The 72089-nt window shown below is 41.5% G+C and overlaps 1 protein-coding gene across 3 annotated transcripts; it reads right to left on the reverse strand.

Annotated features, from left to right (window-relative positions):
• Window positions 1-20150: 20150 nt before the first annotated feature.
• Window positions 20151-59444, reverse strand: LOC145788264 (myosin light chain kinase, smooth muscle-like). 3 transcript variants are annotated; one of them, XM_082600045.1, is made up of 46 exons: window positions 59346-59444; window positions 55275-55440; window positions 54986-55128; window positions 52252-52417; window positions 51795-52071; window positions 50938-51170; window positions 50439-50846; window positions 50022-50255; window positions 49023-49203; window positions 48750-48853; window positions 45926-46062; window positions 45619-45775; window positions 45335-45525; window positions 45002-45119; window positions 44650-44823; window positions 43823-44024; window positions 43537-43751; window positions 43105-43250; window positions 42819-42993; window positions 42568-42633; window positions 42322-42432; window positions 40496-40687; window positions 40251-40377; window positions 39904-40032; window positions 39631-39769; window positions 39441-39523; window positions 38808-38932; window positions 37254-37459; window positions 36579-36812; window positions 35903-36026; window positions 35410-35532; window positions 29683-29870; window positions 29198-29351; window positions 28936-29060; window positions 28615-28724; window positions 26594-26700; window positions 25214-25301; window positions 24675-24878; window positions 24193-24313; window positions 23568-23684; window positions 22514-22617; window positions 22214-22366; window positions 22017-22140; window positions 21682-21831; window positions 21152-21312; window positions 20151-20879 (listed from the first exon to the last, which is right to left on the reverse strand). In XM_082600045.1, exons 3-46 carry the CDS (start codon window positions 55109-55111, stop codon window positions 20732-20734), a joined length of 6957 nt encoding a protein of 2318 aa, XP_082456171.1. In that variant the 5' UTR covers window positions 55112-55128; window positions 55275-55440; window positions 59346-59444; the 3' UTR covers window positions 20151-20731. The 3 variants fall into 3 exon arrangements, with proteins under 3 accessions (XP_082456171.1, XP_082456170.1, XP_082456172.1); XM_082600044.1 differs by having other exon boundaries at window positions 29683-29876; XM_082600046.1 differs by lacking the exons at window positions 54986-55128; window positions 55275-55440; window positions 59346-59444 and adding an exon at window positions 52793-52887 and having other exon boundaries at window positions 29683-29876.
• Between the last annotated feature and the right edge of the window lie 12645 nt (window positions 59445-72089).

Genomic DNA, 72089 nt, shown 5'->3' on the forward strand with positions numbered 1-72089 from the left:
AACAAACCTTGGTTCAAATCTCACTGCGTAATGGAACAAAGTATTTAAAAGGACAGGAAAATAATTCGAAGGAAGGCATAGTTACCCTGACAATAACGTTACTGTCGAAACAGAAACGTCTCTCTGTCAATCTCGGTGACCGATCCTGCGTCGATGATTCAACGTCTCTGCAAGGATGCGAAACTGCCACGATTTAGCTTCAGAGGAAACTTTATTGTTCCAATGGTACAGAGGTTTGATCATCGTCACAGAGCCACACGTATTAGTCATAAGTGGCGACCTGAACCGATCAATGAGAGTGCGATGTGAATGATGACGTGGTACCTGACAACGGGAGGTCTCCTCTAGGACGACATTGTTGATCTTCCAAGTTGGTGGATGGCTAGGCTTCCTTGATAGTTGAACTGAGAACGATGCCTCATCCTTCACAAAGACATCCAAGTCCATGAGGGAATTCACCACCTCTAACTTCAGGTCTATCGGATAAAATGTGTCGTCAAGTTAGTCACAAAACCCAAGCAGGGATCATCCGAGGATTCTGATGAGCATACTATGAAGAACACCAGAAAGCTCGGGGGTTTCCCTCACAAAAAAACGAAGCTCAACGTAATTGTTGTATTGGTTCTAAAATGCACGAAACGAAAAAAATTAAAATAAATTGCTTACCTGTGATCGTGACTGCGACAGAGCAAACGTCATGCTTGGTTGCACATGAGTAAACACCAGCGTCAGAAAACTTGACGTTTGTGACAATGAGATCTCTGACATCATCATTGCTTTCTAATATTGTCACTCTTTGTTCGGATGACATCAGGCTTACGTCATCTCTTGTCCAAGTGACGTGTGCGCGTTGAGGCGTGACGCGAGCTCTTAGTTTTAAATCTTCTCCTTCCTTAATATCGGAGTTCATGCACAGTAATGACGTCACACGATGTGGCGCTTCTAAAATAATGACGTAATACAATTATTATGACAATGTGATAGTGGAAGAAAACTTCGACAATCAGCGCTTACCTTCTACAGAAATTTTAAAACTCTTCATCTTTTCTGTGATGGAATTGACGATGACGCAATCGAAGCATCCGCCAACGTCACAAGTGACTTCAGGTATAATGATTCTTCTTGTGCAGCCATCCGCAGCGAGCTAGTAATATAAACAAATCTTCAAACCGAGTGAAAAATTATCAACTTGCTTCAGTTGTAGATGAACCACAATAGTTCATTGAATTGTAGATGAAAAGCACTTGAGTGGCCGATCTCACCACCAAATTATCGCCGCTTGGATCTACCCGCAGATCGTTCACCCTCCATTCTACCATCGCCGCGGGATGGGAGACAAGGCAAGACACCTCCACATTCTTACTTCCCTCCGTAAACACGTGATCATTTCTGTCCTCATCTTCAACAAAGTCATAATCTGCAACGTCATAATGAGACCTCAGATTGCGTTAAAAGTGCACGAATATTTTAATGTTTAATTATGCAACTAATTAATTGGCCGGAAAAGTTTTCTTGCTTTTGCGACCTCATTAGAGGGCCTTACAAGTCGAACAATCGCGAACCCTGGTTCCTGACGAAACATTTCAATCTAGTTTGTTGATGTCATGTTGGCCATCCCCACCTCGTTTGTTAACTTGGAGTTGCCATCTCCTCTTCTTCACCATACATCCTCGTTTGATGACGCACTCGTACAGACCACTTACGTCACAGGTGACATCACAAATACGCAGGGTATGTTTGCAACCTAGATTGATAACCTAAAAAGTAACAGCAAACGATTTGTTACGTCATAAACCTTGCACGAGAGCATGCCGGTCACAATGATCTGATCATTAGATTGTTCAGGATTCGATTAGAACCTGTGTCAAGAGCCTCTACAAGTAGGCCAAACTGCCAGGAATGACCTACCAAGGCTTTGTCAGTCCGAGGATAAAGATTTTTCAAATCAAGCAAACATGAGCCAGTCTCCTTTTTTGTCGAACCTTTAATTTTCCTGGATCGATGGGAACGCCGTCCTTTCTCCACTCAACCATGACGTCACAGTTGGAGATGTAACACGTGATTTCAACGTCACGATCATCTTCAGTGCACGTCACGATGTCAGAGGTGTCATCTTTGTTGAAGTCGATAACTGAAGTTAAAAGAAAATATTTTCATCGACAATTATTATGATAACAAGTAACAATGATAATTCACTCGGATAGGCCAAAACTTTTGAAAGGAATACTCTTGTCACGTGAATGAGTCATCGAGTGGGCTTCCCCTCTGCACAGCCACCCAACATCATGGAAGTGGATTTTCTTTGATCTTCCTGAGGCATTGTGACGCAACCATGTCTATTGTGTGTGTGTCCAAGAATGAACGCAAAAAGGTTCAAACTTGCATACCTTCGACTTTTAAAAGAAACGCCTTTGTTCTTGTTGCTCGATTTCGGACGGCGACGCATTCATACCTTCCACCGACGTCACTGGTGACATCATTGATGACGAGGTTTATAAAAGATCCCTCGCGAAGAAACTACAAAAAAGAAATTACTATGAATGAATTTGAACAAACCACGATTGGCAAGTACTAACGTTTTCCATGTTTCACTTCACAAAGAAAACAAGATTAGAATCGCATCTGATGCATCTAATGAACATTCCAACTGTTGAGCAGATCAATGAAGATCCTCCAAGGAAACCGTTGGAGGAATCACAAATTAATTTTCCAAAATTTTCGTTATATAAATGTAACTGAGGCAATGTAAAAGCATTTCTATTGTGACGTAAAAGACCTTCATCTGGTTGCTGTTGTTTGCATCGATTGAACGTCCGCTCTTCCTCCATTCCGTAGTTACGTCATCATGGGATAACTCGCACGTCAGCCGCACGTTAGAGTCGCCTTCTTTCAATTCAAATATGACGTCATCACAGTTTGGAAGAAATGTGAGACCTTTGAATAGAATCGAAGTAACGTTTCATGGGATGATCTTCAGAGGTCGAACAAAGCCCGATGGATGACAAACCAAAAAGCGTTCACCTTTAACTAAAACGTCATATCTTCGCGTCTCTTCCAAATCATTCTTCATGATGACGCAATCGTAGAGCCCAGCGTGACTTGTCGTTACGTCACCGATAAGAAGCGTGCAAGTGGTATCATGAGTCATGGTCTGGAAAATGAACATTACAGCGCATTAACACGTCATCAATGAAGTATTATGCCTATCAAGTTACATTACCTTGATATTGTCGTCATCACAGCCAAGTAAAGTTCCATCTTTTCTCCATTCCACCATGACGTCAGGTCGGGACAGCACACACGTCAGTTTAGCGTCACAATCTCCTTCCGACAATTCAATCACTTTATCTTTCGGATCACAGGTGAAGTGAGGAAGATCCTCTAAAGCTCCGAAATCGTTCCTATCGGAGGACTCCTGCCGCAAGGAACCAGTCAATTACGCTTGGTCGCATCTTCAGGTAGAAAGTCTTGAAGCAATGATGACGTCACTTACAAAGATGACGTCACGTAATTTTATACCAAGATGATGTCACCAACCTTTGTTGCGTTCACTTGTAAAGTGGTTGACGACTTTTGCTTATCAATGACGCACTGAATAACTCCGACGTCATCAGCAGTAACGTTGTATATCGTCAAATGCACTTCATCCGATCGTTGCTGTAACTTGTACCTGGACATATACGATTCTTTCAAATATTTGCATCATCAAGTCAAACTTCAACAAATGACTTGAATTTCTTCTCACTTCTTGCTGTTTGAGTCAATAACTTTTCCATTGTGACTCCACAAAGGTTGGCAGGACTTTTCTGACGAAATTTTAATTTTCAACGTCACGTTATCTTCACTTTTCACTGACGTCACATCCGGCAGCAATTTGACGATTTTTTGAAAAGGTTCAATATCGAACCACTTGTCGACGATTAAACGAGCGGTGCAGGTCAACTGGGGCTCGCCTGAAACACTTCCATATTAGCATTAATAGCTTTCACACATCAACACATTTTTAGACAATAAAATCTCATTAAAACCAGGCAAGAAGACCAATAAGCAATCGGGCATAGTTTGTGGTATATGTGCAAAACAACGGTTATCATTGGTCTGAAACATCTTCTGAACCATATCCCTGATTGTGTCTTATACTTGCAGAGGATTCGAACCACCGTGCACTCCGGACGTTGGCGAGTGATACCACAGATACTTGTTGTGCAGGTGGGGCAAATTTTATATTTTTATTTGAAAAGATGCTTTTAAATTGTTCAGATTTTGTTTTAACGAAATAACCCACAATCCCAATATGACTGGCGAGGGGTTTAATCGGGTTTTTTCGAATTCAACTTTAGCCCTGATTTTAGGATACAACAGTATGTTTTAAGACCTTTGGTGGAAAAATATTGAAATGTCTGTCCAAATTGAAGACTTTTTGAGTCTTCAATTTGGTCTTTACAGAAATATTCACACACTTTAGTGCAGGAAAGAGCAACAAGCCAGTGAAAGTTTCAAAATAGATTTGAAGTGAATATGGTTATATTTACATGTATTTTAAGTTTTTTGTTAGTAACTAGGCCTATACATCTACAGTATCTTATCACTGACGAAGAATTAAGGTTCTACTTTTGTAAGAGTGACATGTACTGACGAAGTCATTGTTGTGTGGCAAAAGCTGTGCAATACCCTTGGATCAATTTAATCTGGTAACCTACTCTGTCTTTCTGCAATAGAGAATATCTGTATTTTCGGTACGTTTTTGCGCATGCGCGCAGTCATGCGCACAAATCGAAATGACCTCCTTTCTTGTGTTTTACCATGAAACCAAGACCAAACAAACTGTTTACGGCTGTCTTGCAACATTTTTAACCTGTGTTAGCACAGTAGCAAACAAAATTTGAAGTTGAGTTGCCACAAAAGTTAACGTCCTTGCAATACAAGGCAATTTTATGCGAAAAGTAATTTTCAGGGTAGGGAAGGTTTGGACGAGAGGTCTTAGAATATACTGTTGTACCCTAAAATCAAGGCTAAAGTTGAAATTAACGCCCCCCTCTCTTAATACGACTGACCTGAAATTTCAAATCGAATTTCTCCAGTACTTTTGACCTCTTTCATCAGTAAGGTCAGGTACTCTCCATGTGATGTCATTATGACGTTATCCGACTCGTGGAGCTGCACTCCCTAAGTAAATTCGTCATCACTGGGTTACAATTTCGGCGAGAAGCAAAGCTTTCGTCTTACAGTGTTGGCAGAATCCAGCAAAGTTTAAGCCAGAAATGTTAAATGTCAACGATGCAGATCGCGCTCTGTCAAGGACGACCGTTGGTGACGTCATGTTTACATCATGACATCACAAGAGTCTTTCGATCACCTGATCAGTTGGCACAGATTCGCCATCCCGAGTGACGACATTTCCGGAATACTAACTATACACAACTCGTGGAGCGCGAACATGACATTTCTTACCTTGTAATACCACAGCGCCGTCTTTTTGACAGTCCGCGACAACGCGATAGTAAATGTCGCCTCGCCGTTCTCCATCACTGTGACGTCACAAAGCTTCTTTACTACCGCAACTGACTTTCCTTCATAAATAAAGCAATCAGACATGATCAGAGGTGATTGACTGCACCACAGTTTTTAGTGGAATCAACTATTTTAGTTTTGCTAGTTATGTATGTTCGCAACACTTGGTCGCCTGGCCGAATGGTGAAATCGTCTGTGTGACGTTCGAAAGGCCGTGGGTTCGACACCGCTCTAGAGCACGCGGCTGTGTCTCGGCAAAAGATACTTAATGGCGTGCCAAAATAAGGGGAGCAGTTGACTCGAAGACCATATGTCACTTCGCTGCTTCCTATCGTCTGTTGCATTGCATCTGTGATATCAGTGTACTGTATGTTGTCGCAATGAGCTCAAATAAAACATGATTGTTATTAACAGTCAAATATAAAATTAAACCAGCATGGGCAAAGACAAGTATTGTTAACTGTAGTAATTTTGTTCACACGAATTCAAAAATATCAGCAACGGGAACTTAGTTGTTCCCACTCCCAGCATTGTGGGCGAGTGTCGACGGGATAGATTCAATCGCACTGTCTTTTTATTAGGCTCACTTATGACATAGACCAGCAGACATTCAACGTTAAGCCATGAAGCGTTTTTGGGTTGTTTACGCCTTTTATTGACAACAATGCGTCAATTGAAAGTTGCCACAAGGTTGTTCAATAAGTTGCTCAGATTTTTTCCGAATGAAGATTATAGCGTCTAGGAAAATTAAAATATTGAAACCTATTCGGCAGGAAAGGCATCACAGTTAATTCGCGTCTCAACGATTTTGGAGAATGCTCGATTGTTACAAACGACACTTTGCAAGAAGATCTTGAGAAGACAAAAACAGCACAAGTTTGTTTTGATTGCCCAAACCTTAAATATCTGTGAATTTAGCAGAGGAGCTTGTAACTAAGTGCCCCCTGTACCATGCACTGCCGCGACACACACACACACACACACACACACACACACACCCACCCATACACACACACACACACCCACATATTGTTACGTCACACATTGCTACGTCAACAAGTGTTTAACTTGATTTTATTATTGCATGGCTAAGAAAATAAACACGAAACAAGATTGAACTTAATCGTCAGTGCACATGACTTACCGGTGACCATCAGCTGACTGACTGACGATTGACTTCCACAACTGGTGATGAACATGACCGTCGCTCGTCCAGTTTCTGTGAGATTCCTAATCGTCAGCGAATGAACGTTCCCGGATGTCGCAACGTCACACATTTCACTGTGAAGTCATAAAATAAACGCGACATGGCTTAAAAATGGCAGCAGCAAAAAGGTGAATATTTTTTCAAAATCAAAGTCTTGTCGAAATATTAAAACCACTTAGACTACGCATACTTACAAAAACACTTAGTTTGAAGAATGCATGAGTAAGTTTTTACATTACCTCGGCAACAGCTTCATCCCATTCAAGTACCACCCTCCTTCTACGTCTGGCTGGTTCATGTGGACGCTCAGGCTAGCAGTGTTTCCCTCCTCTATTTCAACATCTTTGAGCCCTTGTGTAATCATGATTGGTGCCCCTGCAACCGCAAGTTGATTCATTGAACGCTCGGTAGAAAGAAAGAAATATCAAACAATGGGAAGTTTTTCAAACAAATTAATTCTTCACACTTACTGATGTATATCGATGATGACGTCACAAACTCTTTGCTGAAGCCAACACTGTTGTGCGCTCTTACGCGGAATTCATGCGTTCCCGGATGCAGGTTGTCGATGACGAACGAATCGTTCGATGTCGAGACTCGTCCAATCTGCAACCGATTAAATTCATTGCCACAAGAGAAAAACAAAACATGAATTCAAAACTCGCTTGAAAACGTTCTACTTCAATGAACATTATGACTGAAATTACCGTATTATCACCATTGTCATGTACAGCGCCCAGGAGCATAGTTTGACTGTGGATGTGGCGCTATATAAATGTTGTTATTATTATTATTATTATTATTATTGCGTCACTAAGATATCCATCCAGTTGGTAACCAGCAAGAACAATCGCCTTGCTAACAATGTGGATTGTAAAGCAGCGCGGTCCAACAAGTAGGCTACTTCGAAGAAACCAATTCGTTTGTCATCTTATCTGATGTCATTCGTTCAACACATTCCAAAAAATACTTTTCTCTACATCACTAACTACCTCCTTCCACCCTGTCATGGAAGCAGATTGAGCGTCTATGACGTAACAAACATCATCTGAATTGTTCGGTTGCCATGTCAACTTCACAGAAGTGTCGTCATACTTGATGACGTTGATTTGCTTTGGGGCAAGTGGCAGTTCTGCAAACAACATACGTCATTACAAACTTTCTGAAGCTGCAATTGACTTCAAGCAACCAAAAAATGAGTTAACTTCCCACTCACCTTGCACATGCAAAGTTGTCGTCACGCTTACGTCACAATCCGGAACGCGAAAGATGACATCACCGGCATCCTCCCGACGAACTTTCAGGATCATTAACGAATGCTTGGAACCTTTTTCGCGAATCTGGCAACAATAACTCATTAGCCTGCGTGACGAGCGCATATGTTTCCCTTAACCGGATATGACGGCACAATGTCGTCATTTCTGGAGTCGATGGTTCCGCAAGTCGTCACATTGAACTTCAACCATTTTATTCGAGAAGATAACAACAAAAATTATTTTGTTTTCTAGAGTCTATAGTTCTGTTTTTAAACACAGTTATTTGTTTTAAAACTTCCGTACATGACAATCCAAGATAAGTGAAAAAAAGATGCAAAATGATGAAAATAAAAGTACCATCACTTCTATATTTTCTTCCTGATTGCTTCGTAGCATGCCCTTTACCTTGCACCTTTCACCGTTCTCGATCCGTTTCCCATCTAAACTCCAAGTGCACCCCTCCATTGGTTCTGACAGGGTGTGCTGCATGATGAAAGTGCCATCCTCAGGGACCTCCATCACTGAGGAAGCTGATCCACTAAGAACCTTAATCCTCTTCCCTGATGGATCAATAGATTTGAAGACAGAATGAGTCTCTTCTATATCCTCCATGTTTCCCATAGCAACCGCATCGCAAAAGTTTGTTTCATCATGAAGAGGACTTCTTAAATTGTTACCTGATGAAGAAATCGCTTGATAATATTTTTTTCTAGATATTATGACACAAATTGGGTAAAGATGTTACGTTTTTAACTATAAACAGACATGGCTGAGCAACAAAAATGCATTTAACATTATAACAAAACAAAATAGCAAACCTTTTCGGCTATGCATCTAGCCCTTATCGAGCCTTCAAAGGAAAACTAATTCTACATTGAATAACAGATAGAAGAGAAGCGTCGAGTTGGCTCAAAATCGCCACTCTTGGAAGCAAATAACCCATGTTGATGCGCAATCTGCCGCAAGCGGAGATGACGACTGATGATGAGAAAAATGTACAGTATAACAGCAAAATGTGTTCTTATCTAAACGTTTGAGAACTGCTTTACTTCGCTCATACACGAAATGAAAACTGCAAAATTATGCAGCACAACGAGCCAAGTGTTTGAAAGAAAAAGGGAATTGTTCAGAGAAATGTCCGGGCAGATTACGCAAAGTGAACGGAAGCACAACACGAGATAATCATAAAATGAAAACTAGTAGCCACCATCCTAACCATCATGAATTAACTGACCAATATTGAACGAACAAATTCACTAAAAGCTAACGACCTCACCTCTTCTCTCCTTGTCGTCATCGCCACGCTCAAAAACTCGTACTTCCGCGTTAGCTGATTGGTCGGCAACTTTACACGTGTATTCACCCCTATCTTGTGACGTAACAGAATATATTGTGAGTTGACGATGCAATCTGGAAGGTGTTTATACAAAATATTAAAATTTTGCAGTAAACTTTACGATTTCGTAGTTTACTAAAAACGTCATTAATCAAACAAAACAATGCGTATGGAAATATTGAAGAAAAGTGTCGGAAGAACTGACATCCAAATGATGATCCAATGACGGCGTCAAAAATACAGAAGCGATTGGCAAAATTGTCTTCCATTTTTTGATATAATAAAGCTCTCAAAAAAATAATAGGATGTAAAAGTTATTAGAAGAATAAGACACAGTTGAAATATTTATACATAATATTCCACATGCGCACAGGGATCCATATGTTGATCCCTTTCTTCCAGTTAATAATTTTATAGAATTATTTTGTCATAAAGCATTCTTTTGTGTTCACCCTGCAGATGACATCTCATATTTATCTACGTCATCAGGAAGAATTCTTCCTTCTTTCCACCATGAAGCCGGCTCCTTATCTTCTGGGAGGACACACTGGACGACAGCATCGGCTCCCTCTCGGACAGACAACACCATAGGAGGCGCCCATTCCACGTCTCGACAATTACTTTTATCTGCATGAAAGTGACGTCATATTATGTTTTCCAAATCCCACCAAGACAACTTTTTGTTTAAATTTTAACATTTTAGTTTTGTACGTATTTTGAAAAGTACATTTACATGCTTATCGGTTGTTTAGTTATTTGAAGGGATTCTTTGGTTAAACAGGAAATTATTGAGAGTGCAGCGATTTGAAGTAAAAACATGCAAAGGTGCCAATCAAGTTGGCACCAGTGGCCTGTCTTGACAGACGAGGCACACTGGGGCACGGCGCAGACAGTTCCGTACATGTCGCATTTGACCTTTTCAATCGTGTTCGTATGTGAGGAGCACGAGCGGCCGCGATCACCTTAAACCAATTCACAATGTATAGTTTGTGGCTTGTCATGCTTCAGTTGGTTCCATGCAGTTCTTTGCACGTTCAAGATTTCCAATTTGACATTTGACAATGAAAAAGGACGTTGACGATTTAAACGAATTTTGTCTTTCATGAAATGGAAATGTTACTGCAACGTAACATTTGTTAACCCACCATTGACAGTGACGTACAAAAGTGTGGTGGAAATCCCCCCTGGGTTGGAGGCAATGACGTAGATCAACCCTTCGTCCACTTTCGATACTCTCGCTATCTGGAGCTGATGAGCGTCCTCGACGTGACTGACGCGGTATCTAAGCAACAAAATGACGTCATGAGAGCGATCAAGAAACGTCATTTCAAACGACGCATGTTGGGGGTTGCTATAGTACATCAGCTCATTTGTTATCAAACAGATGGAAATTGCTCAAAAAATTAAATGTAAGATTAATTGTTTGATCACAACCTGTTCTTTGTCACTATCGGCCTCCCATCTTTAAACCAGGCCACGTCCGGTCTAGGGGCCCCCCTCACTGTCAGTGTCACTTTCGAGTTCTTTCCCCACGTCAGCGTCACATTTCGAGATGTAGATGTTTTTTTCTCCACTAGGGGCGTTCTTCTTCCGGACAGTCCCCATCCGATAGATGGCGCAATCGGTTTCCTTCCGCGTTCAACTTCCAGTTTCACACTGCATGACGCCTCACCTGCGCACGTAACTAAACGTCAACACGCAACATACGTCACAATGGCCAAGAGCTGGCTTCCTTACGTCGCGGTGCGAGTGATTGCAACAAACCCCGCAATCTTGATCGCTGGATATATATTTTGTAACATCTTGATACTATACTAATCCACCTCTCAACTGCTGACGTCACACTGAATGTTACGTCACAATCACCTGCTTCGTTCGTTGCTGTGCAAAAGTAGCTGCCACCATCTTGTATGCGCACATCGACAATGCGCAGAGTATGGTGGGACTGCAGGTCTTCGATCTGTAGAGAGAAGACAACTTTTGTGATAAATATTAGAACGACTTGAAAACATAAACTTGTAACAGAGAAGCAATTCAGACATTCGACATTATGAGTTCAGACATGGACAGGTGGAGCAGTCGTAACACCGCAACGACAAGAAAGTTGCAAATTTGGTTAAATTGTTAATTTTGTGTTTTCAAATATATATTTGCAAAAACATAATTTAGACAAATTTTGTTCGCACTTCCAAAGTGTTTTATTTTCTTACGGTGATGACTCCATGAGTTCAGACATCCCTGATTTAGATTTAGTATTATTTCCAGATCATAGTTCTGGTCCACATCAGCAATACTTCATGTACCTATTGGATATACCTATTGTTCATTTACACAATCGCATCATCCTGGTGTGTGGAGTGTGTGGGGTGTGGGGAGTATGGGGACTGGGGAATGGGGAGTCATGAAATATCAAGTTATGATTAATTCTGGTCAATGCGTTAAGTGACCGAAATTACTGTATTGCATGTGAACGGAAAGTTTCTTTAAAGATCTTATGCATTGCGTCGTTGGAAAAAGCGTAAAGTGCAGAGTTTCTATTCGAGTGGCCCGTTCCACAGGGGCTTACGTCACAGCAACATCACCTGATGACGAGGTCCAGTGACAATCTCGGCGCCATCTGCGCGATGCCAGGTCAGGATGGGGACTGGGGAGCCATAAACAGTACACTGGAAGGTCATTGAACGGCCCTCCCGGACCGTGGCGTTGTAAGGGCGAGTAACAAACATGGGGCATAAGAAAGGGGCTTCGTACCCCAAGGCCCCGTCAAATATTTCGGCTGAAATGAAAATGAATAGACAACTTTAAATATTTTCATAAATATAGCAAAATTTGAATTTCACTAAACATTAACTTGTTATTACTATCGTCCGCTATAATAAACACTATAATTTGTATGACATTACTGTAGTATTATAATATTTATAAAACATGGATTAAATTCAAATTGATAACTACCGTATTTACTTGATTGTAAGCCGCCCTTGATTGTAAGCCGCATGTAATAGTGTTAAAAATTTAATGTAAGCCGCCCTTGAATGTAAGCCGCAAATACTGTTTACACGCAAAGCTGAAACTGTTTACAGGTTTATTTTAACTCTCACGCTCATTATTGACCATAAATAAAACTGACAACTCCTTTTTTTCTTTCGAATGCACGTCATAAATGCATGTGACAATTTAAAATGCACGTCACAACTTCACAATTGTCGGCATCAGACAACGCAGTACGGCAAAACATCTATGGCAAAGTCGACAAGGAAAAAGGCAAAAAGAAAAAATGTAAGCTGCCTTTGATTGTAAGCCGCCCTTGAATTTAAGCCGCAAACATGATGGAAAAAAAACTTTATAAGCCGCGGCTTACAATCAAGTAAATACGGTATACAAGAATAGATCAACTTTTGTATTACATCTTTGTATCAGAACCTTAACGTTCAGTTATGACGTCACAACGAATGCTCTCTTAATTTCCCGCCACAACGAAAGAGATTGTCTTTGAGCCGATTCATCCGCTTACTTCCAAGTGCTGCCAGTTGCGCGGCGCACAATGCCATCCCTCGCGAGTTCTCCGCCGCGCAGACAAACTTTCCACAATCCGTCAATCGCGCCTCCAAGATCGACAGTGCGTGACTTCCGTCGGACGCGGCGCTTATGATGTAACGAGGATTGACGCTGGGTGTCACTAAAGAACCATCCTTCCTCCAGCAAACCTAAACATTTGATGCGGTGACGTCATCACGACCACAAAATTACAAAGAAATTAGCAATAGTCGCCATTTTGTTTTTCTGGAGTCGATTATTAGCAAAACAATGACATCTCGCTCTTGAAGTTGCAAAGACAAGAAAGAAAATCGTTTCCTTTTTTTAAGGTCATTTATTGAAATTAGATCAGAAAGCTGCAAGTTGTCTCACCTGGGGTTGGGGAATCCCGGCAATATTACACTTGAAGGAAATAGTGGCCCCAACTTTGAGGGGCATGGATTGGGTCCTCCTCAGGAATACAGGGGCCCCATTGAACTCAGGGGTGGGATGCTCTCGGGGTTGCACCAGCAGGTCCACGCTGCATCTTGCGACATCTAATGGGTTTTCAGCAATCACTTCGTACCGTCCACTGACGACAACGATAAAACGTCATGATTACGTCATTTACAGTTAAAGTAAAATGATTTTTTCGCAAGTATAATTTGTCGCCAACATGCTTGTTATGGATTGGAACAGTGAAGACAAAAGTCAGTCCGTACGCTATACCTCTGCTCTGCATGCGCCAGTGCATTCTCGCTGTGCTGATATTGAAATTCTTTAGCGCAATATGGTGTTGACAGCTTACCTATCGTACCACTTGGTGGCATGGATGAGCAGACTCACATTGGATCCTATTTGATGAAACCTGAGTGGAAGATAGCTGCTTAGTTGGAAGCCACTAACGAGATGAGGAACCAACCATTACAATTTGTCAGAGAAGCTTTTGTAGAATCTTTTCTACCAAACAAACAAGGCTAGGCTACATTGATCGATGGTGGAAATGTTTATCATTGGGTTAAGAAAGCCTCGTTGAAAATTCTTTCCTGGAAGTTTATCATACTTGTAGACAATGGCTTTGAGCTGCTGACGCAGGATCGGTTTACCAACGCGTTGCTCAAGCGTCTATCCGGCAAAGAGTCGAACCATCGCATCTTGATCATTCACTTTCCTCGTTTAAAGCAATAGAAACCTCCATCAGGTTATGAAACAGACCAACATGCCAAAAATACAAGATGCTGAAGACAGCAAAAATGTTTGTCTTCAAGCCGAGTTGAAAAAGCAAATCGGCTCAAAGACAAACAAACAAGCTATTCGGGAATCAACGGAACGCAAAATTGCTATAAACATTTTGGCGTTGGCAAACAAGCTTCCAGAACATTTCAAAAACTTGCTGCAGCCTCAGCCAGTGATCAAATAATTACTTGAGTCTTTCCCCGCTCTTCAAGGTGGAGCCAAACAACTTCCACGTCACAACGGGAGGTGGTTGCGCAATGATGACGGACTTCAGGATTGCCTCCGACCCCTCACTCACAGTCAGATCTTGCGGTGCTGTTACAAACATGGGGGAGATCCCGCTCGACTTCTTAAACGTCATATCGTCTGCATACGTCATAATACCAATACCAATCAACGTCATAATGCACCATCAATAATTTCGTGTTTCATTTCAAAGGAGAATTTGTTTGTTTTTGCAGTGAGTTGAAAGAAAATGCATTAATCTACAGAAATGCAAAATGTTTAAAAATTGAAAGTGCTTGGCTCCGTTGCTTCACACTCTTCGAACATTAACGAGCTCACTCAGCTACAAATTACGCAAAGTGTTAGGAAACATTTCCGTCGCTCCCACTTCGGTTTCAAGTTCCGCGGCAAAAAGTTTCGGTTCGTTAGGTTCGTCTGAGAAGGTCGGGTGCGTGGCCGAATTGGTGAGAACGTCTGCGCGACGTTCGAAAGGACATCGGTTCGACACCGCTCCAGAGCACGAGGATGTCTCTCGGCAAGACTCTTAATGGAGCCAAAATAAGAGAGCAGCTCACGCGAAGACTATATGTCGCTTCGCTGCTTCCTGCTATCTGTTGTATCGCATCATGGATCAATGTGATAACGATAATGTTTGTTATCGCAATGGGTGCAAAATAAAACATGGTTATTATTATTCTGTACATCACAATACATACTCGTTCCGAGAGGATATGATTTAATGAACGTTTCATTAGCTTGGGCGTGACACATTATGAAGCAAAGTAGCATGACAAGGAAATAAATACTTCCACTTCTTTAGAAAAATATCTTTTCAACATAACTCGCAATACGTTTCGGTTAGCAGGTCTAAAATTGAATGACGCCGCGGTGACATTTGCTGCTAACTTATCCTACTACTATTGCTACAAGAAAACTACTATTGGTAGTAGGCTACTAGGCTAGCCCTACTACTACTACAAGAAGATGAAAATCACTTTAAATTTCATATTTCTGCTAGAAAATGTATTTAGAATCTAGCAATTAGTTTATTTTCTATTCCTTCTGAGAAAGAGCATTTTAGCTCAAAAAATCTGTGTGTTCTTTCTTCTATAACACAGTGAGAGGATAAGTTGGTAATTATGGGGTGGCATTTTAAACATGATATTGTCTATAAAAGACCTTAGCAGTAGACCTGTTCTTAAATCAAAATTTTTCAATTTTTTTACCCCTTTGCAATCCTTTTTCTGTCAGACTAAACTCATTGAAAAATTTCAAAAGATGTTTACTGGCTATAAATTGCCTGAAATAAGCAAAATGCCTTTTTCATCACTAGTGGCACTAAGTGCTGCTTCTTAACCTTCTTATTCCACCACACTTCTCAAAATGATGCCAAATCTCCAAAAATTGATTTTCACTGGTGAATTTCACTGTTTCACTCGCCTCGCGGCGCCTGCAAGCGACGCCGCTTCGTGAGTTCAACCGTCAAGATCATGGCTCAACAGTAGGGTGGGTCAAAAAAAATTTGTTTTTTCAAAACATGGCGGCAATCCCTTCAGATTATGAGGTTGGTCCTAGAAATCCCCAAAAAAAATTTGAGCAGGTTTGTTCAAGTATTCGCCAAGCAATGGCCCTTTGAAATTTTCAGTATAGGCCATATGGGAAAATGTATGGTAAAAAAAATTTTTTTTTGGGTGTTTTTTTAAATCTCTATGCCCTTGCTAACATCTAAAATAATCATTTTTGACTGAAATCACCACATATGTGGTATCAATCGATATTTAAAAGATACAAGAAAAGTTAATTTGATCAAAAATAGTAGCAATATTATGCCTATTTTCGTAAAGGCAATCTTAGTTGAAAGCCTGAACACCGTGTCAAGGTGTCGCCCATCATCCAGGTTTCTCTTATTTGCTGTTAGATCAGGCAAACGAAACTGAACTAAACTCCCAATACGTCAATAATTACATCTTGCAGAACAGTGGCGTAGCCAAGGGGGGGTTTTGGGGGTTGCAACCCCCCCCCTTTTGGCACGCGTGTGACGTCACGATATTGAGAATGATGCTTTCAGTCTAGAACAAAATCGCCTAATTTCATACAAAACTGCATGAAAAGAGCGAGTTTTGCCAATAGGCTACCAAACATCTCAGCCAGGAATTAGCAACAAGAAAACATAGAGACTTAGCTTTATTTCCGAAAAATGCCGAAGAAAACATGATCTTATCCTTTTGCTATGCCACCGGACAGCACCACTTTACAGGAATATTTATACCCACATTTTTGTTGAAAATGCTTTCAGAATGCACCAAATTCAAAGTAATTTTTCAAAATTTTCTGGGGGAGGCCCCCAAGACCCCCCGCCGCTGAGTCGTCAAACCCCCCCCCCCCTTTCAAAATTCCTGGCTACACTACTGTTGCAGGATGACAATGTGGCTTTTTTGAAGTCTGGATAATCGCGCCTTGCCCTTTCTACGCAATGAAGAATTACATTTCTTTTTTCTGCACCATGGGTTAAAATTCCTTTGTAGGCCTACTCTTCCATAATTCTCACTTTTCGGTCTGCCACGTCGTTTACAACTTTTGTACTCTTTATCACTTTTTCCAATGTTTTATAATTCTGAAACTCCGGCCATCTTTCTACTGCATACTTCAAGAAACCAATGTCCCATACTGAATTGCAGCCTATGAAACAATAAAGCAGATCTTGCACCAACAAATTCAAAAATTTTGTGTCAGCAGAGACCGAAGGAAACACTGGCTTTTGTGGAGCCAAATGAACATCATGATTTTTTTGGTAGTTGTGATACAGTTTGTAAGCATTAAGCAAGTATTTCTTTATCCTCCGTGGAAAGCTGATGTGAGCATAAAGCGCATGGTAACAGCTCTTCTGTCAAATACCACATGTGGCGCGTGAAGGCTTGTACGGCAACATTTGCAATTCCTGAAAATTCAGTTACAAAGGTATACTCCATCATTTTCTTATAAAAAGGTAAATCATTGACAGCCGCTTCAGAAGCAATGGGACACTGGAACCAATAAGGAGCATAAAAAATAGCAACAAGTTTTCAGAATTGTTGAAGACTTTGCAAAATGTGTGGCTCCAAGTCTAGTTGGTTTCGCAACAGCAGCATCTTCAATGCGTAAATAGGTGTTGACATGCACACAACAAACAAAAAAATCATGATGTTCATTTGGCTCCACAAAAGCCAGTGTTTCCTTCGGTCTCTGCTGACACAAAATTGCATGAATTTGTTGGTGCAAGATCTGCTTTATTGTTTCATAGGCTGCAATTCAGTATGGGAGACATTGGTTTCTTGAAGTATGCAGTAGAAAGATGGCCGGAGTTTCAGAATTATAAAACATTGGAAAAAGTGATAAAGAGTACCAAAGTTGTAAACGATGTGGCAGACCGAGATGTGAGAATTATGGAAGAGTACAAAGGAATTTTAACCCATGGTGCAGAAAAAAGAAATGTAATTCTTCATTGCGTAGAAAGGGCAAGGCGCGATTATTCAGATTTCAAAAAAGTCACATTGCCATCCTGCAAGATGTAATTATTGACGTATTGGTAGTTTAGTTCAGTTTCGTTTGCCTGATCTAACAGCAAATAAGAGAAACCTGGATGATGGGCGACACCTTGACACGGTGTTCAGGCTTTCAACTAAGATTGCCCTTACAAAAATAGGCATAATATTGCTACTATTTTTGATCAAATTAACTTTTCTTGTATCTTTTAAACATCGATTGATACCAGATATGTGGTGATTTCAGTCAAAAATGATTATATTAGATGTTAGCAAGGGCATAGAGATAAAAAAAACACTTAAAAACACCCAAAAAAAAAATTTTTTTTACCATACATTTTCCCATATGGCCTATACTGAAAATTTCAAAGGGCCATTGCTTGGCGAATACTTGAACAAACCTGCTCAAATTTTTTTTGGGGAGTTTCTAGGACCAACCTCATAATCTGAAGGGGTTGTCGCCATGTTTTGGAAGAAAAAATTTTTTTTGACCCACCCTACTCAACAGGCCACAAAAATGGGTGATTTGGACAAAAATGGAAATGTTTAGGCCTCTTGAGGCAGGGTAACCCATCATCTGAAAGCAAAATGGTTGACTGTCATTTGGGGACTTCTCTTGGTCAAAATCTTGGAAAAGAATGCAAGAGGGTAAAAAATTTGAAAATCTTTGATTTTTGGACAGGTCTACCGTAACACTTGCACAGCGACAATAAATAAACAAGTTTTTATCACTCAAAATTGCTGCTTCAATTTCCATCACAGCTTTCGGAATGAAACAAATTTCAAAATGCACGTCAGCTACTTCTTAAAATTGCGAAATACATGAAGCCTTTGTGTTCAATGAATAAATTGCGAGCAAACATTCACTCGACTAAATATTTCGAACAAAACTTTTTTGTTTCGGACATCTACCTCGACTTTGTAATAAATTGAAATAAATCTCACTATGGTTTTAGGAAAATAAATAAAGCAAATACCCAAACTGCATTACGGTGCTTACAACATTAAAGCCAATCTAACGCGTTTTCTTGAAACTAGGCTAATGTGTTTTTTCAAAAAATCAAAGTCTGTCAACTCTGGACCCGGAGTCAAAGCTGAACGGTAAGACATCGGATAGGCAGACATGTATGAACATAGGTTTTCACATGTAGTTGTTCACAGCTTTGATAAAAATCTGTTTCAATTTTTCACGATTCCAAAAGTCGCAGCTTGAGATTGGTCGCTGCAACTACTTGTCCTGCGCCATTTCATTTGTGGTGACACACAATGTCTAAATGATGACCAAGTGGTTGGGTATTTTGCTTCAGAACACGCAGTTTCAAGTTCGATCCTTGATGTGAAAATTCTTTCTGACAGCTTTCGTAACAGAGCTTCATCTTATCAAGAACAAATTACAAGAGTGGAATCACTGTTACGTCATAAGGCCTCAACACAACGCATCTATGCTCGCATAAACTTTCTTTGTGTAGCTCATCTGAGGCCACCGGCACCGAGTGTCGTGACCTGGACCTCTATTTTCGCGTCTGCCACTTCAAACTGCCGCCAAGATGCCATTTCGTCGACAACACAGCGAATTCACTCGACCGATCAGCGTCCGAATCGAAAACAAACTTTGCTTTAAAATGAACTTTTCATAGCGATTCAAAGTCATAAAAAAGAGGCGGAATCATTTAACACTATCATCGATAATAATCACATTGTCAACTCACCCGTGATAACGTCGAGTCGGTAGCTGCATCGCGCTTCACTACTTGCGTCACTACCTATGCAGATGTACTTGCCGACGTCATTTTTAGACACATCTTTGATGACGAGATAGCTCGTCACAATGACGTCCTCGCGGTCATTGTCATGTTGGTTGCTATGCACAATGACGTTAGGGTTGTCGTTTGGCTGTATGGGCGTCATTGCATCGGTAGAAGATTCACATAGGTTTGAAAAGTTTCCTTCTTTGTTTTTTTCACTTTTTTCATCTCTGAACCAAGCAACATCCGGGACCTTCGACTCAACTGCAGTGTTTCCATTCGTAGTTTTGAGGAAGTGTTTTAAACGTTTGTTTCGTTTCAAGGTTGGCAACATTTTGAAAGTGAAGACAGCTGTTTCTCCAACCTTTATGTAGCCAGAGGAGTCGTGGAAATGAATTGGAGAAGAAGAAGAAGAAGAAGAAGAAATGCAGCAAAGAGTGCAAGGGTCTGTTGAAAATATAAGAAATTAATTTCAAAGAAATTCATCCAGTGATCAAAATTAATTCATCAATGAAAAAAAAGGCAAAAAGTGTGTTGGGAAAACGATTCTAATTTGAGATCGTCGCAGCTTCTTTCAAATAAAGGCAGCGTTTTCTTAGTTGGCGCTTTATTGATAATTTGATTGTTTTTGTTAAAGCGGTAAAATCAATCACGTGATACAATCAACAAGCTATCGGGGAGAACGCGATTTGATGGGGTAGTTCAATATGTGATTGTGACGTAACAGAGCATTAGCAAGCATTTCATCAAAAGAAAGTCGTTCAAAAGTAAACAAGTAATTCGGTGGCATTGAAGCTTAGAGCACCATTTGCAAAGCAGGGCAGCACAGAAACAAAAATAATTTAAAATTTACAAATAAATCAACACCAATAGTAAAACACAACAAGTTGCAAACAATGCATTGCTGTTTGATGGCGCTGTGGAGCTTCCCACCGTGCCAGTGTGGCACCGGAATAAAAACGTATTGTGACGTCATAGAATAAACCAAGGGACTCTTCTCGTGGTGACGATTTGGGATGTGTTTGGGTGAATCATCATTTGTAGTCGATTGGACGTATTTAAACGTGGATTCAATGCAAAAAATCACGAAGTGCTGGTAAGGTCTCCTTGGAGGATCAGGCAGTGTGCGTGACGTCATTGCGGGTGTGCAAATAATTCTGTCGTCGGGTACGATGACGTCACAGACCTGGCGTGATGACGATGAGTTCCGCTGAATGCGAAGTCTCCCCCTCGCTATTGACGGCCTTGCATGTGTACTCCGCCTCGTCAGCCTCCGTTGCCTCAGTGATGAGGAGGATGCAAACATCATCGTCAGTGTAAGAGATCCTGGAGGAAAAGGTTGATGTTTAATTGAAGTGAGATGTACACTTCTTGGCGGCCACATGCGCTACCCTCAGGTAAAAATATGATTATCTGATGACCACTTGTGGGAGCAGACGATAGGAGTGAGGGTCAATCATTTGATACGCGACACGGTCCGTCAAACATTTGCACCATCTGGATCAATAGTTGATAAATTCAAACCCCTGAACTTTCTACTTTCAAACAACCCCACGTGACGTCACTTGATGACGTATGCAACAAAGATTTCAACTAACCGGAAATGACGTGATTCCCTGATGGGCTTGCCGTCTCGAAACCACATCACCTCAGGATCAGGGTTTCCCCTGATGACGCAACAAAATCTTGCTGCCGAACCCTCGACTATCTCCACGTCATCAAACATCTCGACGAATTCGGGTCTGTACTTGCTGGAAACCTGACGTAAAGGAAGATCACGTAACGAGCATTTATAACTTAGGATAGTTATGTTGTTTCAACGTTAACTTCACGAGCGGAGCAAAACATAAAATAAACAAAAGTTTTGAAAATAAAATATTGAAGCAATACCAATAAATTACTCATAATACTGACCCTAAGAGCAGGGTTGCCAGTTATGTTATCTCGGTCGCCTTTCTACCAGCAACTATGCCCAACCAAATTATTTCACCCTGTAAGGAGATTAACCGATTTTCTTTTAACAACCAGGCCGGGGATCAATTAGGATCGCATAATTTGAGAGCAAGCGCTTTACTCGCCGCGCCATCTCTCTGGATAGGTGGCACGGAGATGTGGAGGAAGCTCTCACCTCTTCTGTCTCCTTCTCTCTGACCAGCTGCGCCCTCAGCGCTGATAAGAATCCAGACTCTCGTTGCTGTCCATTGCTACCAGACACCGATGGGGCGAGCCGAGCCAGCGCCGTCAACCGACCCAAGGCCCGGACCGCGTTTCCAGTTTTCTAAACAAAAGGAAACTAACATTTGATCTGTGAAGTCAATAGAGTGAAACGATAATCCACATTCAGCCGTGTCCGTTTGTGACGCCATAATGCATACAAATAACAAAGCAAGACAACCTTTGACGACACAATGTCGACGAATCGCTTTGTTCAATCGGAAGATATAGATGCTGACATCATCTCACCTGCCACTTCCTCTTCGCAAGGAACCTCTTCAAGTTCTTTGTATCCAACTTGCTCTTTGTCATTTTGTTTGTATCTTTCTTCAGCCACCGGTGTTCCATCGCTTTGTCGACAGTGAACCTCACCCTGCGCAGATGCCACGTCATTGTTGCGTCAACACACGTGGGAATTGACGTCATACGCAGACGCTCGGGCTTACCTGAGTGACTTGACGAGCAACTTGGAGATGAAGTCTTTGGCGTCATCCGATATCTGGTCGAATGCTTCATCCTCAAAGTCCCATTGGACCGCCGTGATGTTGGAGAGAGTCTCCGAGTCCACATCACCGGAGAACGGGGAAAGTCCGGACAATCTGCGATAACGTCAGAATTTGTGACATCATAATGCATGAGAGGACCTCAGCATCGGCCATTGGTTGTTCTGTGCAACCACAGCTATTGCACTTTCTTGTGTGGTGTAAGATAAAGACGCGGTGCGCTTACACAAAGCAATGACTCACAGTATGTAGCAGATGACACCAACGCTCCACATGTCTGTTTGAAAGCTGATTGTGTCGTAATTGATGACCTCAGGGGCGACGAACTCCGGTGTTCCAAACATAACCTGCCGAGCAACGTAATGAGTAGGGCCATTTAAAGTCATTAAAGTCATATTTTTTTCTATGCATCAGTAAGTCGTGAAATCAATTTTAACGCAAAAACCGCATCCCTATGAGGTATATTAAGAAAGTTATGAAGTCATATAAAGTCATATTTTCCTAGTTAGGTCATAAATCAGCTTTTTAAGTTATATAGTCATATTTTTGAGTTATAAAGTCCTACCGTTGTATACTTTAAATAAAAAATACCAATTTAACGGTGAAGCAATTAAGCACTAAGAAAGTAAGGCAATTTCTGATTGAACGAAGGCAAATTGTAGGATTAGCCTACATAACACTTACAGTCACAAACCTATATTTTATGAGGTCACACATTGAGGTCAACTTAATACTCAAAATGGAAAGTTGTAGGCCTACGTACACCATCAAAGAGGCCCATGTTGATCTAAATGCCCTTGATTTCGGAAAAGATCCGCTTGAGCTCAAAAATTACATTAAAAAGCGATTGGACAAAAACGATGTGACACAAGTTATGGAGCTACAAAGACAAGACATTTTACCAGCGCTTTATGCAAAACTGCAGAAGTGTCAACCCACGTCAGCGTCTGTGGAGCGCTCATTTTCCTTACTAAAGTCATGTTTACGTCCAAATCGTAACTTCAAAGACTCTAACATTCCACACTACATGAAATTGTAGGCTACTACAACAGTGGTTTAAAATAAAAATGGATGTGTATTACTGTTATGTTGCGTATGTTTTACTCTTTAGTTCCGTGAGTGACGTTGTTTGCATGTAAAAATAAACGATTTTCACATAAAGTCATATAAAGTCATATTTTCCAAAAAATAAAGTCATATTATTGATTTTTTAAGGTCATATAAAAATGGCCCTAGTAATGAGTGATGACGTCGGAAAAACAATGATACGGGACAAAATCATAGGCCATATACGGACCCTGATTGGTTCGTTCGGGTTGAACTTCCTCGCCAATCCGAAGTCAATTAGCTTGATCTTCGTGCCGGTCTTGTTGATGCACATGATGTTTTCTGGCTTCAGGTCCAGATGGACGATCTGTGGAGGAGGAAGATGGTTACTTGGCATCACAAATGGGATGCTTTGTTTGTTTCTAATGGTCGTCGGACCACTGGACATGAGACTACTCAGCAAGTGCTTCAACTCAGCAAGTTCATTTCAGCTACACTGCCAAGTCAATAAATGAGATTTACGTGCTCACGTCGGACTTGATTGGTCATCGCTTGCTAAACTGAATTTGCTGACTTGTAACATGTCAAGTTTCGGCCTGCTCAGTTATTACTCGCTCAGTTTCATCATGTACTAACTTCAGCCACTTGCTCAAATGTTGCTAGTTCAGCTGTCACTTGCTCTACTGCGGTTTGCTCAGTACACAACTACCGACTTGTAGAAGACTCGTTTCTAACACGTGTGCCAGCATCATAACTCCGGTGATGTTGGCGAGAACGAAGATGAAAAAAACACCATGGTTACGTCATCCATCAGACATGAATACCAATTTACAATCAATCCTGACGTAATAAAATCACTTCACACAATGACGTACCGAGTTGTCATGCATGTACTTGACTCCGGCGCATATCTGCCGCATGTACTTGATGCAGGCAGCTTCTGTAAACTCAAAGTCCTCATCAATGACCCTCTCGAACAATTCTCCACCTGCCACCCTGGAGGAAGTCATCATCATATTTACTTCATGATCACTCAACCAATAGTAACGTCGAATAACCGCAATGAAAAGCAACACAATTACGTCAGTCAACAAATATTCCTCCAGCACAAAACCACAATTTGAAACTTTGCACCGGCCCCACGAACACCAGAAAAAGAAAAACCCCGAGTTCGATTCTACCCGCTGTCATCTTAATAACGTCACGTTTGCTGTGACGTGACAAATATCGGATAAGTCGTGCGGCAAAGTACAGCATGGCGACGTTGATGCAACGGTAACAAATGAAACTTAACGTTACAAAAACATGTCAGTAGCGATGAACAATGGAAAAAGCAATCCAATCAATGGCAACTCACAGGTCCATCACCATGGTAACCTCTCTTTCATGTTGATACGCATCAATGAGCTGGACAAGCTTCGGGTGACGCAATTGATTCATAATCTCGATCTCCATGGCGACGGCCTCCCTGTCCTTGGCCTTAAGCGCCCTCATTATCTTGGCGGCGTATTGCTTCCCGGTCTGTCGGTGGATGACGCGATGGACCTTCCCGAATCTTCCCCTGAGGAGAATACCGTTCAGTTGAAGCAATTTAATTTCTAAAACCTTAATGTTGGGGGGTTATTGATCCACCACAACTTCAGGTTCTCCTTAACTTTCCATGGAGTTAAATTTTTCTTTCAGCTAAAACGAAACATACAACGAAGCGGTATCTTATTGTAGCCTTGTAAATAATAATAGGCCAAGTTTTGGACAAAGCGATTGAAACATAAGCAGCTCTCAGTATGAACTTCAAGAAGAAGCTGTGAGTTCAATATGTAGCCACAAACACTTCTGCTTTCCAAACCGAAGTAACAACATAGGTGTCGGTGATAACTAAGTGGAGAAGTCACTCACTGCCCAAGCTTCTCCTTCGTTTCGTATTTGGAGGAGAACTTCACATTCTTAATAGCAACTGGCTCGTACTTGAAGAAGTCACCTTCGTCTGAAACGAAACGTCACCTTTCAACCCAATACAACAAATATTTTATCAAAATGAAAAGTTTTTGTGAAATAATGAAACTTCCTAAATAAATTCACCATCGCAGAACAAACGCATCGGGCGAATAATCATGAAATCTCTTTTGTGACAGTTCTAGCAACCAGCACTAACCGGAAGTGAAACAATATTCCATGTTCGGATATCCAGAAGCGTTTCAATGCAACATCTGATTGTAATAACAGGTCAACACAATTAATAAATTCTTTGTTTCTGTCTAATCGTAACAAACATAACAATCAGAATTGTTTAGGAAAGTTGCAGACAAAACAAACTAATAATCTCTTTATGAGCTAACACTGCAGCATTGTTTCGCATTACACCATGAAGTATCTGCTTGCATCCTAAGCCCTACAACATAGCTTCAACCCAGATATTCTGAAAGACCAACGTTTAGAATTCTGTCATTCCCGCGTAACCTCAAGTTGATCAGAGTTCGACATTAATCCCGGATTGCAAACCTGTCAACTCCATTGTGCTGTCCGCTCGCGCTAACATTGCTCTACTACGTCATAACAAGGTTAAGTTAATTCTAATTGTCGTCATCAAAACACGGTTGCCTTTCCGCGAGAACATCGCCCAATAACCTGGCCCTGGTTTTGCCATTAGAGAATCAAGAAGGATACCAATGTTATCAGTTCTATCGCCTCGCTATAGATAGAAAGTTGTCCCTCAGATTGACGTCTGATTGATGTTTTATAACGTTGAAGCACGACGCAGAAATGGCAAAAAGCGTCGCTTATCTATGCACTGTCATTGTTGCACCAGTTTGACGTCATGCTAGGTGACATCATCAGCTTGGTCGATGGTGTTTTCCCATGAGTGATCGTAGGATGAACACTGAACAGTTTGAAAACAAACTACAGTGGACGTTTCTATGAGGAAGCACGACTCAATGTCATCCATGTCTTCATTTGTTGGTTTCTTGTGCGCCGTGGCGTATTTCTTATGCACCGTGGTAACCATAAAATATACTGTGGTGTCATAAAGTTTGCATTGGAGATGGGAATTTAGATGGGAGTGTTTAACTCGGCACATTGTTGACACTTTAGAATAAGACGAAATAGCTTCTCCGTGTTTCCTGCAAGTTACCCACCTGGGTGTAAATGTCCGACTCCAATTCTATGTGCTTTTATGTTGGTGCAATATTACATAGAAATGGAAAAATAATATTTGAAATTAATTCAAAGCATGATGTCATCTTTCAAACGTCAATCGTCGCCGCGTGCGTCGCTTACCTTCATCATCGGTTGACTCGTTTCCATTCTCCACCACCGCTAGGTAGCGCACGGGATCGGACTCCTTGCCAGGTTTGCTGAGTCCGTGTTTATTCTTCGCTGACACTCTGTTACGTCACAAGTGATTGAGCGACAAGAAGAGTCAACATCACTTGAACCACGCAAACCATGCATTTACATCAGCATGCTAAAAAAATTGTAAACAAAAACAGACACAACTCAGCAGCAACGCTACATTTAACATTACAAAAAAAAACAATAAGCGAACGTTTTCGGCTAGTCATACATTATGATGATACATTATGATACATGATGATGATGATAATATGATGATACATTATATGATAATAATATGATGATAGATAATATGATGATACATTATATGATAATATGATGATACATTATGATGATACAGCCTTTTCATGTGTATAAGAGTCATTTCAAAGTTGAACACCCTCACCTCTGAGATTTGTTTTATTTTTTGGACATTTTGAAGATACAAAGAAAGGATTAAGAATGCATTTTAAATTTCTTCTCTATCTTATTTGGTTTTCGTGTAATCGCGTATTGAAAATTTGCATTTTCACCACTAGTGGCGCCATTGCGCACTTCGGTATTTTACAAAATTGGCCTCAAATCTACATTCCTGACTTCAATATTCTGAACAAAATGTCTAATTGCATGTTTTTGGAGACAAGGATTTTAAAAATGAGACCTGTGTAAGTGGTCTTTAAAATAACTTGGGGCACCCAACTACAAATGCCCAAAATTTTTTCATGATTCAACATTTTTCGTCCGGCAATTTGCAATAGGCTTAGAAATGCCTGATCTCACTGTGAATACAATATCTTTTAAGGATGTTTTTTTTTACATAATGAGGAATGTTACTTTTAAGATTACCGTACCCCTATTATTGGTATCTTTTTAATATCTGTGTGTATCACATCACTTCCAAAGTGCCAGCTGTTATGCATGCAGTGTATTTGATCTTTGATGATTATGATTAGCTTCGATGATGCTACTGTATATATTGCTGTGTAGAACAAGGTAAACGATAATGGTTGAAAATGCCAGTAAATGATACTAAGCTCACATGAGAATCAACAGAACATTGAGCAAAGCACTGCAAAAAACTGAAAAGATTACAGCCAACATTGAGAAAGCCCCAGCAGTTATAAGTCTATTACTTATTCATAGTAACAATTCAATGAATCTAAAGTGTTGTTGTAAATCTATAAAAGATGCTTTTCATTGCCACTTTTCTCGCTCTTAATATTTTAGCAGTGATTGAAATAATGAGATTACTAGGTACATTATGATATGGGAGGGATTTCTTAGTACATAAGATGCTGATTTCTTAAAAATCTAACTCCAGTTGAACTTGATTTGATGAGATTTTCTAGAATACTGACTGCTACTTTTAAGTATGCACATTGCACATCCTCAGTATGGGCTGGGTAAATTATATTGAGATGGAGAAAAATGTTACTGAGTGGGATTTCCAAGAGGTGGTCACAATACCAGCATGAAATTTTGTCGATTGGCCAATTAGAGAATTTCGTTAGCTATATCAACAGAGCTCCTATTTTTCACACCATTCAAAGTCAAAAGTGCAGTAACCGATACTGTCAGATCTTTTGTGAGAAATGTAATTGAGGTTTTTAAACAAACATTTTAACATAGACTATGGTGGCACATGTGCAGACAGAAACACAAAGTTGGCCCAATGGCCCATGGAAGTAAGATTGCTACCAGCAGCAACTTTCGACTTGTAGGTCATTAGGCATTTGCGTTGGAAAGCAATATTGAAGCAAATCTATCTGCCAAGTTGTCTTCATCGTGATCGAAAGCAGTTGATCCACGGGCCACACTTTGGGCATCCCGAGCTAAATAATTCCACATAAATCTTAATTATCTTATGACTTACGAGTGGTAGATAATACTGGTCACTCGTAGACTCATAAGACAATCGGCAAGTAGCTTGTGCTTACAAATCAACGTGGCATCATCTGATTGGATACCTGAACTTATAAGATGCGTTCTGCTCCAGTGAATTGACGGTATGCGATGTGCTATTGGTTGAAGCGACTTCGCTCCAGCAAACTCGGTCACTTCCGGCGGGATCAGGAATCTACAATAAGAAACATACTTGACGCACAATGTTCTCGCTATTTTGACATAAGTAGGTCGACTTCACAAGTTCACAACAACCACAAGCCACGACCCTTGATAGACGTGGTCTTTCCACTCGCGGTATTGCTTCTCAGCAGGCTATGGGTTCATAACAATGAGGTCATCAATGTAAATATTATTCAATTGAGGTAACAAGATGACTTCCGCACCTGCATTATCTCCAACAGATATCCCGTGATGGTGCTCCCTCCGTCGTAACCGCTCCCGTACCAGGAAACTACCAACCCCTGACCGCTCATTTCCCCAAACGGTTGTCCAGGAGGGTCAGGAACATCTGGAGAACAAGACAAATATTTAGAACAACACGTTTATTGTTGTTATGACACAGCGTCAAGCAATAAAACGGATCATGCATCGATGCTTCTGCAGCGGATGAATTAGTTGACAGGATGACTTGCACTAAGAACTCACCCACTACGGCCACGCTGGTGGAGAACTGGTCCACCCCTGCAGGATTCGACACTTGTAGGGTGTAACACCCCGAATCGTCACGTTCGCTCTTTGGTATCGTCAGCGATGACGTATTCAATGACGTCTCAATCTGGCATTGCTGGCTGTTCTTGATCTACGAGTGACATCATATATGACAGTTGGAAATAGTGTAGACATCATGTAAAAGTATCCCCCCTCCCAATTGAATAGTTTTAATTTTTATGGAGGAAATATTTACCAGGGTGTATTTTTGGGGGGATATTTTCCAGAGGAATAGTTACCTACATTTTAGACAAACAGAAGACAACGAAACTCAAATATTAACAGTATTGCGGGGATAGGCTACATATAACAGTTGCCATACAAAAGGTGGCAAAACACAAACTCTCGAATTTTGTCTAGCACAGAAAATCAATAGAAAGAAGTTACAGTAATATCCCTCAATCATGTCAATGGGAGCTTGCCTCGTCTCGGCCCTTCCTCCACATCACTTTCAAGGGAGGGGTTCCCCCTAAGGCACAACATAGATTGATGGGATTCCCCCTAACCACAACCGCATCACTTGGGCCTTCTTTAACAGAAGCCGGAACTCCATTGGGGGATTTCTTCAGATTTTCTTTTTTGAGAAACTTTGGCTTCTGCTCCTCCACTGCTGGTTCTGCCAAAAGAGGAAGTTAGTTCAAAAACTCATTTAAATTTGTATTTCAAAACGAAAGAAATGCCATGAACGGGAGAAAATTTGAGGTTTGGCAGAATGTTTAATTATTCTTTTGTTTTCGTTTTTGTTTTTTTGGGGGGGGGGGGATGGGTGGGAAAACGTTAAATCTGTTTATGTTACTTGTCTGTACGTATTTGTGGCGTAAAATTATCGAACAAGTTGAATATAATTAGACTTCAGTTTGTTTTTATTTCTAATTATCACAACGAAGACAATACATGCCAAACATAGCAGACGTCTGGAAAAGGAAAAAGCGATATGATACATACGCTAACAGTATAAGATGTGCATTAAGTAAGATGTGTGATGGGAAAACCACATTAATCTTGTGGCAGCAGGTTGTCCATTTCGTCACAATGCACGTTCTGTGTGCGTCACAGTTCTTTAAAGCAATTATTTCGTCGCATGACAAGCTGCTCTCCAGCACCCTCAACAGAGCACACTTCTTCCCATTCTTCAGAGCGACAGTTCAGTTTGGGCCGAGAACATTTCGCTGCAAGCGATTGTTCACTCTCATGTCAACATTGTACATCTCCAGCTCCTTGCACATAATTTACGACAACTTTGTGCGCTATTGTTAACCTCCATATTGATCGCCAATAGGAACAAGCATTGAACCTCAGCCCATGAGCCACACTGAGTCATCGAAGAGTTTCTCTCTTTCCTAACCTGACGACCAGACAGTGCGCAGGTGCAACTATGTTTCTAACGCCGAGTCTGAATTTACCAACTTGTAGCTGGCGTCACTGTCTCGCTGTCTCTACTTCATCATGTTCTTATTGCTTTGCATTTTGGTTGCCGTGCAAACTTCAGACATTAATCTTCCTACACCATCAGCCAACCCTGTTTTAGACCTGACCGTCGTATACATACATCGCCCACTGTAAGTGACGTCGCCTGTTTCATTCCGGACACGTTAATGAAGTGAAGTCATTTGGCAGACACAGTATCCCAGCACCATACACTGGACGAGTACATGTGCCTACCAAAATGTACTGACACATTTATTAGCACACATCACTTGCATCTTACCTGGCACATATTTCTGTAGGCTGGCATGCAGGGCATCCCCTGCCGTCCATGACCGCATCTTTCTGTTGTATCGTTCCAATCGTGATGCTTTGAGGTTCTCAGAACATGGCTCTGAATGAAGAGTCTGAGATCGAGGTCTGGAGTGATTAAATGCAGAGATGGAGCTTGTTGACATGACTTCATCTCCAGCATTTGATCGTTGGAGAAAAAGAGAGGTAGCAGAGAGCCTCCGGGGTAGTGATGTCAGGTTGGAATTCGACCTTTGCCACATGGGAGAAGTTGATCCATTTAATGGGAAATTACTCGGCAAAATTGTAACTTTGTCAGCCATCTGCAAAGATTGGAATTCATTTACGGACGCAGATTCAAAGAGCACTCTTTTATATTGCAACACAGACGGTTTCGTGGCTTTGACAAACCAATCTCCGGCTCTCTTCTGAAAGTCTAATTGCTTGTTGCAGACTCGGCAAACCCACACGCCCTCTTGTGGCGGGGCTTCCTCCTCAACAGCCTTCGTGAAGCTTTTTATTTTTCTTGCTAATCGTGAGGCCAGAAAGGAAATTCCACCTTTCTTGTCCAAACCTTCATAAGGTGGTATAGATGTTCCTATAATGACATCATCGTTACTTAGCGACGATACCTTGGTGACATCATCAGCACTATAAATGGGAGTTGCGTCATACAGTCGCACTCTTCGCTTTTGTCGAGTTCTTTTTCTCCTTTTTCTCCATTTCTTCTGACGATTTCCTAGACGCATATTCCGAGCAAAGCTATTATTCCAAGCAGCAAAGAACTCCGGTCTTTTTCTGGAGTTATTCAACCAATATTTCGTCAGGAAATTGGCACATCTCGTAGTATCATCGCTATCTACGTCACCAATGATGGCGTCACTGCCGATATTTGATGACGACAACTGGCTGGTCTCCTCAAAGGAGTCGTCTTCAATATTGAAAGATTGAAAATTGAAACATTCCGTTTTATCTTCACCGGAGTCATCGTTCTTAGACGCAATGACGCTTGCTGTTTCATATCCGTCTGTCAATTCTTCTGTGTTGACATCTAATGTTGAGTTTTGTTCATTTGCTTGATGGCCATCATTCTTATGGTCTGTTGTATTGAAACTCTCCAAGTTTACGTCGTCACTTTCTTCTTTGTTAACATCATCGGTGATGTCACTACTTTGTGCTTGAGAATGGTCGCCATTGATTATCGGATCACAAACAAAAGATGAAGTCTTTTCTATAGACTTGGCTTCGGTGGAATGAAAAGATTTTATAAACAACGATTTCCCGATGAGAGGAAGCAACTTGGAATACTGTATTCCTCTTATCATGGCTGCAACGACTTTCGGTTTATCTTTCTTCCCAGATAAGGAGCCGTCTAAGGGGTAACTTGATAAGTCCCGAGATGATGTTTCGAATGATGGCTGAAGCTTGGTCAATACTTTAGTGGGGGTACTTGTGGTCAGATCTTGCTGGACATGCTTCTCATTCGCGGATGTAGTTTCATCTTTGAGTTCTTGAGACGAGTTGGAAGATTTCTTTGAAGGGACCATCACCCCGGCAAGAGTGAGGAATCGTCGTTTCACATCGGCGGACGTCTCAAGTTTGCTCTCCAAACCTTTTTCAGGAGTGGATGAAGGAGTTGAAGATTTCGGAGGCTTGAATAAGGTGGGTTGTTGGAAAATTGAGTCTTCATGGCATAGTGAGTCATTTTGTTCAGAAAGCAACTTCACGTTTTCGTCAAGTACATAATCAAGTGGCTCTGCAGTATTCGTGAGTGGACTGCAAGTTGCTGAAGTTCTCACATCATTACTGATGACATCACTGTCGACAGTACAATACAAAAAGTCGTCAGAATGCTCGAATACGTCAGAATTGTGGTTAGATTGTTCAATAAATAGAGGCGAGTGCACTGACGATTGCGGAAAATCCTCTTCATATGACTTGGTGATATTACCTTCCTCATCACTTCTCCAGACATTGAAAGGTAACTCTAATGCATTTCTTTCTTGAAATCCTTCCACTGACGTCAACGGTGTACGATTCGCGTCACTTTCACTGCACTCGCTTCCTGCGTCATTTGCGGTGGACGAACTCGACCAAGTCTGGTCATCTACATCACTTGACATCATCTCAAAATCACCGTTCGATTGCTTCGTCGACAGACTGTCACGTGAATGATGGATAACTTCGCAAGTCGACGCTTGATTATCCAAAAGGGGATTTTCCGTTGAGGTGCTGATCTTCCTTGGAACTCGACAAGACTTGCAGATGAGATGTCTACAGACACGACACCGCCATTTCGTCTTCCGCAAGATGGCGGAACTGGGTAGGCTTGTCAGGCAACGCGCGCATTGTAAACCGCTTCTTTTTTTTAAGGGGGCGTCAGCAATTAGAGCTCCATGGCGTCGCTCTCTGACCAAGTCAATTCCAAGCGTCGCAATCCTCTCTTTCTCCTGATCCCGCAGCATCCGATCCCTGCTCATTACTGACATGATGCGCTCCCTTTCGTCCTGTGTCAGTGCAGAGAGCACAGTGTCCATTGTCGTGTCATACATTGATGATATCAACGGGGCAACCTTTCCTAAATCAACGGGGCAACCTCTCCTGCGTAGAAAAAACATTAGTTTACGTTGATCAATCGTAGTTGATGGTGAGAAATTGATGTTTGTCAATAACCCTGAAGCCTGGTGTACAAATTCCCACAACTCGAAAGCGTTTGAGACTAGATAAGCCTTTCTGTACAGCACATTACCGTGAAAGGGAAAAGTTCACATTACCGTGAAAGACTTATCTCACATTGGCATTTTTGAGGCATATATTGAAGCAGTTAAATCGAATGTTACCAGTGTACGATGACTGAATAAACATCAAAAGTCCTGAGCAGACTCAACAAAACTCAAAACTTCAACACAGTTTCCAGCGAATTGAATTTATCCGCTAGATTTCGAGACGAATCAGCTGTTTCCTCGCATACAACGCCCGCAGTCGTGTGGTCTGCAATACCTGGCGCTTACGTCGTTATTCGCTTGCACCTGAACTGAATAGAATCGTCTGCATCTCAGCCCTCTTTGTAACCTAGCCAAGATCAATTCATCCCTAGACTCGATGGAAATACAAATTCCTGTTGTTCTCAACCTACCTACATTGAAACTAACAACCCGATTTTGCTTCGAACTTCTGATACAATCAACCAAAGGAAATTAATGCTTCGGCTGGCTAGATCATGAGAACTTGTCTGGGAAACTTTGATTGCTCGATAACATAATGGGCCAGCGCCGGATGTGGAGGGCTCGCTCTAATTCTTTTCTCTTTCTTTATCTCAAGAGGAGGGAAGCCAGGGCAGTTTTCCGAACATGATTGAAAATAAAGATCAGGGCGCAAAACTCGATAATCGCCGCTTGGCTGAAGACAAGATAAGCGACATCGAAAAGAAAGCGACCCAGGGGCGGAAAGTTTGAGCCATTGAGCCGCAGCTTTGAACAGCAAAGCACAAAGCTATGGTAATTCAATTGAAGTGATATTACTTTATGACGTCATAAATGCAACTGTCGATGGTTATCCTAGGCAACCTGCCAATCAGCTGATGCATCGTGAAGCGTGACTGCTGCTGGCAAAGCGTGCTCAGAATGAACATTATCGTCTTTTGCTTCAAGAAACTTTGAACAGTTTGCCCGAGCTCAACGTAGCAACAACATTGTCAGGCAAAAATATTTTAGAAAAACTAACACGTATGTCGCCACCTCTCATTGTTTATAACTGCCACGCCCGCCTCCGGACGCGATGTTTAAAGAAGGAAAACAAACAAAAGTTAAAATTTGTGCAAAATTAAAAAATCGTGTAAAACTACAAGAACACGATGTTGCGGTAGCGTCGTTGCCAATTGTGACCGTGCGATATCACGGTACCCGGTTATTTGGTCGACAGGACGTTTGGTCGACAGACATTTGGTCGACAGGACGTTTGGTCGACAGGACGTTAGGTCGACAGAACGATTTATTTTAAGGTTAGGGTTAGTTAACTAACCATAACCCTAATCTAACCCTGACTCTAACCCTAACCCTAACCCAAAAATGAATCGTTCTGTCGACCTAACGTCCTGTCGACCAAATGTCTTGTCGACCAAACGTCCTGTCGACCAAATGTCTGTCGACCAAACGACCGTGCACCCGATATCACAACGCCTCTCTGAGTATGAACCACCTCGCCACCGAAGCTCATCGTCTTCATCACAACGCAACATGGTCGGTGTGGTTGTGTGACGTCATAATGTGGTAGGAGTCACATTTGCTGACAAGTTATGAACACAAAATGTTGCAAGTGCTAGATCGATATGTTGCAAAGACCGGGGTGCAAAGCCATAGGAGGGTGCATGTGAAACACACTATTTGGTCAAAGCTGCTGTGTTTGGCAAGGCCGTTATATATGACGTCACTCACCGTCACCGACTATTGTGACGTAGCACGAGCATGACGTGACGCCGTGCTGATTGGTTGCTGTGCAGGTGTACTTCCCTTGGTCGTCGGGGAAGCTCTCGGTTATCGATAACCGGCAGGTGTCGCCTGAGAGCAAAAATAAAACTTGGGAATGACGTTCAAAGTTCACAAGTGACGTAACGAAGGCATAACGCCTCTCACGATCAAGTCGTTTTCTGACGTCGATGTAATGTCACTCAGTAATGCCGTCATATGACAAACGATTAACGTTAACCACAAAGCGTTCGAGCGGTGGGATGGGGTGGCGGATAAAAATTTCCGATCATGCAATGCTGGTTCGATTCCCGAGTTGACCTGGTTGTTGAAAAACACCGCTAACCTCTACCTGGGTGCCTTGTAATCCCGATGCTTGGACTCAAGTATGGGACTCCCTTAACCATTACGTGCAAGGCATTCAGTGGATAAACACTAAACAGACATCACACAGTTTGCTCACCTTTGAGAGTGATTGTGATATCCGGTTCTGGTTTGATTTCTTCGCCTTCCAAGTGCCATGTCACATCCGGTTGGGGCTCTCCCGTCACATGACACTCCAGAGTGAAAGGTTCGCCGTCTTTGACCTGGAGTGGGGATGACAAGCATTACAACAGACCGACCCAGGGATTCCACAAGGTCGACAATCCGGCCCATAACAAACCAAATCAATTCACGCGCTGAAGTCCACGTTTTACAAATTGTACGTATATGCACATTTTTTAAAATTACTGCTGACTAAAAGTCTTAACGAGTTACTTCACCCTTATTAGGATCATCAGACGGATCTTTATTCAAATAGAATCTTAACGTTTCTTTAATCGAATATTCCATTTGAATAGGAACCATCTGGAGATTGCAATAGGAATCAAATCAACAATTTGTGCGCATAAGTGACATCAACATTTATTTTAAGGATGAAGTCTGTTTGGAAATTGACCTCGACACCGGAAAAGCACATAGACCAACAAAGCAGACGAAATTACAAGAAACTACTTTACATTTCGAATTACTTCGAACGGAAGCGACTTACGGATTTCTTTTCAACCGCGCACGATAACAACTGAACAAATATCGCTGGAACTTGATGCTTTTCAGAAAAAAAGCAAGAAGCACTTCATATCAAATGAGTTACTGACCTGTTTATCTTGGAGTGATTCTGAGAACTCTGGTTTGCTCCAAGTTTGATGCTTTTCCTTGGAGATTGTCCTCCCTGAACCAACAGCTCCTCCACGTCGAGACCTTTTTGTAGTCACTGTAGTGTGATTGAAATCCGTCTTCCATTTTGCTGGAGGTGAGGTTGCCACAGTTGCAACATCTTCCTCTTTGGCAGGCTCCTTAGAAGAAAGGGAGCTCCGAGCAATTTGCTTTGTCTAAAGACAATCGGCTGATCGCGTAAAAGATAAAACGTTTGAGGTTGAAATTCACCGGAAACTAATATATCAGGTTAAAAATTACCCTTCACAAGGAAGTTCTCTCAAGTGGAGTAAAACATTTTTGTTTAGACAAATCAAGACGTTTGAGCATAAAGAAAACATTGTAAAACTCAGCAGCACTTGACAAGCAATGGATCCTCAGAGCTCATGAATAGCTCAGTTACGAACAACGTCCCCTCTCATATACGCAGCAGTTTTAAGTCGGATGATCATGGTTGAACTGTTGATGGCTTCGATAAACTCCATCCATGTCAAGCGCTGCAGAGTTAAACACTCTGCTGCATTGCAAATAAATACGATTATTATGTCATTATCAGCGTCGACGTATCAGGCAAAAGAAATCTTCACTTTCTCCTCAAAATCTTCACAAAAACTAACTTTGACGTCATCTTCTCTGGGAGGTGACGTCACTGCCTTGGATTTAATTGCTTCCGAGCGGAAGTCCTTCTGTTCAGCGCGCATCGTTTTCAGGTCCTCTTCCCCAAGAATCTTCGTCGTCACCTTGGTCTTCAACGCTTCATCCCGGAAGTCCAACTGATCTGTCACTTTAGTTTTCAGCGTGTCCTGAGTCACAATCTTCGTGTCTGCGATGAACGAAAACAACTCAAATGAAAGACACTAGAGTGCGTGCTGAACTATGAAGAGAATGTAGTTGAATGAGTTTCGCTTTTAGCAGCATGATCGTTGCTTACTTCACAGTGTAGATTCAAACGATCTGTTATAGCCTGATGCTGCGGGTTCTTTTTGGCAATATCAAATTACACTAGCTTTCGGAACACAGTTCCCTAGTCATGTGCTATGACGAATGGTGTTGAAGTCAGTGAGTGGTTTTTTAAAAATGGCTCTTTGTTTTAGCTTGAGGCTGCCGGCTGTTGAGTTTCTGTGCTGTTAGGCGTTATTGCTGTGAGGTTTTGTTGGATCAGTTGATTAGTAGATTTCTACTTGTTGGATCAGTTGATTAGTAGATTTCTACTAATCAACTGATCCAACAAAACCTCACAGCAATAACGCCTAACAGCACAGAAACTCAACAGCCGGCAGCCTCAAGCTAAAACAAAGAGCCATTTTTAAAAAGCACTCACTGACTTCAACACCATTCGTCATAGCACATGACTAGGGAACTGTGTTCCGAAAGCTAGTGTAATTTGATATTGCCAAAAAGAACCCGCAGCATCAGGCTATAACAGATCGTTTGAATCTACACTGTGAAGTATGAAGAGAATGTTTAAAGTAACATCCACTTTGCATTGAAGAAGAGATTAAAGAAGGGTTGCATTTAAAGATTGCATTCAAAGAGAGAGAGAGAGATTGTCAAGGAACTGCACACATAAGAGAGGGAACGGAATCGGTAATCGCGGCATGACCACATACATCGTGGCATACACTAAGATGAAAACTCCTTGTTAAAATGAGGAAAGTATTTCAAGAAATGAAACATATTCATCAATACCTTGCTCGTGCCACGTGATATTGATAGCATCAGGATGTCACGGTATTTGACGCATCTACCAAGACAGCAAAGCCCTTCCTGTTTACACTAATTCAGCGTTTGCGGACGTTGAAACAATGTAAAAAGGACAAATATTGCGTCTGGTTACGAGTCTGATGTATCCTACTGGTTTTGCATTCATATAGTGCAGTCGAGATTCTACAATGCAAAGTCTGACGCAATTTGTGACGCTGAACATAGATCTGGTGGGGGAGAGACTGTTCTCTGCTCGAAATTTCTTACATCGCAATTGGTGGGATGTTTTTGATCAATCAGTCTTGCTTCATTTGCGCGTGTTTGTTATTACGTCACAATGGCAACCGATGATGAACAATGTTGTGTTGATGTTTGTCAATAACCCTGAAGCCTGGTGTACAAATTCCCACAACTCGAAAGCGTTTGAGACTAGATAAGCCTTTCTGTTTGAGACTAGATAAACCCACCAACTTTCCTGACCAGGTTGGACCTAAAATCCTTCTGTTCCGCTCTCTGCATCTTTCTTTCATCTTCGGTCAGCGCTTTCGTCTTCACGGATGTTGATAGGACGTCCTTGTAGGAGACCGTCTCACTGAAGCACAAAGTTCGATATCAACTCGGTTTGTATTGAAACAATCGCATCTTTCAATAAACGATTGGTTCTCCCAAACAAAACCGCAACTGGCATCACTCCAAGCTCGGCGACCGACCCTGCGTCTGCGGTTTGAAGCCATATCATCAGTGCGCATAACCGTTAGGACGAAGATGTGCAACCTCTTCAATTGTTGATGGGCGGAACGAGGACGATCAAGCGACGAGTTAACAACTTTAACACGTGACAACAACAGACAGGTGACAGAAGTTAAAATGTCACATTATTATAACGTCACTGTCATATCTGCATTGGCCGGTTGTGCAGGTTGGTGCCTAGAATATCCACACGGCGCTCGAAAGGACGTGAGTTCGACACTTATCCAAAACGCACAGCTGTTTTTCGGCATGACACGCTTGGTGGACGCGTAGATTGGCTTCGTATCCACGTAATTCACATCACCTACCAGGCATATACCTGGATACAACAGAAAACACATCACTTGTACCTAGTGTTGCCAATTCCATCAGAAAAGCCTCCCTTCTTCTCGGGATCTTTTTGGGTGGTCCGGAGGAGGGAACGGAAGTCCACCTACAGAGATCAAGCTTTAGTCGGCACATGATTTTAAAACTAAGCAGTCGACTAAGACGAACATTTGTTGACAAGATCTTTAGCTACAATAGTTTATGTAACCTCACCGACTCGTTGGTAGTCGTCTTGGTCGTTTTCAACGGGTCGGACTTCTTGAGGACATGCTGGAAGTTGCTTTTCGTTTCGTGCCTTTTAGCGTCAGTGACGATCAACGACACCATGCATGTGACGTCACCGATCATGTTTCTGATGTAAATTGATGACGTTTCAATCAACAACTATATTGTGACGTCAAACTATGTAAATCATCGTAAAGTTGAGCTCATTTTAAACAAAACCATGAATTAAAACTAAATGTTTTTCGGCTCAAGCAATCGCACCTGCAGCACACGGAGTATCTTCCTGCATCTTGGGGAGACACATGGAGGATCTCAAGGGAGAAGGTGTACTTGTTCTCAGCGTCTGCCTCCGTGATGCGGACCCGAGAAGTCTCCTGGATCTGTTGCTTCCTTGACGAAAATAAACAACCATTCGTTATGACGTAGACCACCAGCAACTATGACGTTCTCTCTGCTTCATGCGGTATACAACATGTCATAATTACGTCACAACGTAGTTGAAATGTGAAATAATTAGAATAGCGCTTTTTGAACACGATGCTGCTCGGACGTGGTGACGAGGTAGCTGTGATGTGCAACAAAAATTGCTACTGAAGATCCATCCTCACCCAAACATCCACTCCACCGTGGGAGGAGGATCACCATCCACTCTGCAGGAGAATACGGCTCTTCCTCCTGCGTTCATATTGATCGGTTTCGGCTTCATCAGGAAAGTTGGAGCTTCTCCTGAGATGACTGTGATGAGAATGCAAATAATCAACATCCAGATTACCTCCTAGTCACATGCAATAAGAATCGCAATCTTGAAACATCGTTGCCTTGGTAGCTGTGTCAAAAGAAAGCATCTCTTCACCTTTCACGGAGAGATTGCAACTTGTCTTCGCTTCACCTCCATCGTTCTTTACTAAACACGAGTATGTTCCTTCATCCTCAGGAAAGATCTCATTGAAAACAAGTCTTCTCACATCTTCTTCCGCTTCAAAACGGAAGTCGTCACTTGATGTGATCTCTTTTTGTTTGAAAAACCACCTAGCGGTGGGATTACCTAAAGCAAAAAAGCACTTGGTCAAAAGAGCAGTTTCCCAGTGAATGGCGCATTTCCATTCAGAAGCCAGGTCAAACATCCACTAAGTAAATAGATCGCTTTATGACAGTGCTCATTAGGCTGTGCCAAAAAATGGCGAGGTTCATGGATATTTCCTTAACTTTCTGAAAATTTGTAGTGGACTTTTACAAACACAAAAGTGAACAAAAATGAAAATAATGACGTCACACGGTCGCGCTGGGCGTTTCTATGGTTACCAGTACCCATTTTCATAAAAATTGTCATATTTCGAAAACCACTGGAGATAAAAAGATGAACGTTACATCAAAAGCTGCAGAAGTGGCATATTTATATCTGCTCTAAGAACACTTTTTATTCTAGGACTGCTTGAAAAATATTTATAAGCAAAAAACTCAATTTTACTATTTTTTTGTAGTAGGGGAGATGCAGGGCCTATTAGACATTTTTGTTTTCTTTTTTACTCTCATTTCTTCAGCTTATATCAAAATAAGACAGAAGTTTTAGAGAATACAGCCAAGGTCAATGTTTATTGATTGTGTACATATCTTGACAATCGAATTTATTTTTGTGAGGTTAAAGCTTATACAAACTTTTTTGAAGAGTGTATAATCGGTCCTGCCCCTGAAGGACCTATTATACACAAGCAAATATTGAAAAACAAAACATGTTTTTTCACTTTCATTGCAAAAACAAGCACATAAAAATGTGAAATAATAATACTTAGTGTCTATAAACAGTTTAATTTCCAAGGTAAGATTAATTAGCGTTACATCAATAGCTTTTAACTGTGTAAGAGGCGTCTAAAACTTGGAAGTTTGGCAACATCATCAGAGCAGGTTACTAAAAAAGCCATTTTCGTTGTTGATTATAACTGGAGTTGAGGTGACAAATGCCAAAGACACATTTTCGAAGTATTGCTTCATGTAGACTCTTTATTGACAGACATATTGCAATTGCTTGAAATTGCAAGATTTTAGCACTGACAACAATGTTTTTCGTTTTATGTCTGTCCAAGCTTCAACCTCACAGAAATAAATTCGATTGTCAAGATATTTACACAGTCAATAAACATTGATCTTGGCAGTATTCTATAAAACTTTTGTCTTATTTTGATATAAGCTGAAGAAATGAGAGTAAAAAAGAAAAAAATGTCTAATAGGTCCTGCATCTCTCCTACTACAAAAAAATAGTAAAATTGAGTTTTTTGCTTATAAATATTTTTCAAGCAGTCCTAGAATAAAAAGTGTTCTTAGAGCAGATATAAACATGCCATTTCTGCAGCTTTTGATGCAACGTTCATCTTTTTATCTCCAGTGGTTTTCGAAATATGACAATTTTTATGAAAATGGGTACTGGTAACCACAAAAACGCCCAGCGCGACCGTGTGACGTCATTATTTTCAATTTTTTTTTCACGTTTGTGTTTGTAAAAGTCCACTATAAATTTTCAGAAAGTTAAGGAAAAATCCATGAACCTCGCCATGTTTTGGCATAGCCTAGTGCTCATCTCCTCATCCGATGGACCGAAGAAAAAAGTCGTAATACAGCAGAGCGTTCATGCATGAACAGTTGAACACGTCACTGCAGCAAACATGACATCACAATGTATGGCACCTGACACGCGGCACGTCAATGAAAAGTTGGTGGCTCCATCTTGAACAGAACAATCCAGCAGCTCCTCATGGATCCTTGGTGGAGAAACGGATGGTGGATCTTTGACGGAGGCTGAAAAGAAAAAAAAACTTCATTTTTTTTAAACCTTGAGTGGGAGTCGAACCGACTTCTTCGTATCACCAGGAAACTAAACAGGCCCCTCACTCGGTCATGATGCTGGCCGCTGGGAATAAAGCAATGTCTCACCTTTGGAAGATCCATGTCCTAGCTTCCGATGCAAAGAATTTGACTTCTTCGGAGGTTTGGGAAGAACTAAACAATAAATGCAACATCGATAGAATGACAAAAGATGCTTTAGTTATTGAGAGAAGAATAATGCACAGAAGCTACGATCTTATATTTTAGAAGGCAATGAAATCTCAGCTACGACTCCATCACAAAATTAATTGACATCAGTAACCTCGAAATTACCAACAAAGTTCAACACGAATCCGCACCATCGATGGAAACTTTGCATGAACACATGACTCGTTTGTGGATGTTTTCAGCGATGCAAGTGTAGACTCCCTCGTCCTCGGGGAGAGCTTCCGTCAGCAATAATTCAGCGTTTCCGTCGTCCAAATATTTAATTTCGGCATCAACGATTTCTTCACCGTCCAGGAGCCAAGTGATCTGCGAAATAAGGAACAAATATAAAACTTGCCACTTTGCCAACATTTTGAACGAAATTTAATTGAATCAAAAAGTATCAACTTCTACAAATCCAACGAACTTTATCCCCACCTTTGGTTGAGGGTTGCCAGTAATTTGGCATCGGAGGATAATGTCATCTCCTTCTTTAATGGTTTGATCTTCTAGAAGCACAGGAAACGAAGGCTCTCTCTTCACTGCAGAAGATTTCACTGACACAGTCTTCTCAGCAGCAGCAGCTGAACAAAGAAAGCTAACGAGAAAATTCGAAGGAAGCTTCCTACTGTACGTCACACTTGAAAACGTTTGAAAAGGAAGAGTAGGCCTGACAGACAAGTTTGAACCGAATTGTATGCTTTGAAGACTTTCGTATGACTTACATCTTGAAATAATTCTTCGTTAATCAGTGCAATTGGGTGCGTACATTAACTTAGAAATAACTAACCTTACGTCGCCACATACTGTGACAAAATACATCTTCAAAGCATTCAAATAAAGTGCATGACATTCAACGATTCGTCTCACCGTTTACAGTGACTTGGCACGATGTGTCTGCCCTCCCGGCACAATTAGCGGCCACACATCGGTACCGACCAGAATCTTCCGGCATCGCGTCTTCCAAGTCCATTGTCGCGACGCCATCTTTGAATCTCGCGTCGCCGTCTTCGGCCTCCATCTTCTGACCATCCAATTCCCACGTCACATCCGGTACAGGAATCCCGATCACGTGGCACTCGAGGCTGAGAATTACATGACGTCTTACAAGATGACTAAATTATATTGATACGTCACAGCGACGTCAGCAACTTACTGCAAGTCCTCCCCATCCGTCAGAGTGATATGTTGCAACTTCTTCGTGAACTTCGGTGTCCGATTGGTCGATTTTGTGGGTGTGTTTGCTACACACGCCACGACACAAACAGATTCAGCTTCTCCTGATAGATTCCGCGCCACGCAAACGTACTTTCCCGCCTCTTTGTGCCCAACCTTCCTGATCCTAACAGCAGCAACTCCTGAATAGGAAGATATTTGAAAGTTATGCTCGTCCTTAGCCCTGATTTTAGGATGTAACAAAATAGCCTGAGACTTATGGTATAATTGAGACTTATTTGTTCAAATATTATTTGCTACTTTACTGAAACTCGTCAACACGCTGCAAGGCAGTCACGATCAGTTTTTAAGGGTTTTCCTTAAAACACAGTAAAGTTGTTGCGGCTTGTACGGAAATTGCGAATGATATTTGACCTTTAACTGCCACAAACAAAAATGAAGTCAAAACTTCATTTTTGGCATTGTTTTCAAACTGCAATACGAAGCAATGTTAATGGTTTTGTAAAAATATTCTTTCCTAAAAGTTGCAATAGAATAAAAAGTTCAAAATTCTGTCCTTGAGGTTTTATAATACCCTGCGTCCCTGCTGTACTGAAAATCAAGGCTAAAAGTTTAATTTTAATCTTCTGTTAAATAAGCCAGCACATAGATTTGCAGCAAGCAAGCTGCAGGTGGAAAGAATCAAAGCGGTGGACTTTAGATAATGACGTCACTCGCGTAATATGTGAAATGTACCGGCATTGATTAGATTCTTGCCAAATAAACCTTTACGTCACAATGATGTTAGATCTTGCGATTGTGACGTACCATCTTCGTAAGATGTTTCAGTGCTGAGGACACTGAGCGTTCTGCCGTCCCGCGTCCACGACACACGCGGTTGGGGATGACCAGTGACGCTGCAGTGGAAGAAAGCTTCCTTCCCTTCAGTGACCTCCAAGGATGGAGGGAGGAGTTCTTCAAATCGTGGCGCGACGCGTTTCGCTGCAACAGACCAGGGAATTTTAGTGATTGATGCAAGATGTCAAACACCGCTCGTGGCTGGAACTAAGCGGGAGAATCATCACGAGTTCGGTTCAACAAAGATGATAATGTACAAAATTACTTCATAAATTCTTTCACATCACGCAATAACAACGTCACAATACATACAAGTACTCACCTCTGACGTATATCTTCGCTTCATAGGTCGCCTTGCCTGCGCAGTTTGACACTGCGCATCTGACATGACCACCATGAACAGATGTGATTGGTTGGATAATTAGACGAGCTTTCCCACCCTGGAAAGCAAAATTCCATAAAGCTCGAAATTATCGTTGATGAGGATTCAACGATTTGAATCACAAGATCGTTATTCACAGAGCAACTCTATCATTTGTTTGTTTCACCACTTGGCAACACTGTTACCAATGCGTTCTGTCACGTAGCTTTGTATTATTTCAACCAACAACGTACCCGGCGATTCCACATTGAAAGATTATGACGTCACGCATACCTCAAACGTGGATTTTCCATTCTCAACCCTTTTATCGTTCAACGTCCACGTCACTTCCGGTTCCGGAAGCCCCGTAATCTCACATTTTAAAATTTCCGTGTCGCCCTCTTGTGTTCGGATATACTGGTCAAAGGTGGAAGTAAATTTGGGAGCAAAAGAAGAAACCGAGTTCCTGTTGGATGTTGCAAGAGCTGAAATGAAGAAGGATTATGAGCGCAACTCAACGTTTGCAAGATCTTAAAATGAAGTCACCAATCATTACGTAAAGGAAACAGCAGCTTTACCTTTGACATTGACTTGGCACTTGGTGGTGGCTCTCCCCTCGCTGTTGACAGCCAGGCAAGTGTACCCCCCAGTGTCGTCACTGGTGGCATGCTCCAGAGTGAGGGCCGCCACCCCATCATGGTAAGATATCTCCAAACCGTCTTCGGGCTCTACAACCTAAACGTCATTGTTGCATCATAATTACAAACGTGTTGACTAATCATTCAAATTGTTGTAGTTTACAACCTGGGGGTGACGCTTTGAAGTGGAAACATCGTGTTCGAAACCGTGAGCCATGAACATACGTTACCACAAACGCGTCATTACCTCGTCATCAACCATCCATTGGACCAAAGGCTCAGGAATACCGGTCACCATGCAACGCAAGCATACGTCATCACCTTCTTTTGCAGTGACGTCAGAGAGCGGGGCGGTGAATTCCGGGGTAATCGAGATGCGTTTCTCTGGAGACAATAAATGTTGAGCTGAAAAGCGAAATTATCTGGATCTTCACTGAAGATCTCCTTGGAACAAATCCATAGCAAGTTTCTGGTAAAACTCAAAAAGTTCCATAAATGTTTGCGCTCCATCTTTGTGGAGATGAGTCACAGGAGCAAAGCAGCGATGCCACACTTGCAATTATTTTATTATTTTAAGGCAAAAATACGCCAGTTAGAATGATGGGGAAGTTTCAGCTAATGCTACCTCCTATAGAAAGCTTCATAACCAGAGTCAATTAAAAGTGTCCTCAAAACATCTACATTGACAACAGACTTAAGCATAGGCGCCGACTCCGGGGGGGCGGAGGGGCGGCGCCCCCCCCGTGTATTTAGCTCGGTGTGGCTGCCCCCCCGCAGATTATTTAAAAAAAATCCTAAATCAAATGTTTCTAAGTTCAGATTTGCGTTAGTTTGACCTTCATTGCGGATCGATCTCAATTAAAAGATCTACTTGTTGCAACAAGAGCGCTGCTCCTAAGATAAAAGAAACAGAAGTACGGTAGCTGATAAACGCCAGCATGGTGCCGTTGAAGCATAGTAACAATGATTGAAAAACGTTTTTCTTGATTTCTTCCGCTTTGTTTTTTCTTGGGAGTGTCAATAACGAGGTGCAGTTTGCTCAGTTTAGTAGGCTATCTACGCGTATTAAGAGCTAAAGTTCAAAGTGACCAGCATATAATTCGAAGTAGCCTACAGGCCTCGAAATTCGTTTTTGTTGACGGCGGACAAACGTGTCCGGTCTGAGCAGCTATCTCGGCGGACAAATCAAGTCTCACGGCGGACACACCAGTTTTAGCCGTCGATCGTCATGCTTATAATCACTTTATCTTGGTAATAATTCTTCGCCATTTCAGAACTCTAACTACGGTTTTAGAAGGCCTTTTAAAAAATCAGTAAAGTCACTCTGAAAGGCTTTCATCAGACCAACGACTTGCGCTTGAAGCGTCAAAGCGCCGTGTAGCTGGTCAATACGTCACATAACTGATTAATTTCCACCGAACGAGGTCGTGTGGCTTATTGCGTCACAATACTGGGCAGGAGTCGGAAAATTTCTACACAACGCTGCTATTTTCCGCTGTGCAAAGTTTCACAGGCTTTTTTCTTGAGGTTTATTTTTGCGTGTCATGCGAGCGAAAGTGAATTTTCCTTGGGTCTTTTCTTTCTTACTGTAATACCAAAACTTAACAAATTTTGTTGCATCTTGCTGTAATAGCCTACTCGTATAATCTAATTTAGTAACCAACATTGCCGTATCATTATTACTCGGAGATCAAAGCCAGACATTGTGACGTAAACCTTGAACTAAATTGCGCGTGATTAGTGTAGAAGTACTTGTACTCCTATCGATTCTTAGCGAAGAATTCACCTTTGTTACGCTGATTTAATGTCATCAATTGTTGAAACAACGTAAAAATCGAAAGTTTTCCTCCTTGAATGGAATCTAAGGGATACAGTATTCACATTTTCTAGATGCGCGTTAGAATGCGCTGGAAAATATATTATCGCAACAATTGTTCTTGCTATGCAATGACGATTTGTATCGCTAATTCCTGTGTTATTTCTCGGCGGACAAATATGACCGATCTAGATGGTACTTCCCGCGGACATCTCATGCTGTGACGGCAGACATGTCCGCTGTGAATTTCGAGGCTTGGGCCTACATTATAAAGCTTGGCGATATACAATGGCAGATAGACGCAAACAAACATCAATGCTGACAAACAAACATCAGCATTTTGAATGTAAGCAATCGGTCCGCTAGACAGTTTGCCCTCCCGGCAATTTTCAAAACCCGGCGCCTATGGACTTAAGTGGGATGTGCATTTATCTAATTTGAAGATTATCCTGCCCAGAGCTTGTGGAATTGCTTACAAACTAATGCATCGTGTGCCTACTGCAACTCTACGAATGATATAATTCTCCTTATTTCATTCACAACTGCAATATTCCACATTTAACTGGGGTAGAGCCTCCACAATGTCACTTGCTTCAATCCGAACAATGCAAAACACCTTTATTAGAGCTTGCTTATTTCTTCCTCTACACGCCACAACAAACTCCGTATAATATATTCTAAATTAATGTTCTTAAACTAAACGATATTTTTAACCTTGAATGCGCGGTTTTTATCTATAAATCTGCGCACAATAAGTTGCTTGACGAATTCTGTGAATATTTAAAAAATCTAAATGAAGTTTATCACCACAACACTCGACAGAAAATTAGAAACAAATTTTATCTATCAAATTGTAAATCCAACACAGATAAGAAAAAAAATTGAATACCTTGCTGTAAAACCCTGGAGCATCATTCCCACAGATCTTAACACCAATACTTTTAGATGTTTTAAAACCAAATTAAAAACTTTCTTAAACAATACAACAACTAGGCGTGGAAATTTTACTCACTATCTTGTTTACTGCCGCCTGAAAGCCTGTTATTATATTGTCCTCCCAGTACCAGCACTACATTCAATCTACTTATTCATGTAGCATATTTACGGTATACAGTATATAAATTGAAGCTGTAGTGCTAAACTAAATAATCAATTATGGAAACTTGTCACTTCCACAGACCCCAAAACACAATCACCGGACTGACAACAGATTGACCAAGGCCAAATGAAAGTGTTAACGTCATACTTGACCAACCTTTGACCCTTACTCGACACGCGACAGAATCCGCCCCAGCACTATTCAGCGCGTTGCACGTGTACTGGCCGCTGCTCGATGGAGACACCTTGTGGAGAACCAACCTACAACAGATCAAAGGTCGAAGGTTAATTAAAATATCACTACACGTACATGCTTCGGAGATAAAAGTTTAAACTATTTCGACACAATCCCACTGCAGCTTCATCACATCAGCGCGACAACGGAAGATCTCTCTATAATCTCGCCATGCTGGAATGACATTTCACTTACCTGGCTATATTGTTGTGGAATGTTGTGTCTCCTCTCAATATCTCCTCTCCATCTAAGGACCACACTATCTCAGGAGTGGGTGCCCCCTCTACTTCAGCTTCGAGGGTTAATGTTTGACCTTCCGCAGCTCTGACGTCACCAGGAGATCGGACAAACCGCGGACGAAGTTCAACTCGTTTTTCTGAAAACACAATCCACAAGTGAACAACGACAAACATAAAGCCGGGAAATACTAGACACGAGAACATGTCTAGCTCTTTTGTCCAGACGTCCATTGGTAAATATATGAGGATTGTTAACGACATTGTTTACTCTATGAGAAGTGTTTGCGATAACTTCATGATTTTTGTGCAGTCATCGTATGTGTGCATGTGCAGTCATCGTATGTGTGCATGTGCAGTCATCGTATGTGTGCACTATGCAGGCATCATATTGCTGTTTTAATGTAAAACACAGACGGCTGATGAAGTAAGTGGAGGTAGTAACCCTGATATGAAAGGATAACATTTCCCGTTGCAAAGAAGAATAAAGTGATACAGAAGAGCATTCTCTACATGTAACCCAAACTGAAAAAAAAAATGAACGCATAAATATCTCCAAGAAAAGTAACGACAACATTCAACAAGAGATGCCACGCATTAGGTTGGGACGCCATTGATAAACGCAACGGTCGCCACGCCACGACCCAAAACAAATGTCTGCCGAATACGTATCAGATAAAAAATTCAAATGCAACAGTCTTGGTCAAAATGGACAATTCAGGGCAAATCCTACATTTCCGGTGAGCTTGGCTTCCATCCAATGAGCAACCAACATCCAACGTTGACTAGCAGCATGTTTGCGGAAGCAATGAATAGGCTGCATCATATTGCACTCGTGGAAGTGGAAACACGCTTTTTTGGCGCTACTGGTTGTTGCTGGGTAAACTTGTCCCAGGTGAGACTGGCTCTTGTGTGCCACCATTATGACACGAATGACAATAAAGACACAATTACTCACGTTTGACGGTGACCCGACTGCTGCACTGCACGAACCCCCCGTCATTGCGTGCCTTGCAGATGTACTCCCCCGCGTGGTGAGGGTGCACATCCCGCAAACGAAGTCGGGCCACTCCGTTCCTGAACGAGGTGAAGACTTCATCTTCGTCGATGCCAACCTCCAACCCGTTCCGGAGCCATGCGAGTTTGGTGTCAAGATCTCCAGAAAGTTCGCACTGAAGAAGAAGTTCCTCTCCTGCATAAAATTGAAACGGTTGATTGAATATTTGAATTGCTTCGACCTCCAGCAACTGAGTCGAATTGTTTATTGATTTCCTTGTGTCAAAAAATAAAAATTTTATAACTTCGACAGAAACTAAAACAGAATCATTACGTCATCACACATCAACCATATTCCCGCCCAATAATGTCGACATACCTTCCAGTACTTGTGTGCTTGATAGTCGACGCAGGAAGGTTGGAGCGACAACGTTCGATCGCCGCCAACTGGATCGTCCGCTTGCTCGGTGGTCGTCCGTGTCGGCTTCGTGACGGCCGTGTGACGTGTTTGAACGCGACGATGACGTCGACATTCGAGAATGAGAGGAAAAACTTGAACAAACTGATGACGTAGGTGAGTCCTTGCTGTCGTCTGGCTTCAGGTTGGAAGGAATCGCGAGCTCTGACGCACGAAGAGGTCTGCGCTCGCCATTTGAGGACACGCTACTAGCCACGCTGCTGTGTTTGCTGCTGACGAAACTATCGTCCGAGCGAGAAATGTTTCCGTTTGTTGTTGTGATTATCTTCCCAGCTTTTGAAGGAACAACCGGGGAATAAACTCCGGTTCCTATCAAATAATAAACAATTACCCATGTAATCTTCTGACGTCACATCAACGTCATATTTGAATGTGTCACCAGCATACGTCATAGCAAGACCTGTGATTGTGACTTCCACCGCAGCTGTTTGCTTCCCGAGTGAGTTGCGGGCAGTGACTGCGTATTTTCCTGCGTCCTCAGGTCCGCACTGGTCGATCTCCAGGAAGTAATCGTTGCCATCTATCCTGGTCCGGATGTGTCCATCCGTCTTGTCCTCATCCACAAGCTCTCCTCCCTTCTCCCACGTCACAGTGGGCTTGGGGTGGCCCAGCAGGGTGCACTTCAAGCACAAACTGGGGAGGAAACATTTCGTGTTCAAACAAAAGCAACAAAGAAAATAAAATTCCTTTGAAAGTATCGCTCCATCCAAATCTTGGGAACCTACAACGTTCTTCCGCATCGTTGAACAAATTTTAGAGGTCAAAAGTTATTGCAACAATACAGACGATAAAATGTAGAAAGTTTAAAATCTTATTTTTTGAAAAGCCTGAGAAGTTTTAAGTTGCTTGCAGAGCGGAGTGGGTGCATGGAATGAAGAAGTTCACTGGGATTAAGAATATGAGTTCCATTCTCGGCCTCACTCGATTACAGGTCATCTACTTTGTTTGCGAGACAACAACCCATCGCCAACTACAATGCAACTTTCAAACACAATATTCAGAAAGGATCACAGAAGAATCAAACTAGAATTTACCAAAGGAGTAGAGAGTTTAAGATGCAATGAAATTGGAAGTAAGGAGGAATGATCAAATGTGCAGAGATATCTGGAGAAGAATAAATTTGTGACATTATCAACTTAAGTGTAACAGGGCATGAGAAAGTAACAGAAACACGAAAGCAATAAATTGAAATTGCAGACGATGCAAACATCATGAACTTTCAAATTGGTTCGATGCTCCACGCGAACTCACACCGACCTTTCTCCTGGTTCAATATTCTGAGGTCGGGGTCTTAAAATAAAACCAGGTCCTCTTCTCCTCGGCGGAGGGCCACTTCCTCCTCTGCTAGGAGATGACTTGTTTCCTGAGTTCCATGGAGACGAGTTGCCAGTAACCGGCCGAGAGTTAACGGCCCTCCCCAACTTCGGGGACCGTGATGGGGAGCTTAAAGTTGATGAACTGGGACTGCTTCGGGCCGAACTTCCTCCATACATCGATAACTTTCCTCTTGATAAACCACGAGAGGAGGACATATCTGTGGGGAAATAGCAAAGCATAAAAGAGTTCATCATTCTGCATCAAGACTACAATTCTAATGACGTCATGGATGGAGCCCATTTGCTTCATCCTCCATTGTACATGAGACCCTGGTGCCGTTCACGTCACACAACGATGACCCTACGACAAGAACGTTGCTAATGGCAACATGACGTACCTTGCACGTGTAATTGTCCAGACCTGGACTCGGATCCAACGTGGTTGGATGCGTCCAGTGTGTACACGCCGCTATCTGTGTTCTCTACTCGTGATATGATTAGACTGTGTGTTCCATATACTTCTATAATACGCACACGACTTGATGCTGTCACAATCTTGCCATCCTGAAACACGGTTTTAATACGCGTCAATTTAGAAATCATGAGGAAGTTTGAATCAGTAGCCCATGCTTGTGACGTATACAAAGCTGCCACGATATCAGCTTCCAACAACCTTCCTCATTCCAAGAAGAAATAGCAACTGATAAGTTTTTCAAATTTATAAATTGATCAAATTCGTTCTATAGTCACAACCTGCCGAGCACCAGCAGTAGCATGAGGTATTCAACAAACTCAAATCACCATAGACAAGCAAGCAATATAAAAAACAGTTGCCACAAACCACTGTTACATTATACGTCTAGTGACGTTGCAATGACGTCATCCAGCATTGCATTGTATGGGAGATACATTCATAGATTACTTGCAGATGCGGCTTACCTTAGATAAAGCCGCAATGAGCAGATTATTGTGGCTTTGAACTAGTATCAACACAATGGACTAGTATCAACACAATGGACTATCAAACCAACGCATTGTTGCTATTTCTTTGTAATTGTGTTCTGAGCATATTTGGTGTCATGATGACATTTTGAACACCTCATTATATCATGTGCTTCACAATCATCAATTGTCATCTGCACCAGACAATCTCAGACCATATGAACCACAAGGACCAACAAGGGGGCAGTAAGAGTGACTGCAAAATGTTTCCAATAGGTTTGACTAGAATCACTGAAAAAAGGTGAAGTCAACAAAATCCAAAGTTTTGTTGAACAAAATTTGTTGCTTTGTCTTTGTTAATTTGTCACTCAAGGTACAAAAGTGGCCATGTCATAAATAAAACCTGATAGCTACTAAAGTTATTATACTCCAACAGTTTGAATAAGAATTTCACCGAAACCTCATTTGCCTTCGATGCGTACCTACCACTGGCGACCTGGGAAGGCGCAGCGGATAAGGCGCTTGGTTTCTAATCACGCAATCTGGTTCGACTCCCGGTTTAAGCTGGTTGTTGAAACACACCGCTCAACTCTACCCAGGATGTAATAAATTGGGTGGGCGTAGTTGCTGAAGTAAAGGCGGCAGATATAAAGGAACTAGCCACCCTACTCTCGTTAGTGCTGATGGCTTAGTATATTGAGAACTTATCTTCTCATACCTGACTCCTGATTCAATGGTGGGACTCATCTTTATCTTACCACTGGTGCGCCATCAAAACGTTACAATATCTCTCCCTGCCTGTTGCATGTGAGCAAATTGAGAATAGGGAAGGGTAAATATATTTCTGTGGACTAGCTACTTAGGGAGACAACTAGACCCACTAGATAGCCTTACTTTGACTGACGCAACTCAAACGCTAAGAATTAAAAACATGAAACAACAAAGAGGCAAGTTCTATCATAGATTGCGCGATGGATAAAAGAACCATGTTCAGTGTTGCCAAACAAACCAACTTCCTGCCAAAGACCGTCTACTACCAAACGACTGACTAGGTTCAGTCTGACGTCATCACAATGTTGCAAATCGGTGCTGTTGTTCAAACTCACTATTTCTACTTATTCGTCATCACTGCTGGTGAGTTGGCAAGTGGCAACTAAACTGTCTCCTGCAGCGGTCAATCCACCAACAGTCACTTTCGAACGGCTCTTCACTTTCTTGCGATTTATCGTCACGCTTCACTGCGCACGCGGTATGCTGTTCGTTGAGGCTGTCTTGTATCTATCTTCGCTGACTTCGCGAATAATATTTCTCCCAAATAAGCAGCATTCAGAAAAGTCGATTATGTTCCATGAATGATAGGCATAGTCGCAACATCGACTATCGCAATCGCTCTTGTTACGTCATGGCACCGAAGATTGAAGGCCATTTGTTACGTCACACATATATTGACTCGATTGGCGCAGAGCAAAAACGAATGTTCGATTCCTGGTCGGGTTGAATTCCTGAACAACATCTTTCGGTCCACTTTGTCAAACAGAGTCTTCCCTGTTGTGGAAGGATGCCGTCAACATCTACTTCTGAGGTTGAAGAGCCACTATCGGCAAGTTCATCGTTGGCTATTCCTGCTGAGCAGGATGAAATCAAATATTTCTCAAAGCCCAAACTATGATCAGATTTTATCATTTCTGTGGTTGTCATAATACTCGCAAATACAAGCAAGTATTCAACCGTGACTGCCACAACTCACAGCAGCGACCAATTTAAGGGGGAATCACGACATGTTGGCATCAGGGCTGTTTGAAACACAAGTTTTGTGTTCAAAACAACTTTACAATAAAAATTCACATGGCAGCAGCTTCATGAATAATTAAAAATAATTTAGTTTAACACATATATATAATTATGCAAACATACATGGCAGTTAAGCATAATCACTCAAAAGAAACAGCACCAAGGCCTGCAATTAAGTTACAGGCCATACACGGCCGAGGTTGGACCTCCTACACCAATTTACAGAAAGATGGACACTTACGGGTATACCGATGCTGATAGTTTTTAATTAACAAGATGGGCGTTGTCTAGCCTGGCTAGCCTTTCATGTCAGATCACCCAAGAAGGCTTGTTGACGTCACTGAGCAAACCTACAGTGGGTCATCCGTGGAACGTTATTACGCAACAATGGACGCTCACCTTGCTCCAAGTGACGGTGGGCTTGGGTCTACCATCTATTTTGCATTCAAACTTGGCCCTTTCCCCAACCCTGGCGTCACAGGAACTGAGGGGCTGGGTGAAAACGGGGGGGCGATCTCTTGACATTGAGGGAGATTCTTTAGCTGAAAGAAAACATCAAACAAAACGTTAATTTCCGATCATCGAGGTAAATACTGATGTTAGATCTTCTGCTATCCTGGCGTACCAAATGACACCAGTTCGAACCCCTGGTAAGCCGACAGGCAATACGACGAAAGGGAATCTCCACCTGTCAATCTGAGCTCCACTGAGCAGGACGCCTTCCCACCGCTATTAGACGCCACACATCGATAAGTTCCCGCGTCCGTTACACGAAGCTTCCGGATTTCCAACTCCGACTTCCCGGAAGTTGTTCCCACACTTATGCGATCCGATAGATTGAGCCGATCCGAGCCCTGCACATCAACATCAATCAATCCTTCAATTCCAAGCTAATTTAAAGTAAATAACTTCTCAAAATCAAAATCATCATCAGCAGTGGCATCATAGGCGCCGACTTTTCATAAAACCTTGGGGGGCGAGAAAGGTGATGACGTCATAACCGTAACGCTATTTTACTCAATTAAAATAGTCTTTGATTAAGCTTAGTGTCTTGTTTATATTGACAAATAGGTCGCAAACCGAGTTTATTAGGACCGCTGCTTGAAAGGATTAGTTTTACGTATGCAGTACGCATAGTCGTAAAAATTTTGATATTGTTAGCTCATAATTGGAACAGTTGGAAAACAAGCCGATTCATTTCCTTTTCGTGCGAGTGCATAACAACGATCAATGATACGGTCAATTATCGAAATAAAACGCAAAAAATCATGATCTCAAGCGGAGTGGAAACCCGCTATCAGTTTTATTAACTTCGTTTCGCTGATTACTTACCTTCAAAGTGTTAACAACGGCGAAGTGTTTTCTCTTCTGTTTTTTATCAAAAGTCTTTGTAGTCTTTTATTGAATACAGTAGGGCAGTAGGATATATATTCGAGTAAAGGTCTAGATGTTCGCAAGTGATTTTCACCTCAAAAAGACAAGTTCAACTAACACAGGACATGCTGTTGTCTCCAGCTCGGCAGTTTTCAAACCGAACGCACTAAAAATCATTGTCGACGTAGATTACGGAGTGTGAAATCGCGTCGGCCTAAGTAAAAGTTTTGAATACGTTTATTTGCAGTGATTTAAACTTAATTTTCAAATTCAATGATTTTTTGTCAATTCTAAACTTTATGCACTTGTTGAGCAATATGCAAAGCTCACGAAACAAAACAGAAAGAGCTGTTTTAAGAAATCATTTTTTTATTTTTGCGTGTAGGATATAATCGTTCTTATTATTACGTAACATTCCATGATCGTTAAGTCGATGTCAAACCTTAGCGGCCGCATAAAACAATGTCAGGTTGGCTAGGTGATAATAGCGGTAAGAGACGTCGTTAATGCAGGCAATATCTGCGACCAAGACCATTAAACACCTTTTCTTTTTATCGGTTTTCGATTTAATTCTCACACATTGCGAAGAAAACAATGCGTTCTGTTGAATCATAAATGTCTCACAGCGGGAAGACCTCGTTGAAAATAGCGCGTCTAATTTAGCTGGTTTACTGAATATTGCCGTGAATAGTTACGTGACTATTCCAGCAGCGTAAGTTACTCTGCCATCTGCTTTTAATTTCCATACCGTGTGAGAAAGCCATGCGATCAGCTGCTGTTTTGCGGGCAAGAGCAACGCAGGCTTTTCTTGCTTTCGGCATTCTTTAAGTCCGTTTAAATTATCTAAATCTCTTTCGCGATGTGTTTTATCTTTAAAACACCACTTGTAATCACCATTTTTGTTGCCCCTCAACCATAAATTTACGGGGGGCGCCGCCCCCCGGCCCCCCCGGAAGTCGGCGCGTATGAGTGGCATGACCGGCTGATGATGATAAACTTTCTCAAAAGCAATCTTAACAATTTCTTTGCTGAAGTCATGAAACGTTAATTATGAGATAACAAATCACATCTGAGCAGCGGTTCTCAAACGAAGCTACTTGACTTAGCAAAGGAGAAATTTTTAATTTCGAGGAGAAAATGTTTCAGAAAGAAAAGCAAGCCGCCGATAAAAAATCTATGTTTTTATTATTGGAACCATAAGAAACTACTCAATGAGGTTGAGGTGGGAGTCGCCACTTTGCAGACGAGTCCGGTTGTAGAAACAATGTGCGATTACGAACCAGTCACCTACACTCAGGGTTGCCATATGCCAAATTCGAGTCAATTTAATCCTGAAATCTGAACAATCCAGTCTTACACGAAAAAAAAAGATGAAAAGCTACGTTTGCCCACTGCAGTTAATACTCTTCCCCTTGATTGTTATCACAAATATTCAGTTGAAAATGACGTCATATCTTGACGTAATCTACAGCAGCGACGATGTCAGTTCGCGTCTTATGATCCCGACCACAGTTGTACGTTGCATGATGCAACAAATAGAGAAAATAACATCTTGAACTGCTTGCGATGTTTGTTTACAAGATTTACTCCAGAGATGCAAAAAGTTCCCCTCTAGACACTGGATTGTTGACAAGTGCCCTGAACATTGAACAAAGCATAAAAGAAGGTTCCATAATCTTAACTGGGGGTGGTTCGCCTCCTTTAGTAGACCCCTGGCCAGGGCTGTTAGGTGGATATTTTGGGTCCAGTACCAATAAGATTCTCGGGCCCCAAACCAAGACACTTCTAAAAGAAATGTATTATTCAAAACAACGCGGTGGTTTCTCAAGCGTCCGGGTCCTCAAAACCATCTCTGGTCCGGGTCAACGCTTCTGCACCTGACCAATGACCATGGCTCATGCAGGGCCGATTTAGCAGTAGGCAGAGTAGGCAGTTGCCTAGGGCGGCAAAATATACGAATATATTACATTGATAATACTGTACGTAAATATAATAATTCACAACAGATATAATCAGATATATAGCAAGTAATAAATATGTTATCACATCACACACATTTATAAACAGTGCGGCAAGTCATGTATGGCAAGTCATCGCCCCTACAGTACTTCACGTTTGATTGGTTTTGAACAATATGTGCTGCTTAGCGCTTGTTTTATTTTTCTGTTTCGCTTAGTATGGAGGACTAGGCTTTGTCTGTGGAATTTTTATTAATCTTTGTTCGGTTTGTTTCACTGTTTGTTAAATTAAAGGAGCCTAGAAAAAAATGTTTTTAGTCAATGTTAGGTTGATGGAAAAGTTACAGGCTATTTTGTGTACTTGCCTTGATGCTTAAAGTATGCAAACAATGAATGATCTCACATTTTTGAGGATTAACTCATCTGTACTTATTTCTACAGACTTTGAAGAAATTATAGATTTGTTTGCAAGAGAAAAAACCAGCCGGAAGCGATTTTAAACAATTAGTTCATTATACAATGACATTCATTGATGTATTCAAATAAACAGTGCAAATAACTTTTTTGTAAGGAATTGAAAATATAAATCGTAGCGCACCATCGAAAAAAATTATTTTGGGGGGCGCACTTTTCGTATCTGCCTAGGGCAGCGCTTAGGCTAAATCCGGCCCTGGACTCATGGCTTGTTTTCAGAATTAACTGCTGGTCATTGGTCAATGACGTTTTTGGCTCAGAACATTTCATTTCGCCCAATATTTCAACATGTCCTGTGTGAACGATCATAAGAAGCCTTCCAGCATTGTGGACGGTAAAGTCTTGATCGATGTTCAGCAAATACTGGACACGCATGGTCAATCAAGCGGGACGGTTTCTTGTATTTATCTCCAGGAAGCGTGCAAGTTTATTTGGCCAGATAACGCCAAACATTATATTTGCTTTCAAAAAGCAAATACTCAGCCATTACATTCTAGAGGCGAATTCTAACTTCCGTGCAGTGTCCGAGTCCGATTGAAAGCCACTGCGTCAAGAGACCCTACAAGTATGCGAAACTACCAGGTATAACATCAAGGCTTTGTCAGTCCAAAGATAAACATTCAAAACCAACCAACCAAGTGCTTATTGTTGATACGCTTCTTAACAAATACCTTTTGCGACTTAACGTTTTATTGCAGGTGCTCTTCGTTCATTTGCAACTAAATTGTGTCATAAACTGCGGTTACCATCAGTACCAATTGTTGTGTCACAAATAAATGAAATTATTATCTTAAGCTTTGCATTGTAGAAAAAGTGTAAAGTTCACTCTAGCAGTTCACTTATAAATGCTGGAGTCTTGTATCAAAACTAGACAATAATTCTTTTAAATTTTTGCAGCCCGCCCTTTGAAATATTGCACAAGCCATGACCACCATCAAGAAACAACTCCTTACCTTAACAACTAATCGCTTCACCTTCTTGGTCTTCAATACCAAACCCTTGCAATTTCAGCACTAACTCAAACTAAATATCAGCAAGAGAGGTCGGCCTAACCCTAAACAACGCAGCAATCAACATTTATCCACTAAGCAAATACCAACAACAAAGAATGGCATTTCATAAAAGGCGACATCGTTTGATGATTACGACCAGAGCCTTCATACACTAACATCAAGCACATTGTTGTGAAAATATTCGCGTCATAACACTCGAGCACTAGCTGTCTAGATGCATACAACCATTGTTTGAAACAATGCCAGGCATTCAATTGCTCTGCTAAACCGCTATTGAAGTTGGTGGTCTACTTCATTCATGTTTCTAGCAAATCCACAGACAGTAAGGAGCACAAGCACTTTCCTGCTGCAACACGCGAGCTCTAGCCTTTTTCTCGAAGTGGCTTCGATTGCTGCAATACCTAGCGATGTCACACCACAACAAACGTGACACTTGCCGATTGTGACATCACAACCAAGACATCTTGGTCATTTGTATGAAGTCACGATCAGCCGCATGTTGTTCAACTTCTGCCCTCAACTATTTGCCTGAACAACCAGTCGCCAAATACACGCGCGGCCGCGAACACTTAACTGGTTTAACAAAATGTTAGAACACCGGTGGACCGTGTCGAGATCATGACGCGCTGTGCATTGTCATATGTGGACAATTGGTGGATTGTTTGATCGGCACGCTGCTGACCTATCGCGTTGGCAGCTTTTCATTTTCACGCTATAGAATGTTAGATGATGTTGAATCAATGTAAGGCAATATTTAGTTGTCAGATAACGATCAACCCAGTAGCGTAGCCAGGAATTTTGAAAGGGGGGGGTTTTGACGACCCAGCGGCGGGGGGTCTTGGGGGCCTCCCCCAGAAAATTTTGAAAAATTACTTTGAATTTGGTGCATTCTGAGAGCATTTTCAACAAAAATGTGGGTATAAATATTCTTGTAAAATGGTGCTGTCCGGTGGCATAGCAAAAGGATAAGATCATGTTTTCTTCGGCATTTTTCGGAAATAAAGCTAAGTCTCTATGTTTTCTTGTTGCTAATTCCTGGCTGAGATGTTTGGTATTGGCAAAACTCGCTCTTTTCATGCAGTTTTGTATAAAATTGGGCGATTTTTTTTAGACTGAACCCATCATTCTCAATATCGTGACGTCACACGCGTGCCAAAGGGGGGGTTGCAACCCCCAAAACTTCCCCCCCTGGCTACGCCACTGGATCAACCAACTGAATGTTTCTGATTCCACCTCAAGACCAACCCAGCCCACCCTTGATGACGTCACATGGCCAACCACACGTTGTTTTGTAATGATCATGATTCATGACGTTTTGTCCAGAGGATTTTGTCATGTGGATCGCATACCTTCGAAGATATCTGGTGGGACAAAATGTTTCTGTGAGTTTGAAAACATGACTTTAGCATAGTTATGTTCAAACTAAGACTTGGACACTGGGCAGGACTTCCAGCACACTTTCTCGTCTCGGACATGAAACGCATTGAGAGATTTTTGTGTCCTGCAGATATGACACTAGGTGGTGACTTTCAGGTGCGTCCAACGCTGAGTTTCTTTCTCGTGATTGGCCACGCACCACGCTCATGATGACGTCACTGTTTTATGATGCAAGGTGGATCCTCTTCAAGGAACAAGCCTAATATCCATCCCTCACCTTTGGTTTTCAGCTTGTACTGTAGTTCCCTTGCCATGAGCTAGAAAACAGACAAGCCTTCTCTGAGACCACACTTCACTTTCCATTGGCAGCAACAACACCAAAGTAGCAAAAAACTAAATATTAATTTTGTTTCGAAAGAAATAGGCAGGTTGAAAATGTGACTAATCTTTTCTGAATAGTTTACGCAAAGTTTTTTGTACGAAAGTAGGCTAACGTTCAAATGTCGATTCAATTGCTTCTCTTCCACTGCTCGGAACACTTTCTAGCTTTGTGACTCCACAATGTGTACTCGGAGTCCTCCTGCCTTAGACAAGCGCAACCTGCGATGCCTAAGAGATGATCTTTTCCTGCTGATTGGTTCACTTCATTTAGCTCTGTCTTTAGAAGATCTTTAATGCTCTTATCGTTGCTTGCTCGCAGTGGCTGCCAGGGCGAGATAATCATCGGCATCCAGCGATGGAGACGCCTGAGGCATTGTTTGCGGTGGTGAAAAAGTGTTACATTGATTGAACTGTAAACTACGTAGAACCAACGTGGTCAATTGATGCAATAGCTACGGCAAGTGACATTTCCAACCAGGCCCGTAACTAGCTTGGAGCAGCAGGGGGGGCAAAAAGTATTCTAGAGGGGGCCCAACTTTTACCTTCCGTATCATGTACGAAAACGACGTTTGTACACAATGTGGGTATATTTACGCAAGAACATTAATCGTAGGCCTAATACAACGTTTACATTAAACTAGTTTATCATAGAAACAGTCAGTGGCGTAGCCAGGAATTGTGAAAGGGGGTGGGGGTTGACGGCCGATGGGCAAAGACCGACGGCGTCTTCGCCAAAGGCGACACCCAGCAGCGGGGGGTCTGGGGGGCCCCCCCCAGAAAATTTTAAAAAATTACTTTGAATTTGGTGCATTCTGAAAGCATTTTCAACAAACATGTGGGTATAAATATTCCTGTAAAATGGTGCTGTCCGGTGGCATAGCAAAAGGATAAGATCATGTTTTCTAGGGCAGTTTTCGGTATTAAAGCTAAGTCTCTATGTTTTCTTGTTGCTAATTCCTGGCTGAGATATTTGAATGTTTGGTATTGGCAAAACTCGCTCTTTTAATGCAGTTTCGTTTAAAATTAGGCAAACTTTGTTTTAGAGACAACATTCTACCACACCCTTAAACACACAATGTTTACAATTAAATAACACAAGAAAATTGAGTATAAAACTGAAAAGTCAGCGAACAGAGCTAATTAACATAATTTTTTCCAGGGGGTGCCAACATTTTTGCAGGGGGGGCTTCGCCCCCCCTGCGCCCCCCCTAGTTACGGGCCTGTTTCCAACACAGCACCGGGGCCTCGTAATGCGGTTGTCATGGTAACAATGGTGCTTCAACTATCGATGATTGGCAATATTGACGTTATACAAAATCGTAGTTACGTGTTTTTCCGCATCACAGAGGATCCAACACAGGGGAGTCCCCAATCCCTTCCTTCTTTTTAAAACAGAACTCGTCGTCACAAACTCACAAGCAACGACTTTGATACAAATTTTAGAAAATTTGCTTGTTTGGCGGATTCCCATCTATCAGGGAGACAGACAAAACTTAGCATGAAGATGTGCAACTGATATCCTTCGGTGACTGGTCTCATCTGCGGCCTTGCTGACGTATGCGACGCTTATATGAAACAGTGGCAGCCCTTCACTTCATCAAACACAATGTCTCTAAAATTATTTTGTCTCTAAAATTATTATTATTATTTACAAAGTCTCTAATATTATTTCTATACAAAGTTTCTGAAATTAAAATCATTATTTTATGTAACCATCCAGTGGCGTACGCAGGATTTTCTCAAGGGGGGGGGGCATTGAGAGTAGCGTAGCCAAGAATTTTGAAAGGGGGGGTTTTGACGACCGGCGGGCGAAGCCCGACGGCATTTTCGCTAAGACGACACCCAGCGGCGGGGGGTCTGGGGGCCTCCCCCAGAAAATTTTGAAAAATTACTTTGAATTTGGTGCATTCTGAGAGCATTTTCAACAAAAATGTGGGTATGAATATTCCTGTAAAATGGTGCTGTCAGGTGGCATAGCAAAAGGATAAGATCATGTTTTCTTCGGCATTTTTCGGAAATAAAGCTAAGTCTCTATGTTTTCTTGTTGTTAATTCCTGGCTGAGATGTTTGGTATTGGCAAACCTCGCTCTTTTAATGCAGTTTTGTTTAAAATTAGGCAAGTTTTTTTTAGACTGAAACCATCATTCTCAAGCATAAAGAGACTGAAAGCAGCATTCTCAATATCGTGACGTCACACGCGTGCCAAAGTGGGGTTGAAACCCCCAAGGCCCAACCCCCCCCCCCCCCCCTTGGCTATGCCACTGGCCATTGATATCCCTAGTTTAGACTTTATCCATTTCTCTCTCACTAATCATTATAATCGGTTTACAGAACACTATGCTACATTGGCATACCTGGGGTGGGGTAGGTGGATTGGGCTATGTATTTCGTATTGGCTTAGTCAATAAAACAACACTGTTACAGTAATTGCTTTGACAAAGCAATGCAAAACATATCAAATGCCTTAATCTACGTCGTTAACTACTAAAACGTTTTTAAGGGGGGGGGGGGCATGGCCCAATGCCCCCCCCCCCCCTGCGTACGCCACTGTAACCATCTATTTAAAATAGAATTTGTATGCGTGTTGTATTATTTGTTTGTTTTACATATTTTTCAAATTTTCTTTATTACATGTGCTAGCTGAAGATGCAAAAGCCTTTTTCCAGCAAATGAAATCAATATTATGCAACAAGAACATATCTTTCTCAACCAGATACAGAGTATTGAGGTGTTACATTTATCCAATTTTAAATAATAATTCCAGAAACCTTGACAATTACCATACCAATTAATAAAAGAATGAATGGGTTTGAAATGTGGGCATTCCGAAAAATGTAGAGGATTTCCTGGAATGACAGAAAAAGCAACCAAACTGTTTTAAATCAAGTCAAACAAACAAAGAATCTACAAAAAAATATCAAAGAAAATCAATTTCAATTTTTAGGACACGTGCTGCGAAAAGGAAAGTTAGAACATCTCTCTCTCACAGGCAAAATTGAAGGGAAACGTGCCCCAGGCAGACAAAGATTAACTTTCTTAAACCAACAAACCAACAAAACCAACACCAACATATAATCCATCAATACACACAGCAAACAACAGAGAATCTTGGAAACTTTTCATGCAACAGGGAGTCAATGCTTGGAATCAAGTGCGACAATAAAAGAAGAAGAAGCTGAAGATGCTATTACTATAGCGAAATCGATTCTTAATAAATTGCACTAAGAGGTTAGATTGTTGCGCAAATGCCAGCATTTGATGAATGCAAAACAGCAGTAGGCTATCACTATGGGATCGCTCTAATCTAAATAGGGGGTGGGATCGCTCTAATCTAATAGGAATCATTCTTTTAGATTAGAGCGATCCCATTCAAGCACAAATGGCCTCGAAAAAACAACAAATAAATATGAAAGAGTCATTGGTCAAATATTATGTGATGATGGAGCTTCCTGCAACAACATCACAAGGGTGAATTCACCTCAAGCTACAGACCACTCATGAGGCTGTGAACATGGACTGAAGTTCTAACTATCGAAGTTGCAATTTATCAAATCTGCCACCATCACTGCTCTCCCAGACATTGAATCAATGTAAAAACGGTGGTTTTTGCTGTCTGGGTTGAGAAACAGGCTGAAACTTAATTTTTGGCTCCCTGGAAACGTTATCTGAAACGCAACAAACCTATCGATAGAAAGTCTTTACGCTTTTTGCGTCACAATGCAGACGCTATGAGCTTGTTAGAAGGTGAAGCGAGAGGTGTCTCATCACTTGACGTAAGGCAACGTCAATATAACGTCATTGCTCACAAGTTGTTACTGTTTTCAAAACTTCAAGTGAGGCGTGAAAGAATATTTTGCTTCAATTTAAAAGTTGAAAGAATGTAAATGGCAAGAACAAGTGAACCGTGACGGAATGCGAAGCAGCGTTGTCTGATTGGATTAGAATAAATCCTCAAGACGTCAATCAAATAGTTGCGATAATCTGGTTTAAAGTAAACAACATGCACTCAGTTCGATAACACGTGGTGTATCAGTCGGTGTGAAGGAAAGATGTGACGCACATCCACAGGAGGGTTGCCAGATTGCAGGTTTAGCAACCCTGTTCAACACTACAACTCAGTGCCAGAGACGAGTTAACTCGGGTTGATGGAGATGCGGTTCTAAGTTTATCGAGAATTAACTTTGTCTCCTACAAGCCATTTGTTACCTTGCGATTATGGCTCAAGAGTTATAGAAACGTGAGCGATGTCGTTCATGACTGTCTCGCTGCTCAGACATTGTGACGTAATCGAATCATGTTTTTGCTGCTATTTGTAATATGTTGAAAGCATCCGAGATGGAAAACAATGAATTTTGTTTAGTAATTCCCAAAAAAGTTAAGTTCGTAAACATTAATATGCCAAGCAGTGGTTGTCTTGTTGGATGAGAGACGCTTAAAAGGCAAAATCAGATGATCGGGCAGATTGTTACATTTGGTATATTTTTAAGACGTTTTTCAAGGAAATTATGAATGAATGACTTCTCTTAATAAACAAAAGCTGTTCCTTTTCATTGATTCAACATCTGTAGATGGTAAATCGATGTAAAAAGGACAGATTCTAGCAACAGATGCACATTTGTTCCTGGCTACCACCAGTCTCAGATCTGTTAAACTCCATCCCCTCTACATTGTGCGCCCCTTGACGCCTTGCCTCATCAGCCAAACGTGATGCTGCGACTTACGCACCGAAGGAAGTGACGTAACAGCGTTATGACGAAACTACTTCCAGCGTCGAGCGTGAACTAAATAAGAATTAAGTTTAACGTGTGGACCTGTTGCCTGGCAACACAGCAAGCACAGCAGCTGTTCGCTTCGTGCTCAATCGCGCGATAGTGGTTTGTTGTTGAGAGCACTCGGGTCCTAAACTTATTGAAAATAAACTTTATTGGAGCGAGTTGGTGTTTATCCTCAAACTGATGTTGGATCAACTTGTTTCTTTTTGTGAAACTTCTAGAAGTGTTTGAAATAAATTTTTATTGTGCAAAACATCTTAATTGATTCAGGACAAATTTGAAACGAAACCGTTTTGCGTCAAACAATAATTTGTTTCGTTTTCAAATGTGATTAAAATAGTTTTCTGTTGGACACACTTAGGGCCGGATTTAGCTGATGGGGGGCCCGGGGCACTTTTAGATCGGGGGGCCCCCCTGTAAAAAATTTTTCGCGCCTACGGCGCGAAAAGCCACCTCCACGTCTACAATAGCATTACTTCAGCACTACACACTAATTTGCAGAGTCTTTAAAGGCTGAAAGGAAAAAAATAACACAAAGTTACATTTTTTCCACGTAGGGGGGCCCTTCAAAAGTCGGGGGGCCCGGGGCACATGCCCCCTCTGCCCCCCCCTAAATCCGGGCCTGGACACACTTAAGTTCTACCCATAGACACCTTAAATAGAAGGACTAGTATCTCTGCTATGCTCGGTATTTGGAACTTGGGTCTCAAATCCAAACTTGGGTCCATCTAAAATGTGGTATAAATTATTCATAAAACTTTGCTTTTGATGTTTTTTACAGGGTTTTGGGGGGCAAGGATTCCATTTTTCACACTTGTTTTGTTCTAAAATATCAATGAAAGGTCTTTTGAAGCTTATTAGTCGCAAAAAATATTACAATTTTGGCAAAAATGGGTGCTTTTTTTACTTAAGTCAATGGAACAAGAATTAAATTAAATTTTACTCACAAATTTGAGTGAAATTATTGAGAAACACGAGATTTATAAAGCATTTAGTTTTGGGGGGGGGTCTGCCAAGGGGGCACAATTTTTTTACTTTTGGCCATGTTTGAGGTCCTAGTACTGCTTAAGTAAATTAGGTAAGAACCTAATTTTTTTACAGGTGATAGTACTTCTGCCAAATATTGAAAAAATAACATCGTTCACATTGTCACTCTAAAAGGTCAAAGGTCAAAGACATCCAAATGTGGCCGTTTCCAGCTCTCGGTTAAAATTTTCCAAACTGAACCTTGCCAAGACCCTATTTTAGATTGGTTTTGGCTGAAATTTAGTAGAAATGTTGTTTACAGGATTCTCTATGAACTGAGAAAATTTCAGTACAAAATATTAAAGGGGTTGGGAGGTATTTAATGTGAAACATGGGTCGAAATGACAAAAAGCAAAAAAGAGGTCCTTTTAATATCCCGGTTACTCATGACCCCAGTAAAAATTTACACTGAAATGTCATAGAGAATCCTGTAAACAACATTTCTACTAAATTTCAGCCAAAACCAATCAAAAATAGGGTCTTGGCAAGGTTAAGATTGGAAAATTTTAACCGAGAGCTGGAAACGGCCACATTTGGATGTCTTTGATCTTTGACCTTTTAGAGTGACAATGTGAACGATGTTATTTTTTCAATATTTGGCAGAAGTACTATCACCTGTAAAAAAATTAGGTTCTTACCTAATTTACTTAAGCAGTAATAGGACCTCAAACATGGCCAAAAGTAAAAAAATTGTGCCCCCTTGGCAGACCTCCCCAAACTAAATGCTTTATAACTCTCGTGTTTCTCAATAAATTTCCCTCAAATTTTGCAGGTGTTCATCATATCTTCTTCTTTTATTGTCGCACTTGATTCCAAGCATTGACTGCCTCGTGTATGAAAAGTTTCCAGGATTCTCTGTTGTTTGCTTTGTGTATTAGGTGTATGTTGGTGTTAGTTTTGTCGGTTCGTTGGTTTAAGTATGTTAATCTTTGTCTGCCTTGGGCACGCTTCCCTTCAATTTTGCCTGTGAGAGAGAGATGTTCTAACTTTCCTTTTCGCAGCACGTGTCCTAAAAATTGAAGTTGTTTTTCTTTGATATTTTTTAGAAGATTGTTTGTTTGTTTGACTTGATTTAAAACAGTTTGGTTGCTTTTTCTGTCAGTCCAGGAAATCATATAAGATAGTGAAAAGGTGTGTAAATTTAAGAAAATTTGAATAGGTTGAATTTCTTGACTGTGTGAATTGACACGGAATGGCCCAATGGTAAATTTTCAAGTGGCTGGTGGCAGATCAAGCTCTCGTCAGATTACATTCTAATTTTGCACAAATAGTTTTAGTAGTAATTGGCAAGTTTTCCAACCCCAAGCTAATAAAAATTTTATAAAAAGGTTTTTTCACTCCACCCTACTACACAGCTGTGTATGTGACCTTTGTTAAACGGATGCTGTTTTACGATCTTCATAGTAGAGTGCTTGAATATCACGCCAGCGTGCAACATGCATTTTGGCCTCTTTCATGAAAGAGAGTTCTTTATTGTGCTCAGTTGCAATTTGTGAAAAGCGTTGCAATTAGTTGCAATTCACATTTCTTTGTCATGCTTTCGACGGTTTCAAACTTCGTTACGCTGCTGACCAACTTCTTAATTCAACTGTTTCATCACAAACCATTTATTTGTGTTGCAATTCATTGGCAAACATTGCTTGCTCGTTAACTGCAATTGTTGTGGATATTTTCAATAGATTTAGCAACAGTTAGCCATAGTAGCCTACAGTAAGTCATAGTTAGGCCTATTTATGCGCAATTTGCGCAAATTACGCATACTAGTCTTAAGATTTTGGGACCCAAGTTTAAAAACCCGAGATTGCGAGTTACGAGTCCTTCTATTTAAGGTGTCTATGGTTCTACTACTTAAGTCATGTTTGAATCGAAATGCAAGGTCTCTCAGATTGAGTCCCTGTGATACTTTTTATATTGCAAAATTCTTGTGTGTTTTGTTGCCATGTCTAGATTACAATGAAACGACATTTCTTTCATTTCAGACCAAAAAGATTTTTGTTTCTCTCGGAGATATCCATTTGAAGCAAAGTGAGACAAAGAATTTTGAGGCGAAACAAAAGGAACTATTTCAAAATAAACTCATTGCCGAAACTTTCCTTGTTCACGACAGAACTGAAGAAATGTTCATTCTGCCTCCCAGGGTTTGACAACATGCTTCTTTACTGCCACCTAGCGGCCATATAACCCTGTATCATCCCTGTAGGTCAAGTTGTAACTTAAGTCTGAATGATAAACTTCAGTCCTGGGCAAAAATTACTTTTAGAGAAGCTAGAGACACAATCTTGGAATCCATATTAGGGTTTTTGAGGATGGCGAGTTCATTAGTGTTACTTTCAACACCATCTGATTCTGAGGTCATTTTCAAGATCAAAATATTATATTTAAGGTAAAATTACTGCATTTTGGTCACTTTTTTCCTATTTTTTGCGTCTAACTTGTAAAGAAAAACTGTTTGAAAGAAGTCTGTGACGAAGCATGATATTGTGCATCTACTGCATCTATTGGTTGATATCTATTATCGTTTGCTAATGTACATTTTGTTTGTATCTTTTTCAAAAGCTGTGTGGCTGGTGATTTTGTAGGGTCTTTGTATTGTTTTCTGCTTTGGTGAAAATATGCCACGTCGTTGCAGTTGCTTTGATTGCAGAGGCAACTATGAAGAGACGCCCTATGTAAAAGAGCAGATATATATCGTCCTATATCTTCGAGCAGATACTTGGTTGTAAATGTCCTCCAGCGTTGACCAGACCAATTGCCTTTGTAGGAGACAGTTGAGTAAACGTCGGTCAGTGGTAGAGGATGCGGTCTGCTGTCTGTTCCTCTGCACCACAGTTGCATGCTGCAGATGTTGATAGGCCCCATTTGTGCATCAAGGATGTGAAGCGCCCAACATCCGTTCGGAGGCTGTTCAGCCGTCCCCAGGCAGATTGTCTGAGCTCCTTTCCTGATGGCATGGGTCCAGCGTCGAGGACAAAGGTGTGGAGTCTGGAGGTGTTGTGTGTCCACTCCTCTTGCCAGGTATTGGCGATCCAGGATGAGGTACTGGTGTTGTGCTCCAGCAAGAATTGTGCTTGAGCAACAATCGGGCTTCTCGATTTGAGGCGTTTCATTATTGCCGGTCTGGTGATGTAGCTGTGGAGCGCGTGGTGTGGCTCCAATGACCGGCGAGCCAGCGAGAGTGTGGCAGCTCTGCTGCGAAGCTCAGCAGGAGCGATGCCTGAAAGAACTGGTAAAAACTCAGTAGGTGTAGGTTCCAAACATCCCATACAATATGCAAGGCGTCCTGATGGGTTTGTCTAGCTCTAGCAAGTGAGTGTGAGCAGTGAGTACTACGACACCATACAGGGAGGCAGTACTCCGCGGTGGAATGAACAAGAGCCAGGGCTGTGGTGCGCAGATTTGTGGCTGTCACACCCAAGCTCGTCCCTGCCAGTCAACGAATGGCAATGCGTAATGTTACTTCTAACGCAGTGACTCCAAGTGGTGTCGGTACGTGAGAGTACTGTCCAAACTAACACCGAGATAGAGTGGTGTGGGGTTAAAGGGCAGAATGTTTCCATCGATGTTGATGGTCAGCTCACGCTTTGCTTCCTTGTAGTATAGATGGAAAGCGGTCGACACCGTTTTAGATTTACTGAGCTGTAGTCTCCACTTGTGGTTAGTCTGATATCTTAGCCTTATCTTAAATTAGGGTCCTTTTCAGTGGAGACCATTCCAAAGCGTTATGCACCATAGCCAGGTCGTCGGCATAGGCATACAGCTTAGATGTTGTTGGTGGAAGGTCGTGGATGTAAACATTATAAAGGAGTGGAGCCAGGACTGATGCTACTGGACAAACGGTCAAGCAGTTCATTCATTTTGAACAAGTCAGCTCAGCCTTTGAATTCCTATTCTTGAATAGAGTTGAGAAAGATGGCATTGAGGTGCCCAAATGACTTTTCCCTCTGTAGAAGAACAGTCTGCTCTCAAAATGGTCCCAGATTAGATCCATAATGGACCAAGTAAACACCTATGAGCACACAAGCAATGAAATTCTTCAGCGTGTAATAAGCCAGCTCTGTGAGATGACTGAGGCATACAATCTTGCTTATTTCACCTTCCTTCTGTCGCAGCTGCTCCTTATGTTGCAGCTTCCCACTGGTCGCCGATTTGATACCGACACTATGATCTTCGCAATTCAGCTTCACAACATATCGCCCAGTGCTTAAAATGATACACCGAACCGGCTTAATCATTCTACCATCAACAAAACAGGTAAAACAGCTGCTTGCTAGCAGTGAGCAGGACTCCAACCTCAAAACCTTATTCGACCAGCTTAAGCCACAGCAGCAATTGGTCAATGTAATGTTTGATGAGGTAAAGCTGATCGAGACATTGCGATTTTATGGAGGACATGTTCTAGGATATGCTGAAAATGCAGCAGCGGATAGTGAGGATGAAATGCTTCACATGTTATGGTTGTTGAGGTTGCTTGTCATTTCAGTGATCCGCGCTATATTCTACGCGTTTTGCCGTGCAAAAACATAACTGCCGATCACCCGAAGGAACTCCTTATCGAACATGGAGGACCAGAAAGTTGTCAAGTATTGTCAGTTCAAGAGCAATCCATGTTATTAGTGTACGATTACGTGCACATCTTCAAAAATGTTCGCAACAACTGGATTACTGTTGGTGGCCAAACACTGTCATTGGTTGTAAATGGCAATGAGTACAAAGCTTACTGGAGTGATATTCAGAAGGTTTATGAGATTGACCGGGCTACCCCTATTTGCTTAACGAAGCTGACACACACCACTGTTTTCTCCAAGCCCCTTCAACGCCAGAGCGTACCATTGGTATGTCAAGTGTTCAATGACAACACTGTCGCTGCCTTAAAGACCTTCAAAGATTCATTGAGCGTCAGTGAAGGCACCATGATTCTCACCCTGACAATAAGTGAGTGGTTCAAGATGATGAATGTGAAAGACCGCTTCTCCACTATCCATCTGCATGACGAATCCAGACAGCTTTGGATAGTACACTGTACAAGTTTCATTAGGTTGGAACAGGCAAAACCAACCAATGAGCTGAAGAGGTGCCAACAACAACTTAGAAGCTTTCATCTCTTCAAGCATAAGAGTTTCTGGTATCC

This window comes from Aplidium turbinatum, chromosome 2 (assembly GCF_918807975.1).
Source record: "Aplidium turbinatum chromosome 2, kaAplTurb1.1, whole genome shotgun sequence".
Classification (NCBI taxonomy): Eukaryota; Metazoa; Chordata; class Ascidiacea; order Aplousobranchia; family Polyclinidae; genus Aplidium; species Aplidium turbinatum.

Bases quoted from the DNA above. Each gene is read 5' to 3' on its own strand.
- LOC145788264 (XM_082600044.1), bottom strand. From the start codon at position 55,111: ATGTCAAGAGATCGCCCCCCCGTTTTCACCCAGCCCCTCAGTTCCTGT. The intron at 43,752-43,822 runs GTAAGTTGCTGA...TGTAATTCTCAG, and splicing joins ACGGATGGGGAGGACTTGCA to CCTCGAGTGCCACGTGATCG. The intron at 43,251-43,536 runs GTGAGACGAATC...TTCTTTGTTCAG, and splicing joins GTGCCAAGTCACTGTAAACG to CTGCTGCTGCTGAGAAGACT.